General features: G+C 43.8%; 2 protein-coding genes across 3 annotated transcripts in view; one reads left to right on the forward strand and one right to left on the reverse strand.

The window, feature by feature from the left end:
• The first annotated feature begins 5,779 nt into the window (after window positions 1–5,779).
• SLC10A6 (solute carrier family 10 member 6) lies at window positions 5,780–40,741 on the forward strand. Its single transcript, XM_030188636.1, has 6 exons — window positions 5,780–6,153; window positions 7,457–7,575; window positions 14,623–14,711; window positions 19,699–19,874; window positions 33,408–33,565; window positions 40,554–40,741. Exons 1-6 carry the CDS (start codon window positions 5,780–5,782, stop codon window positions 40,739–40,741), a joined length of 1,104 nt encoding a protein of 367 aa, XP_030044496.1.
• Window positions 40,742–47,867: 7,126 nt separating this feature from the next.
• The window catches only part of LOC115458821 (tyrosine-protein phosphatase non-receptor type 13-like), a 90,191-nt gene continuing 65,969 nt past the window's right edge, over window positions 47,868–72,089 (reverse strand). For both annotated transcript variants that reach the window (XM_030188633.1, XM_030188635.1), the window contains exons 8-11: window positions 70,065–70,402; window positions 64,957–65,172; window positions 59,062–59,124; window positions 47,868–48,806 (exon numbers count right to left, since the gene is read on the reverse strand). In XM_030188633.1, the coding sequence (XP_030044493.1) occupies window positions 48,726–48,806; window positions 59,062–59,124; window positions 64,957–65,172; window positions 70,065–70,402 (698 nt within the window). In that variant the 3' untranslated portion in view covers window positions 47,868–48,725. The remainder of the gene's footprint in view (window positions 48,807–59,061; window positions 59,125–64,956; window positions 65,173–70,064; window positions 70,403–72,089) is intronic.

A 72,089-nucleotide genomic window follows, 5' to 3' on the forward strand; every position in this document is an offset into this window, starting at 1 on the left:
ATGCTCCTTAGAGGTCTCAAAGGCGTGTACAGGGCTAACTTATTCATTAAACATTCTGGCCCATATTGTTAAGTTCAGGTCTATCAAATATGTTTTTTCCCCTATCCTGCTCAACTATCTAGCTTCCTGGCTGCTAATAGGAAGGTTGGATCAGCATAGTGCAAATCACCTTTAGATTTAATATATAGCTTGGCTTACAATATTTTACCCAGAGAATTAGCTGCACTTATCTACCTTGTCTTTTCTTTATTTACTGACCTCACCCCCACATATACTGGACTTTAGTGGTCAAACCCTTAGTTCCAGAGTTTTTCTGGTTGATTTCTTTTGTACGTATTTAGACCCCCTTTTAAAACTAAGGCGCGCTCATGTTTTTAGCGTGCAGTATAATTGGGTGCGCTAAATGTTAGAGACACCCATGCATTCCTATGGGTGTCTCTAACATTTAGCGCATGCTAAAAATGTGAGCGTGCCTTAGTAAAAGACCCCCTTAGTCACTTTTCTGTATAAATGGGTTTTGCTTGGTTATTATTTTTTTTTTTTGTTACATTTGTACCCTGCACTTTCCCACTCAGGGCAGGCTCAATGTGGCTTACATGGGGCAATGGAGGGTTAAGTGACTTGCCCAGAGTCACAAGGAGCTGCCTGTGCCTGAAGTGGGAATTGAACTCAGTTCCTCAGGACCAAAGTCCACCACCTTAACCACTAGGCCACTCCTCCGCTCATGATTGTAGCCATAGTTATATAGCAAATGAAAATTTAAAAATAAATTCTGGCCCATTTTGTCCGAGGACCTTGAAAATCAAGAAGAGTTTTAAATTTAGCCCTGTAAGGAACTGGTTGACAGTGCAGCTTTTGCAGAAGGATGTGATGTGGTCACACTGCTTGCAGCCCTCTATCATTTCTGTTGCAGCATTCTGAATTATTTGGAGCTGGTGCAAGCTCTTTTCGGTTTGACCATTATACAGGGCATTACAGTAGTCCAGTTGTGATATTATCATGTCATGGACCATTCCTATTTTCAGGCAACTCTAAGTTTTCAGCTGAAAAGTCTTCTTTCTTTAGGAGGTGACAAGTTATGCTTCTAAATTTAAGCCTGCCATTAATTTGCCGGAGTTTATGAGCCTAGTGCTGAAAAACAGTTCTAAGCTCCCAAGTTTTTTTCTGTGCTCTAAATCCACCCCACTGTCACCCACTTTTTATCCTCCTAAATTAAGAAGTTTACAAACATTTTGAGTATTAATCCTCAACCCTAGTACATTTTTAAAGAGGCCAGTTTAGGAGCATAATTTCCATAGGGGTCCTTTTACTAAGCAGCAGTAAAAAGTGGTCTGCAGAAGTGTTGGCACGTGTTTGGGCATGTGCGGGCCAGTTTTTATTGCGTCTGCAAAAAGGGCTTTTTTAAAAATAGGATGGGAAAAGGGCATGCCTGAAACCAGTGCGTGCCTAAAACCGACCTGAGCCCTTAACACCACCCATTGATCTAGCGGTAAGGGCTCACACGCTACACATGTGGTGACCTGTCAGTGCATGCCAACTGTCGATTACTACCGGAAATGCCGCACATGGGGAGGAAATAAATAAATCATCCAGGCATTATGGGTGCATGGCAAATGTGAAATTACTGCCAGGGGGTGCAGTAGCCTGGTGGTAGTCTCATTTTGGCTCATGCTGCACATGTGTGGAGCCTAATATGCCTTTGTAAAAGGGCCCCATAATTACAAGCAGAAATCCTTTGCTTATTGGGCCCAAAGTAAGTGCGAGTGCACGAAGGAAGGAAAGGTATAAAACACAATCAAGAACAAAGATTCTAGTACATTCTCAGAACACTGCTGAGTAGCTAGGGCAGTGGTTCCCAAACCTGGTCCTAGAGGCACCCCAGTCAGTCAGGTTTTCAGGATATCCACAATGCATGCAAATCTCTCTCATGAATATTCATTGTGAATATCCTGAAAACCTGACTGACTCGGGTGCCTTCAGGACTAGGTTTGGGAACTAGTGAGGCACCAACATATGGGTCCCTAATAAAGCTTTCCTGGAGCATCTCACCCCTTGTCTCGGATTGATCTCTTGAAGTTGTGTTTTTCCACTTTTTTCTTTTTTGTTGAACTTTTGTGGAAACTTCGAACCCCTTTTTGTTTCTACCAACATATGGGTGCCAAGAACATGCATACATAACTAGAAAACTGGCATATGTGTGCACATACATGCATAAATGCAGCATTTCAGCTATGCGCTATTCTATAATAAGGTGACCAGGGGCGTATATCTGCTATGGGACCACGGGGGCCAGGGCCCCCTTAGATTTGGCCCTGGACCCCCCTACCGACAACCCTCGCAACCCCCCCTCCCGCCGCCAACCTGCCGTTGCTGTCCTTTGCTGGCGGGGGACCCCAACCCCCACCAGTCGAAGTCGTCTTCCTTCGTTTGTTTGGCTTCTTCTGTTTGAGTCTGACTCTGACGTCCTGCACGTTGTGTACGTGCAGGACGTCAGAGTCAGACTCAGACTCAGAAAGAAGAAACCCAAACGTCTCGCTGCACCCTATGCCTGGAATAAACTTCCTGAGCCCATACGTCTTGCCCCATCCTTGGCCACCTTTAAATCTAGACTGAAAGCCCACCTCTTTAACATTGCTTTTGACTCGTAACCACTTGTAACCACTCGCCTCCACCTACCCTCCTCTCTTCCTTCCTGTACACATTAATTGATTTGATTTGCTTACTTTATTTTTTGTCTATTAGATTGTAAGCTCTTTGAGCAGGGACTGTCTTTCTTCTATGTTTGTGCAGCACTGCGTATGCCTTGTAGCGCTATAGAAATGCTAAATAGTAGTAGTAGTAGTAGTAGCAAAGGTAGGCGACAGCGGGTGGGGGGGGGTCGAGAGGGTCGTCGGCGGTCGAGAGGGTCGTCGGGCGGGTGGGCCACAGTTGTTGGAGGTGGTTCTGGCGGCGGCGGGGGGTGGCGGCAGGGGGGTCGCCGGGGGGGGGGGCTAAAATGTGCCCCCCTCACCTCGGCTCTGGACCCCCCTACTGGCAAAGTCTAGAGGAGTGGAGGAGTGGCCTAGTGGTTAGGGTGGTGGACTTTGGTCCTGAGGAACTGAGTTCAATTCCCAGCACAGGCAGCTCCTTGTGACTCTGGGCAAGTCACTTAACCCTCCATTGCCTGCCACATTGAGCCTGCCATGAGTGGGAAAAAGCACAGGGTACAAATGTAACAAAAAAAAAAAAAAAATACACCCCTGAAGGTGACTAATCTGCTTATTTTTGAAGGAGAAGGCCAACCAAATCGGTATAATTGAAAGCCAATTTTGGCCGGCTTCAACTGCTTTCTGTCGCAGGGCTGGCCAAAGTTCAAGGGGGCGTGTTGGCAGTATACCGAAGGCGGGACAGGGCATGGTTAACAGATGGCAGGCCTTGGCCGATAATGGAAAAAAGAAGGCCGGCCCTGACGAGCATTTGGCCGACTTTACTTGGTCCCTTTTTGTTCACGACTAAGCCTCGAAAAGGTGCCCGAACTGACCAGATGACCACTGGAGGGAATCAGGATCACCTCCCCTTACTCCCCCAGTGGTCACCAACCCCCTCCCACCCCCCAAAGGAATTTAAATATATTTTTTTGCCAGTCTCTATGCCAGCCTCAAATGTCATACCCAGCTCCATGACAGCAGTATGCAGGTCCCTGGAGCAGTTTTTAGTGGGTGCAGTGCACTTCAGGCAGGCGGACCCAGGCCCATCCCCCCCTACCTGTTACACTTGTGGTGGTAAATGTGAGCCCTCCAAAACCACCCCAAAACCCACTGTACCCACATATAGGTGCTCCCCTTCACCCCTTAGGGCTATGGTAGTGGTGCACAGTTGTGAGGACTGGATTTTGGGGGGGATTTGGGGGGCTCAGCACCCAAGGTAAGGGAGCTATGCAGCTGGGAGCAATTTGTGATGTCCATTGCAGTGCTCCTAGGGTGCCCGGTTGGTGTCCTGGCATGTGAGGGGGACCAGTGCACTACAAATGCTGGCTCCTCCCACAACCAAATGGCTTGGGTTTGACCAGGTTTGAGATGGCCGCCATTAGTTTCCATTATCGGCGAAAACTAATGGCGGCCAACTCTAACACCGGCGATCTCTAAGGGCAGCCCAAATGTTGAGATTTGGCTGGCCCCAACCGTATTATCGAAATGAAAGATGGCCGGCCATCTTGTTTCGATAATACAGTTGGGTATGCCACTTAACGGGGCCGTCATTACAGATAGCTGCCCTTATAGATGGCCGACCCCGTTCGATTATGCCCCTCCACGGGTGGTAATCCACCGCAGGCTTACTGTGCGCCAATCTGGAGCTACCGCCAGCCCAACATAGGCGCTGGCAGTAGTTCCATCCCCAGCGCGCAGCATTTTCGGCGCTAGTGGAAATAGTAAAAAAAGTATTTCCATAGGGGTTACCCAATGATAATCAAGCAGCACCATGTGCTATCTGGTTAGTGTGGGAGCCCTTACTGCCACCTCAGTGGGTGGTGGTCAGTGCTCCCCCTACATGGTCGCACAGTAAGTGCAATCTTACCACATGGCCATGTCTTTATTCGGCTTTTTTACCCACTGTGGTAAAAAAGGGCCTCAGTGTGCAGCAAAAACGACACTCGCTGCTAAATGCAATGGTGCACAGGTGAATAGATGCATGGGAAGAGTCTGGGCACAGAGTGGAATGTGTAAATTATAGAATCCTATGATTTATGTGCATTTTTACCAGTCTAGGAGTGAGCATTTACTCCAGCTTGATGACCGGTGTTAGTAGTTGCACCAAAATTACTCATGCATATTTGCCCTGTTATGCTAGAATTAGCTCCAAATAGGAACCTTCTTGGTGGCTAAATGTAGTCACCCCTTTATAGAATTGGCTTCCTAATGTCTACTCATATAGAAAAGATCTCTTCAGATATTTCCACTAATCAAACTAATATCTAATCTAATCTAATATTGATATTTTTATTCCACTTTACCTAAAAAAGATTCCAGGCAGATTCCATAAAAAAGAAGAAGAGAATCCATGTGGAAATTAAGGTGCCATACATGGAATCCCAGGGAATGTGTGAAAAATTCCTCACAAAGTTTCTCCCATAGAACAGAACAAAACAGAAGAGACTCCTCAGGTCTGCACCAGAAAGTGGAAAAAAAACAGAAAGTGGGTCCAGTAAAAACAACAATCTTTATTAAGATATCACCCGATGTGGTCTACGTTTTGCCCTACACAAGGGCCGCCGAAGGGGTATGCAGCCACAGAAAAAAACTATATTGTATAAAGTACGCCTATATTTTATAGAATAGACTTAAATTTCCGTGCAGTATATAGAATATGCCAAGCGCCTTTCCACATGACCAAATTTAATTGTGCACAAGAAAACATTCCCCCAGTCTTTGGTAAAAAATCGAATATGCTTCTCTAGAACCATGACTACCACTACCTAGACAAAATAGCTAGCACCCACTAAAACATATATCTAATTCCATGAAAGTTATAAAACAGAGGGGACAGTTGATATTTAGCTATATGAGTAACAAAGGTTTGTGTCTAGGTTGATGGCCCAGCGTAATTCACTTTGAATAATTGGAACCCTCACTACTTTATGATCTGAATGATACCAGGAATGCTAGGAATTTAATCAGAATAAGATTAATCCTAGCAGTAACTCACAGAAACAAGGATTCTATTTTCTGTGTTTCTATGACTGCTTTTGATTCAGCAGTTTTGCAGGACGATTCATTTGCAACTAGAGGGAAGAAAAAGAAAGATGAGGACCAACCAGACGAACATTTCATCTTTCTCCTTCAATGAGACCGGCCATTTGGAAGGACAAATGGTGGGAAATGGCACTTTGTCATTAGTTTTCAGTGTGACATTGTCTGTTATGTTAGCATTAGTGGTGTTTTCACTCGGCTGTACTGTAGAAGTGAGAAAGTTGTGGTCCCACATCCGGAGACCCTGGGGCATTGGAGTGGGGCTGGTGTGCCAGTTCGGGCTTATGCCCCTGACTGCCTATATCTTAGCCATCAGTTTTTCTGTGACGCCAGTTCAAGCCATTGCTATTCTCATCATGGGCTGCTGCCCTGGGGGTGCAATCTCTAATATTATCACCTACTGGGTTGATGGAGACATGGACCTTAGGTAAGATTATGTATCTCCTTTGATTTTTTTTCAGTTCTCCTGTTTTAATATTGTAAAATGGCTCAGCTGTGACATTCTTACTCCACATAGCACCATAATGTCTTAGATGTTTGAGGCTTGGATTGGTAACCAGGTTGTGAGCATGTAGACATCAATGAGATAAGAAGTAAACTGGTAGAGTTTCATAGTGAAAGACCTCAGTGCATTTGCTCTAGCATTATTATTTAATATAACTCCTGAGGATTTTTTTCATGTGTTACTTTTTTGGAGGGGGGGGGGCGAGGGTAAAGAAGAAATTAATGTGGCACTCATTCTGTCAGATATCTTTTTTTTTTTTTTGGAGAAGGTGGGTGAAATTGGAAAAAATATGGCAAGTGGATGAGGAGCTGAGGTGATCACATTGCCAAATGCAGGGCTAAGGGTGAGATGTTATAGTCATGAAATGATGGTTGAGTGCTTGACTGCAGAAAGGTATATGAGGTATATACCACACTAATTATATTTTTACCCAGAATAGCATTCAAACATGCACAGGTCACGGGTGCGTAACGTATTCACATGAAATGCCTCCAGGTGCCCATAAAATTTGTGCACAAAATGTATGTAGACTCTGCTGCTATCGTTTGACCATCTGTGCATGTTTCCATGGTGACCAGCATACTGTTCCATATTTGTGCACTATTTTTGCACACAAATGATTTTCATACAGTTGTTTTACAGCATTGACACAAAATGTTTTTATATGTTTGTGTTAAGAGAACCATGTGCTGAATTTCAGTGCCTGACACTAACATACACATCAGCCTCCTTGTACTGTCGCCAGGTCTACACATAAGTGAAGTGGCATTCATTTGTCATGGGAAAGACTAATTCCCTTTGTTTTATTACACGTAACATTTTGAAGCCTGTTAATAGTGACATCTATAATGGTTTCGTATATTGTTGACTTCATTTTAATATTCTTTCCATACCAAAATAGATCAGCTAGGATAACAGATAGGAGTTGAATTTCTGTAGTCTTCATAACTGACCTGAACTTTTTATAATCTTAATCATGTAAGAGCTCTGCTTCCCCTCACTATGCTAAAATGAAGATGCAAATGACTGTTATGTTTACCGTAGGAATTGGAGTTTGCTTGAATGAGACTGACTTCCTGCATTATTTCTACATTGCCCTTGGCATTTATTGAATGATTTCTTGAGCTTTATATAATGTGATTTCATCCTTATTATTTTTTTGCTTTTTTTGAGCTTTATATAATGTATCTCATCACTTTTTTGTTTTGTTTTTTTGACTTTTCAGCCTTTCCATGACGACCTGTTCAACTGTCTTTGCTATGGGAATGATGCCTTTCTGCCTGTTCATCTACTCTCGATCCTGGGAACTGGCAAACAATATTAACATACCATATTACACCATAGGTACATCCTTCACTTTGTCTTTCTAAATGAGGGGCTTTATTTTTTCATTTCAAATACAGTCTATCTAAATCTGATAAACTAGCAGGCTGTTTCACTTCAATGTGTATTTCTTCCACTTCATATAATTAGTGTTCTTCAATCAAAGTGACAATCAAGTAATTTTGCTGATTGGCATTCATTATCATTGTGTAGCTATTCTAATTCATTCCAACCGTTCAATGTGATTTTCATTCAATGCGGTAACTGTGGTGCCTTAGTCCTAAGGCAGACCGTCTGTCTCCAACTCTCTGCTATGAAACAGGAGCTCACTAAACTCAAAGAAAATTTATCTTAGGAGCTTCCAGGACTATACAGCATCCAGGCAATTTACTTCAACTGCCACAGAGAATAAAACACCCAAGAATAGATGAGCTACAGTAGGCACAGGTACATTATGATCTGTGACACAGAGGCATCCACCCTCCCAATTGCTGCTGCTGCTACAAAATTCCTTTGCTGACTGGAGCAGTGGCGTACCAAGGGGGGGGCAGTGGGGGCGGTCCGCCCCGGGTGCACACCACTGGGGGGTGCTGCAGCGCGCGCCTGCTCTGAGTTCGCTGACTTTGCGCGTTCGCTGCAGCTCCCTCTGCCCTGGAACAGGTTACTTCCTGTTCCGGGTCAGAGGGAGCTCCAGCGAACATGCGAAGTCAGGGAACTCTGAGCAGGTGCGTGCTGCGGCACCTCCCCCAGCGGCGTGCACCCAGGGGGGGGTTCCACGCTGCATCGGGGGGGCGTGCTGCACCCGGGGGGGGGGGTCCGTGCTGCATCGGGGGGGGGGGGGGGGTGCTGCACCCGGGGGGGGGGGGGGGGGCGCCGCCCCGGGTGTCCGCCCCCCTAGGAACACCACTGGACTGGAGCACTGTGATATTCAAGAAACAAGGAAAGAGTAACTCATTTTAAAACACATCTGCAAAGTACTAACAAAACAACTCAAAGCAGAAAGTTCTTGCTACTAAAGGACTCTATTATCAGAGGCACTAAATTGGGAACACAATTTATTGGTCCTAACAAAAGTGAAATGCCTTCCAAGAGATCCTTGGCTATCAGGAATACAAACCAATACTGATGTTGTAATGCATCTGGGGACAAAAGACCTGGCCAAAAATAGCATACTTGTAGTGCAGAGAGCTTTCCAGAAACAAGGGGGGGGGGAGGGTTACAATTTTTGTTATGGACTGTAGCTTTTTCTGAAGTACTACCTGCCTATGGATAGGGAGAGGAAAGACTACATAATACAGGGAACTTGAACAGGTGGTTCAAAACCTGGTATCTACAAGAAAGTTTTAGCTACATAGAAGGAAGGGGCAATATTTGGAAAAAATGAAAGGCTATACTGAAATGATGGGCTACATCTTTCAGTGGTAGGTAAGAAGATACCTTAGTGAGAAATTCAGACAATATCCCCCTTGTTCTATAGTCTTGCGCTTGCAGGTTATAAAATACCTACAGTTACACAAGCAATTTAATTGGCAAATTAGTTGCTAATTGGCACTAACAATTATTGGTCTTGATTGGTGCTAATTGGCACTCATTTGCAGTTAGTTGCGCTTGGTCAGTATTCTATTACCTTAGTGGTCCTTTTCCAAAGCTGCGGTAAAATGTTGCCTGCTGTAGTGTGGGCCTGTGTTTTGGGCATGCGCTGGGCCATTTTTTACCGTGGGGAAAAAGGGCTTATTTAATGGGTCTGGGAAATGGGTGTGCATTGAAATTAAAACTAGCGCACACCTATTTACGGCCTGAGCTCTTACCGCCACCCATTGACTTAGTGGTAAGGGCTCACGCAAGTAACCATGCAGTGAGCACCAACTATTGATTACAGCCGGGAACACCCCCCACGGTTAGAAAATTATTTTCTACTGTGGGATTCGACGCATGCCAAACTGAGAATTACCACCAGGTGCATGTGCTACGCTACCCACGCTATAGCCCTCCTGTGTCTTAGTAAAAGGCCCCTTAGTGGGGTAATTCTATAGAGCATAACTGCTAGGGATGTGTGGACGTGGGAGAGGCATGTGCGGGTCAGAGGCATGCCCAGCACTTAACGCACTAAGGGACCCTTTTGCAAGGGCATAGAGGGCTACTGCGCAGGTAGCAGGATGCCAAAACAGCAGTAAAAAAAACAACCAAAGAGGAGGGAAAAAAAACCTCGCGAAGCCGTGAGAGTTGAAAGAAGACAGTGAGGTAAAGCCAAGGAGGATAACAAGGAAAACTTTATTGAAGATGCTTAAAAATCGACCTGACACGGCCGTGTCGGGTCGGTTTTTAAGCATCTTCAATAAAGTTTTCCTTGTTATCCTCCTTGGATTTACCTCACTGTCTTCGTTCAACTCAGCCGAAACAGCAGTACCACCGGTCCCTCCCAGGTGCCCAGCAGTAGTTCTGATTTTGACGCGCACCATTTCCTGCAGTAGAAAATAGTTTTCTATTTTTTTTATCTCCCACATTGCCGCTCACTGCTCAATTACCTCTGGGTTAAGGCGTAACCCCTTACCGCCTACTAAATAGGAGGTGGTAAGGGTTCATGTGAACATCCAGGCGTTAATTTTTGAACTTAGCGCCTGGCCATTATTGCCATAAATAGAAATTTGTCTTTTCGGCAGTCGTGCTAAGAAATGGCTGGAGCACGTGGGAAAACCACACGCTATGGCTACCACCAGCTACCTTTTAGCATGCCTTTGTAAAAGGGCTCCTAAGATTATAGAATATGTCTGTGTTTTTTAAAACATTTTATACACCACTTACCTTTGTGAGACCAAAGCACTTTACCATATAAAATTAAATATTTAAAAGAAAACTCCATAGAATAAAAGAACTGACCTAGGGTCACTGTGCACATCTGCACTATGTGAAATATGCACATATTTACAGAATAGCCCTTAGGCAGAATAATGGCATGTATGCACATATGTGTGCACATGTGCACATATATGCTAGTATTCTAAACATTTGCACAGTAATATGTTTGAAGGGTTTGATATTCAAGTGATTTAATTGGCCAGAAACAGCTCCTGGCTGGTTAAATTGCTAGCTCAGGGCTATCCTTTGAGATTTAATTGCACTTAACCAGTTAGCACTGCTGAATATCACTACAGACGGCTAAAGTGAAAGCCAGCTACTTTGTGGGTGGTCTGGGGGCAGAGTCGGCACTTATGTGGTTAAGTACTGATAATCAGCACTTAACCACTTAAGGTACGCAGCCAAATCGGACCACACAAAACACAGACCTGTCTTTACATGGTGCTGCTTAAGTGGTTATATGCTGAATATAAAGATGTAAAGAACAACTCACAAAGAAACTCCAGACAGCCCAAAACACAGCAGCCAGGTTGATATTTGGTAAAACACGATTCCAAAGCGCCACACCACTCCGTGAAAAACTGCACTGGCCTCCAATCAGAGAATGCATCACTTTCAAAACCTGCACCCTGGTCCATAAGATTATCTACAGTGAAGTCCCAGGTTACATGATTGACCTGATTAATCTCCCAACCAGAAATAGTACCAGTTCATCATGGACTTACCTGAATCTCCACTACCCAAATTGCAAAGGACTTAAATACAAGACAACCCATGCGTCCAACTTCTCTTACATAAGCACACGACTGTGGAACGCACTGCCACAAGCTGTGAAAACAATCTACGATCAACTAAAATTCAGAAAATCATTAAAGACTCATTTATTCGGAAAGGCATACCCAACTGACCCAACTTAAATGCTTCAATTGTGCAACACTTCACTACCAAAGATCGTATTGGACATTATCAAACCCTCCTTACCTTTAACCCCGTGTGCCTGAATCTTATCTTCCCTATTCCACCATAACATCTTTTGTACTTGTCCCCTACCGGACTTGGCGAATGCCTTCATGGTACTATGTAAGCCACATTGAGCCTGCAAATGGGTGGGAAAATGTGGGATACAAATGTAACAAATAAATAATAAAATAATATTGCACTTTAATGCATAAGAGATAGTTGGCTGTATAAACCCGGATATTCAATGCAGGTACCCAGTCATGACCTGGCATCGAATATCTGGAAATAACACTGCTGCTGGCTAAAAAAAATACTCACTGCCATATCTACCCCTAGAAAGTGAGAGTACATCATATAGAATTGCCTCCAATGTGAGCTATCTGCTTACCCTTAAACCTTTTCTTGGAATGACTCTGATCATTGCCACAGTTCAGTGGCTAAATTTTAACCACTCAGAAGGCCCATATCTTTGGAGGCTCCCTCTTATGTTCCTAACTGATTTGTACCATGGCCATCCTAATATTTCTTAGACAAATTTGTTATCCCTCTATGGCCACTTACAGAAATATGATTTTTATCCACTTCTTTTCTTGAGATTCCTGTTTGACTTGGTTTTTCTCGATTCCCACTTCCTCCTAGTATGCAGACTATTATTCAGCTCATCTTTCTTTACTGAAACCCCTTGGGGGCCTGGACCCCCTCTCCCCCACTTCAGGCTCAAGACCCCTCCAAACGTGCAACTTCTGTTAAATGGCTGGCAGGGATGCCGAAGTCCCGCCAGCCAAAGAAATTTGTTGCTAAGCTGATCCATTCCTTCTCGCACTGCTGCAGTACAGAAGTCGGCAGTGTGTCTCCAACATGGAACTCCTCGCACATGCTCAGTTTGAGAAAGAACTGAGCATGCTCGGGGAGTCCCAGTATCAGCGACTGGAAGAATGCTGCTGACTTCTTCCATACTGCAGCAGCACAAGGACAAGGTTTGGCTGGCGGGGCTTCAGCATCCCCGTCAAGAAAGGTATTATTTTTGGTGCAATGGAAGGAGGGGGGGAATGCTTTGCCCCCCCAGTCCACCTCTGGGCCCCCTCCAAATCGGATGGCTGCTATGCCCCTGCTGAAAACTGCTAAGAAACAGCTGCATAGATCAAGCTGAGTATGCTAAAAATGACAGGAGGCTAGAATAATTAACAAGCTCATTTCAATGATATATCTCTGCATTCATAAGATGTAAATGATCTCTTCCATGTTTGTGATTCAACAATCACATTTCTGATCATTATATCATTCTGGATCATTTTTAGATCATAAAAATGCAATTCTCTCGAATCGAGAGGGCTCAGATGTATTTTAAAATCATGATTACTTCTAACATATATACCCCATCATATATGTCAGACCTAGTAGATCTACCAGCAAGAAATACAAAAAGTCCATCATGCACTTTCTTAAACCTCCACTATCCCAACTGTAGAGGACTTAAATATAAAGCAATACATGCATCTAACTTCTCCTACATCGGCACGCAAATATGGAACGCATTACCGAATGCTATAAGAACAACGCATGATCTGACAACCTTCCGGAAGCTACTGAAAACTAATCTGTTTAAAGAAACTTATGAAATGAATCCTTCATAAATGACTTAACTTCAAAACTACACCAGAACAAACCAACATTGAACTCTTATTACTACTACTACTACTTATCATTAGGACTAGATTACTTTAATCACATTAATATTACTGTATGTTATACCTTGTCCTTGATATCATATACCTGATATGAATTATTTATTCATTTACTCCCAATGTATCTGATATTTTTATTTACCTTAATTGTATAAATAATCTGAACTTTTCATTCCGTTAATGGCAAACGCCATTGCGGTATAGTCTAAGCCACATTGAGCCTGCAAATAGGTGGGAAAATGTGGGATACAAATGCAGCAAATAAATAAATAAATAAATAAATAAATAAATAAATAAATAAATACCAGCCCGCCAATTAGATACCTATTTGGTACTGAAGCAGAAGTTAAGCGCCAAACCAGGGGCTGAAATGGCAATTAGGCATCTAAGCGCACTTAGGGTTCCTTTTAACTAAGCTGCAGTAGTGATTTCTGGGTGGCAAATGTGATGAAGCCCATAGGAATTGAATGGGCTTTGTTGCATTTGTGGCGGGAATCACTACCGCGGCTTTGTAAAAGGTGACCTTAGATGCTATTCTGTAACCTGGTACCTTAGGGACCCTTCTACAAAGTGGCAGTAAGCCCCAGGCGGGCTTATCGCATGCCAATCTGAAGCTACCACTGGCCGAATGCGGGCACTGGTGGTAGTTCTGACATCAGTACACGCCATTTCGACAATACAGAAAATTGTTCTGTATTTTCTAGTGCAGGGGTTACCCAGCAGTATTCAGATTACCTCAGGATTAGTGCGACAGTCCTTACTGCCACCTCAATGGGTGGCAGTAAGTGCTCCCCCCAGTATGGCCACACGGTAGGTGAAATCTAACCACATGACCATGTCTTTTTTTGGCCTTTTTACCCGCTGCGGTAAAAATGCCTTCCCCCCCCCACTGCTAGCGTAGGGCCCTATTTACTGTATCTTAGTAAAATGGCCCCTAAGTATTCAGTGAGTAACTGCAAAGGGACCATTCACATGGGAGGGGCATGGGCAGGTCATGGGTGGTCTATTTAAGTGTGCACTTTATTGAATACTATTAGTCAGAGGCGTAGCCAGACTTTGGCGGGAGGGGGGTCCAGAGCCCGAGGTGAGGGGATACATTTTAGCCCCTCCGGCGCCACCAACCCCCCTGCCATTTTTGACCCCCCCGCCACTGCTACCACCACCACCACCAACTTTGACCCCCCCCCGCCGCTGACCCTCTCGACCCTCCCTCCCACCGCCAACCCTCCCCCGCCGCCGCCGTTGGCTACCTTTGCTGGTGGTGGACCCCAACCCCTGCCAGCCAAGGTCCTCTTCTTCCGGGGTAAGGCTTCGTTAGTCTGACGTCCTGCCCATTTACACCTGCAATAGAGCAAGCATAAATGATGGCACCCATACTTAGGTGCCTAAATGCTGATTTCTACAATGGATTAGGTGCATAAATTTGCCGGTATAGAATACTAGTTTACACCTAGAATCCCCCCCCCCCCCCAAAGGTTATTGTAGTAAATGTTAATGGAACTATTTAGCAAATTCTCAAAGATTTGCTTCCCGGCATTACCTCTGTCTGTATTTTTATTTCATGCAGGTATTACACTTCTAAGCCTTGTTGCACCAGTCGGATTTGGAGTATTTATAAACTACAAGTGGCCAAAGAAAGCAAAACTCATTGCAAAAGTAAGTTACGATTACTTATGTTCAAGAGAGCTGTACCAGAAAGCCTTAGTGGAAGAGAAGCTAATACAACACTTGTTTTCCACATTAATCTTCACATTCTATATAGTGCGACCTTAGTTGCATGTGCAAAACTGGTTGCATTCTGTTCTGTGTGTGCAACTTAATTGGCTTAATAAGCCAATCAGCGCCGATAATTGCCACTTAAACAATTATTGCTACTAATTGGCTTTAATTAGAATTTATGTGCACCAGAGGCGTATCTGGACTTTGGCGGGAGGGGGGGCCAGAGCCAGAGTGAGGGGGCACATTTTAGCCCCCCAAGGCGCCGCCGACCCCCTGCCATTGCCGGACCCCCCCGCTGCCAACTTTGACCCCCCCTGCCGACGACCCTCTCCACCTCCCCTCCCACCGCCAACCCTCACCTGCCGCTGACGCCTACCTTTGCTGGCGGGGGACCCCAACCCCTGCCAGCCGAGGTCCTCTCTTCTGTTGCAGCAAAGCTTCCTTCAGTTTCAAATTCTGAGTCTGACATCCTGCACGTTGTACATGCAGGACGTCAGACTCGGAACAGGAAGCTTTGCTGCAACGGAAGAGAGGACCTCGGCTGGCGGGGGTTGGGGTTTCCCACCAGCAAAGATAGGCGACAGAGGGTTGGCGGCAGGAGGGGGGTGGAGAGGGTCGTCGGCAGGGGGGTCCAGGGCCAAATCTACGGTGGCCCAGGCCACCCTGGCCCCATGCAGATACGCCCCTGATGTGCACAACTTTCTAAGCGTATTCTATAAAGTGATATGCATACATTCTAAGATGCAGATCAGAAACAGGGTGTGGCCATAGTAGAGGCTTGGGCAGGTCATGGGCATTCCTAGAATTTACACGCAGTGTTACAGAATATTTACACCATAGAAACATGACTGCAGATAAGGACCAAATGGCCCATCCAGTCTGCCCATCCTCAGTAACCACTAACTCTCCCTTTTCCTAAGGGATTCCACGTGCCTGTCCCATACTTTCTTAAATTCTGACACAATCCTTGTCTCCATGACCTTCACCAGAAAGCTATTCCACTCGTCCACCACCCTTACCGTGAAAGAGTATTTTCTTAGATTTCAAGCCTGTTTCCTCTTAACTTCATCCTATGCCCTCTCATTCCAGAGATTTCCTTCATTGAAAAAGGCTCACCTCCTGTATGTTAACGCCATTGAGGTATTTAAATGTCTCTATCATATCCCCTTTCTCCCACCTTTCTTCAGAGTATACATATTGGGGTCTATAAGTCTGTCCCCAACTCCCCCAGAGTCTATATAGCGTGACTTAAGTTGCAAGTGCAAAACCGGTCATATTCTGGATTTGCGCACACAACTTAATTAGCTAATAAGCTAATCAGTGCTGATAATTGCAAATTAACAAGCAATTCTTGACACTAATTGGCATTAATTAGAATTTACATGCACAACTGTCTATGCATATTCTGTAATGTGATGTGTGTAAATTCTAAGTCGCATAGTTAAAAATGGGATGTGGCTAGGGCCATGAAATGGGCAGGTCATAGGCATTTCTAAAATCTATGTGTGTTGTTATAGAATACACCCAGTCCGTGCCTAATTTAGGCGTTGGCATTTACACCGAGCTTTACTTGGCATAACAGCAAGTGACTAAATTTAGTCACATGGATGGGTACTCAGCGTAGTCTATAAACTGTGGAATTTTAGGCATAAAATATACCTAGGCATATTTTTTTCAGCACCGATTTTTTTAGGCGTGATATATAGAATCTAGCCTTTTATGACAAAGACCACTAACCAATTTTGTAGCTGCCCTCTGGACCAACTCCATCCCGTTTATATGTTTTCGTAGGTGTGGTCTCCAGAATTGCACACAGTATTCTAAATGGGGCTTCACCAGAGACTTATACCAGGGCACTATTCCTGATAGCCATTCCTCTCCTTATGCACCCTAGCATCCTTCTGGCTTTTCCTGATATATTGTCTCTATACATGGCCTCCTTAAGATCATCAGATACCAATAACTCAGATTCCACACTTGGGGGATCTTTTACTAAGCTGCGTAGGTGCCTACGCGCGCTAAATTGGAGTTACCGCCCAGCTACCGCGTGGCCCTTGCAGTAATTTCAATTTTGGCGTGCGTCCATTATGCACATCTGAAAAATATTTTTTATTTTCTGGCGCGCATAACGGACGTGCACCAAGTGGCATTTGACGCACGTAGGTCATTACCGCCCAGATTCTTTTCTGCTAGGTCAATGGCTGGCGGTAAGGTCTCAGACCCAAAATGGACGTGTGGCAATTTTGATTTCGCCGCATGTCCATTTTCGGCAAAAAAAAGAGAGGCCTTTTTTACAGACGTGCTAAAAAATGGATCGGGACGCACCCAAAACCTACGCCTTCACTACCACAAGTCATTTTTCAGCGCACCTTGGTAAAAGGACCCCTTATTTTGTAAATGGAATAACTTCACCTGTTATACTAGGGGTAGGAAACCACAGACTTTGAGGGCCACTACGCAGTTTGCTTTTCAAGATTTCCACAATGAATATGCATGAGATTGATTTGTGTGAACTGCTTCCAATGTATGCGAATAGATCTCATAGATATTCATTGTGGAAATCTTGAAAACCAAATTGGGTAGTGGCCCTTGAAGACCATGATTGCCCACTCTGCCCTGTACTGTACTGCTCCCTTGAGTGTTTGCAACCAAAACACTTGACCCTGCATTTTTAATATTAAATCTTAGCTACCAAACGCTAGACCATTTATCAAGCTTTGCTAGATCCCATAGGCAGTCAGTGACTCAGTTGTTTGGGGAAGCTAAAGTGAGGTGGGGCTAAGATGAGGTTATGAGATGGGTTAGGGTCAGGGTATAGGACAGAGTGGAACGAAATGGAGCAAATTAAATTCCTTGGAGTGGGAGACAACACCTATGTCAGCAGTAAAAGGACAGTGGGGCACTTTTGAACACAGCACGGAAGGAGTCCTTCACTGTGTGGCTCCCCAGTTCCTCTATTACTGATGATAATATGCACACTGAATATACTCCAAGAAGTATGTGCCAAAATAAAACTAAAAAATGCACCAAAAATACAAAATATTACATGGAACAGAGAACAATATTTTCAGTATTCTGGAAATAAATGCAAGTACTTTAACACTTGGCTCCCAAACAGCCTTAACTCCTTAGTCCAGTATCTTCCATGTGAACAGTGGTGTTCAGCAACACTAACAGAAACCTTGTGGTTAATGACAACCATAAAATGATTTGTCTATCAGTTGTTTTTTTTTTTAATGGTGGGTTGCCAGATGGCCACCAGGCTTCAAATCTGCTGCCTTTAGTTTATTGTTAAGTTACCAAACATGTTTGGAAAATGTTTTATCTGTATTAGCTCTACCTAATCCTTAGAGTAGCAACCAGGGAAGCCAGGGTTCAAATCCCACTGCCACACCTTGAGATCTTAGACAAGCCACTCAAACTTCTATTGCTTCGGGTACAAACAGACTGTGAGTCCTCCACAGACAGGAGAACATCTATTGTATCTGAATGCAACTTGCACTGAGTTAAAACTGAAAAAGGTGTGAGCTAAATCCAGTACTGGGCATATTTTGGATCAGTACACTCCATACAAAAGCCAATTCTACCATAGCATAACAGTACTAATTTCCAGAGGGTCACACAACAAGGGCCTTCCTAGAAAAAGACAGCATTGGAAAACATTGCAGTGGGCAGTAGAATATCAGTACACCTATTAGGAAACTAAATAAGATGGATTAGTATAGATTAATCCTACACAGACATTCAGTGCTAATAGACTATTCAGCCTTTTTAACACACAAACACAGGCAGACCCTGATCAAGTATAGAAAAAATAACCTAAAACTAAAAACAGAAATATGTAGACAAAACTTAAACTGAATCTCCAGGAAGCCAGACTTCACATATAGTGTAACGCCAGAGAATTAGAAACAGGGATTCATGTCTTTCTAATATGTGCAAAATATAAAGAGAGCAGATGTAAATGTCGGAAACTGCTATATTCCAAATCTCTACATTAAAAATTAACAAAATGGAAAACAAGATGATACTTTTTAACTGGACTAATTTATTACATTTTTTGACTAGTTTTCAGAGGCCTAAACCTCTTTTCTTAAGTCAGGACAAGCGTACTATAACATCAGTATACTGTCCCAACCTGATGGAGGTGGTTTTGGTCTTATGCAGAACTACGTCAAAGGCCTTGCTCAGATCCAAGTGTACTAATCTAGTGTTCTCCATGATACAACTTCCTGGCCACTCAGTTTAAAAAATTGTTTATTTTCTGACCAGACCTACCTCTAGTAAAATCCATGCTGCCTTGGATCCTGTCATCTATCACATTCCAGAAACTGCACTATCCTCTGTTTTAGCAACAATTCAATTAATTTACTCACCACTGAGGTCAGACTAACCAGCCTCTAAGTTCCCAGTTTCTTCCTTACATCCAATTTTCTGAAGAACAACCAAATGTGCCATCTGGAACCATCCTTGTTTCCAAAGAAGCAGTGAAATGGTCAGATAGTGGAGCTGCCAGAACTTCCCTAAGGTCTTTCAATATTCTAGGTTGTATCTATTGCTTTGTCTATTTTTAGTTCAGGTAGCTGCTTAATGAACCTTCTGAAATAAGTCTACTTCACTTCTATTGCCAGTTTTCTGCGCCCCATCCTTCCTCACTGAATACTAAACAAAATTATGTTAAAGAATTCCATATTTTTACTCATCAGCTTATTGCAAATTTCTCCACTTCACTTCTGTGTCTCACTTTTGCCTTCTCTAATATATCAGAAAAAAAGTCTTCTCCCAGTATTTTACCATGCTGTTTTCTCTTGAACAGCCTCAAGAAGAGAGCTTTGGACTTCCAACACTGCAGTATCTTGGAGTGATTTACTGTATATTGTTTATTATGCACTGACTTCCTCTTTACTACTTTTCATTTTGTTAGATTGGATCTATTATTGGTATCCTGTTAATAATTGTAATTGGAACAGCAAGCTCTGTACTTTATAAAGGATCTTGGAATACAGATCTTTCCATATTGGCTATTGGCATCATCTATCCATTGATTGGCTACATTTCTGGTTTTGGAATAGCTGTCCTTGTGCGCCAGCCTTGGAAAAGGTAAAGTAAACTGAAAGCTTGTGTAAGATTTGTGTACAATTGTGGTAAGATATGGGTGCATGTTCTGGATGTTTTTAAGCATCTGAAAGGCAAGCAAATTGTGCCTGGACAGGTGACTCAGTGGCAGTGCTAAGTACTGGCACATGGAAAGACCTGGGTTCAGTTCCCAGCTTAAGTCTTCTGCTCCCCAGTGGAGGAGTGGCCTAGTAGTTAGGGTGGTGGACTTTGGTCCTGGGGAACTGAGGAACTCTGGGCAAGTCACTTAACCCTCCATTGCTCCATGTAAGCCGCATTGAGCCTGCCATGAGTGGGAAAGCACGGGGTACAAAATGTAACAAAAAAATTACCATAGAAACATAGAAAACGACAGCAAATACTGACCATAAGGTTTGTCCATGTGTACCAATCACTAAGCTCTACAGTTCCTTCCTGTCTCTTAGAGATGCTATATACATGCCTCATGCTTTCTTGAATTCATCCCCAGCTCCACTGGGAAGCTGTTCCACCCATCATCACTCTTTCCATAAAGAAATATTAGATTATTTTTGAGTCTACTCCCTTCACCCTCATACTATGTCCCCTTGTTCCAGAGCCTTCTGTCAACTGAAAAAGGCCCACCTCTTGTGCCTTTTTTCTTTGGAGGTGTTTAAATGTCTTTATCACATCTCCCCACTATGACTTTCTTCCAAAATATACATGTTTAGATTTTTAATTCTGTCCCCATATACTTTATGGCGAAGGCCATTGACCATTTTAGTAGGAATCCCCTGGACTAACTCCATCCTGTTTATACCCTTTTAAAGGTGTGGTTTCCAGAATTGCACACAGTACTCCAAATGGACTTATACAGAGGAACTATCCCTATACTGTTATACTATAGTATTCCGGCACTTGTATCCTGCCTATATCAACTGTGGAATCAAAGCAGGTAACAAAAACTCTCTCCCTGAAAACAGTTGGCTTATCATTAAGACCAAATTAGAATACAAAAATAATAAATTCACTAACTAATATTATAAAATTTACTAAAAAGAAAAGTTTTCAAAACTTTTCGAAATTGAAAATAATTGGATAAAACCTGAATCTGCAAAAGTAACACATTCCAGATCTTACTAGACAGATAACAAAAGGAGTTATTGTGAAAACGTATTATCTGGATATTCTTAGCCGAAGGAAAACCCAATTTAACTGTGGCACAACTTGGTCTTGAAGGGAAGGTTAGTAAATCAACAAGAGATAATAAACAGCAACCTGAAATAATTTTATAGACCCAACAGACCACCTTAAATGCCACCCGAGCCTCTATGGGCAACCAATGTAGGTCTCTCAACAGAGCAAGTGCCCGATCAAACTTTTTGCATCTGTAGATCAATTTTCCTTCTAGCTGTTTCTTTATTCTTAGGCTCTCAAACATCCTTCTATCTTTTGGCCAGTGGCTTAGCTAAGTGGGGCGCCAGGGGAGCGGCCGCTCCCCCAAACGGAGTTCTGCTGGTGCCAGCACCTATTTTTTTTTCGTCCTGTTGCAGTGAAAATGTGCATCGGCACCGGCAGAAGTCCGCTCTTGCTCCCCCTGCACTGTCAACTTGCCTCATCCTGGCTCCGCTTCTGCTTTTGGCATTGCCTTTTCTTCTTCTTTAGCTACCTTAAGATCATCAAATATGATAACCCCCAGGTCCTGATCTTCTTTCATGTACAGAAGTACTTCATTCCCTATACTGTACTACTTTCTTGGATTTTGCAGCCCAGCTGGATGACCATCCATTTTTTTAGCATTAACTCTTAGCTGCCATACTAATCTAGATCATTCCTCAAGCTTTACTCGAGCCTTTCTATATTATCCACCAGTGGCGTAGCCAGACTGCCAATTTTGGGTGGGCCTGAACCCAAAGTGGGTGGGCACAAAATTTTCTCTCTACCCCCCTCCCCCAGCAAAATTTAGTCACACTTTTCAGTGAGCTTTCAGAGGCCAAAACCTCCTGCCTCAGGTCAGTATAATGCTGTTACGATATCCTCTCCTGACCTAAGGAAGGAAGTATTGGTCTCTGAAACTTTATTAACACAGGTACCATATTACTTTATCCTAAATTAAAAATAAAATTATTTTCTTTACCTTTGTTGTATGGCCATTTACTTTTTCTCATTGTGTTGCTCCCAGTCTCTAGATTCTGCTTTCCTTCATCTTTCTCTTGCCAGGGTTTTCCTGTCCGTTCATCACCTAAGGCTTTTCATCTTTTCCTCACCCTTGTTCTCCACATGCCCCTTCCTCTTATTCTCCAGTCTTTCCCTACTCTGTCCTCTCCCTCTTTCCATCCAGCAGCTCCCCTCTTTCTCTCCCCATCCTTCCAGTGTCTCCCCTCTTTCTTTTGCATCCAGCGTCTCCTTTTTCTCCCTACCCTTCCATCCAGTGTCTTCCCTCTTTCTCTCCTTATCCTTCCACTCATCTACCCTCTCTCCTGATCCTTCCATCTAGTGTCTCTATCTCCCCTCTCCTTCTATCCAGTGTCTATCGCTCTACCCTTTTCTGTTCAGTCTCCTCCCTCTCTCCACATTCTTCTAGTTTCTCCCCTTTCTCTCTGCATCCTATCATCCATCTCCCCTCTTTCTCTCCCTATCCTCCCATGTCCAGCAGCTCTCTTCCCTCTAGTCTCTTCTTCCTCTTCCTTCCTTGTCCAGCAGCTCTCCAGCCCCTTCCTCCTCTCCCTCCCATGTCCAGTAGCTCTCTCCCTTCCCGCCAGTCCCTCCCATGTTCCAGCAGCTCTCCCTTCCCGTCAGTCCCTTCTTCCTCTCCCTCCCATGTCCCAGACACTCTCTCCCTTCCCTCCAGTCCCTTCTTCCTCTCCCTCCCATGTCCCAGCAGCTCTCTCCCTTCCCTCCAGTCCCTTCTTCCTCTCCCTCCCATGTCCCAGCAGCTCTCTCCCTTCCCTCCAGTCCCTTCTTCCTCTCCCTCCCATGTCCAGTAGCTCTCTCCCATCCAATCCCATCCTCCTCTCCATCCCATGTCCAGCAGCTCTCTCCCTTCCCTCCAGTCCCTTCTTCCTCTCCCTCCCATGTCCAGTAGCTCTCTCCCATCCAATCCCCTCCTCCTCTCCATCCCATGTCCAGCAGCTCTCTCCCTTCCCTCCAGTCCCTTCTTCCTCTCCCTCCCATGTCCAGTAGCTCTCTCCCATCCAATCCCCTCCTCCTCTCCATCCCATGTCCAGCAGCTCTCTCCCTTCCCTCAAGTCCCTTCTTCCTCTCCCTCCCATGTCCCAGACGCTCTCTCCCTTCCCTCCAGTCCCTTCTTCCTCTCCCTCCCATGTCCAGTAGCTCTCTCCCATCCAATCCCCTCCTCCTCTCCATCCCATGTCCAGCAGCTCTCTCCCTTCCCTCAAGTCCCTTCTTCCTCTCCCTCCCATGTCTCAGCAGCTCAGCCATTTTCCCTCCAGCCCGCCCATCCACAACCTTCCCGCTGCCCTTTTGTCCCGCAGAGGCAGCGTTTCCTTCCTGCCCTGTCTTTTCCCCAAGCTCCGCTGCATCGCCCCAAGTGGAATCTTTCTTCTTTTCGGCCGTCACGCTACGCTGCCGTTCACACAGGCAGCTTCGCTCCTCCCCCACCGCGTTCATCCGGCCCTAACAGGAAGTGCATCAGAGAGGGCCAGAATGGACGCGGGGGAGGAGCAAAGCTGCCTGTGTGAACGGCAGCGCAGCGTGACGGCCGAAAAGAAGAAGGATTCCACTTGCAGGGACGATGCAGCGGAGCTTGGGGAAAAGACAGGGTAGGTCGGAAGGAAACGCTGAACGCTGCCTCCGCGGGACAGAAGGGCAGCGACAGCGTGCGAAGGATGGGCGGGCCTGGAGGGAAAATGGGTGGGCTTTGGCCCGTCCAGGCCCACCCGTGGCTACGCCCCTGTTATCCACACCTTCAAGGTTGTGTATCCTGTTGCAGATTTTTGTGTTATCCAAGAGAGGCAAAACTTTCTCAACAGTCCAGCACAAAAATGCTGCAAAGAACTGAACCAAGGACTGAAACCCACGGCACATCACTAATAATTCCCCTGTCCTCAACGTGAACTCCATTTACCATTACAATTGTAATAGGAGTGGAGGAGTGGTTAGGGTGGTGGACTTTGGTCCTGAGGAACTGAGTTCGATTCCCACTTCAGGCACAGGCAGCTCCTTGTGACTCTGGGCAAGTCACTTAACCCTCCAAAGCCGCATTGAGCTTGCCATGAGTGGGAAAGCACAGGGTACAAATGTAACAAAAAAAATTTTGAATGTCACCTGCTATACCAGATTCTGAGCTAATCTGTCACCCAATGACCCACATGTCCAGTTTGTTTCTGACTTGCCTTCGCAGAACTGTGTTAAAGGCCTTGTCAAAATCAAAGTACACCACATCCAGCACTGTCCTGCAATCCAACTCTCCAGTCACCCAGTCAAAGAAATTGATCAGATTTGTCTAGTAAAACCATGCTGCCTTAGATTTTGTCATCAAGTAGCTGTTTTAGCAGCATTTTCATTAATTCACTGACCACCGAGGTCAGACCAACTGGCCTGTAGTTCCCAGCTTCCATTTATGCAAGGAGGAATCACATCCACCCTCTTCCAGGACCAATCCCAGCTCTACAGAAAAATTGAAAAGGACCGCAGAACCACCAGAACCTTTCTAAATTCCTTCAGTACCCTCAGAGGTATCCCATCCAGCCCCATCATTGTCTACTCTTACTTTACAATATTTTAAGGCGTTTGCTCTTGTTCTATATTACTATACAACATCTACTACATTGCAAACTGATATTGTGCTTATTCGATGACTGTATTATTAAAGAGGAAAGACTTCAGAATCTCGGTCTCAGCTGATCATGCTACTAGCCATACAGCTGACGAGAATCAGCCATACAGCTGGCGAGAATCCTCAATAGCCAAATGGCTAATGAGGATTCTCGCCAGCGTGAACTAAGAGTAAAAGTCATGCCGAGCATTGTAGATCTACTCTTACTTTAGAAATTTCTTCACAAACATAATTTTTTAAAAATTGTTTGAGGGCTACCTCACTTCCATTCCTATTGGTTTGTTTTCTGTGGTCCTGCTCCTTGCTCTTCATTTGTGATCACAGAACAGAAATAGTTGTTCAATAATTCTGCTCTATTCTCATCAGCCTCTACGTATTCCTACCCTTCACCCTTGAATCTCACAATGGCACTTTTGCACTACTTCCTGTCAATATTAGGCCCAATATCCAAAGGATTCATGCTTCTAAGTTTGAGAGTTAGGCTCCTAAATTGGCCTCTTTGAAAATTTACTACAGCTGAGTGCTTAAATTTGTATTCAAAATTTCATTAAACTCTTATATTTAGGGAGCATAAAAAGGAAGTGGCCACAGGGGTGGATATAGTGCAGGGAAAAATTTAAGGAGCTTAACACAGATTTTGTTTATATTTATGAGATTCTTGATATACCACTTATTTGTGGTAAAACCAAAGCGGTTTACGTATTACATACAGGTATAGTAGGTATTTTCAGTACTGGGCTCATACATCTAGGCAAATGAATAGCAGGACTAAATTTATAAGCATAACTTTTAAGCATAAGCTGGCAAATTATGCTCCTACATTTGGTTGAATATAGAGCACAAATTTCAAGCCTAACTTAGGAGGCTAAATTAAGCAGTTCAGCTTTTTTTGAATATCGAGCCCAACATATCTAAAAAAAAAGGTCTTGTTCTCCCATTTTATTGTACTGATTATTTTTCTTCCATTTGCATCATTACTTTCCTGGCAACTTTCTCTTGCTTATAGTTTGTGAAGGCTAACCTCTTTTCCTTACCTTTTGGCTGATTCTTTTGAGAACCATAGTGGCATAAGTAATGCCACACTGGGAAAAGACCAAGGGTCCATTGAGCCCAGCATCCTGTCCACGACAGCGGCCAATCCAAGCCAAGGGCACCTGGCAAGCGTCCCAAACATACAAATATTCTATACATGTTATTCCTGGAATTGTGGATTTTTCCCAAGTCCATTTAGTAGTGGTTTATGGACTTGTCCTTTAGGAAATCGTCTAACCCCTTTTTAAACTCTGCTAAGCTAATCGCCTTCACCACGTTCTCCGGCAATGAATTCCGGAGTTTAATTATGCGTTGGGTGAAGAAACATTTTCTCCGATTTGTTTTAAATTTACTACACTGTAGTTTCATCGCATGCCCCCTAGTCCTAGTATTTTTGGAAAGCGTGAACAGACGCTTCACATCCACCTGTTCCATTCCATTCATTATTTTATATACCTCTATCATGTCTCCCCTCAGCCATCTCTTCTCCTCTTCTTTTCCTCTTACTTTTATATACTTTCCTAACAAAAAGGTTTGTAGCCCTTAAAATATCTCTTTTCACACTAATTTTCTACTTCCTCCAGAAGTTCTCATTCTGCTAACAGCTCCTTGAGGTATTTCATAGGTGTCAGGAGGGGAGTGGGCACATAGGTCATGGCCCCACCAAACCTTTCCTGTTTCCTCACAAAACAGGAAATAGTTGTTCTCCAGTGTTAACCACCATACAGTGCCTAAGACCAGAGCCAAAGACAGGCAGAGTCTCAGCAGCAGAAAGACAAGCTCCCATCATTCCACAGATAGGTAAGAGAAGGGGGCTGAAGCTGTCAACAGGCCTAAGAGCTGACAAGGGAGCAGGTGGGAGAAGGTTCCTGGGGCTTGCAATGGGTCTGCTTATTGTCTGAGGCTGGGAGAAGGGGGCTGGGGGCTGATGCAAGACTGGCAATGGAAAAAGGGGGCTGGTGCTGGCAGATGGTGGAAATGGCAGAAGGGGTCTGATGCTGGGGGCAGGTGGCAGAAAGAGGCTGATTCTAGGGCTTGGAGAAGGGGCTGATGTTGGGGTAGGGACAAGGGGACTCAGAGATAATACAGGGACTAGAGACAGGGGTTGGAGAAGGGAAGCAACACTGGGCCTGCAAAAAGGGAGAGCCAAGGCTGAGAAAGGGACAAATGAAAGACATGGGGTGTGGATGGGAGGACAGGGTTGTAGATAGGAGAAGGAAGAGAAGTGCAGAAGGAGAAACAAGGGTAATACAGGAGAAGACAAATATGAAGGGGCAGAAGGATGGATGCTAGTGCTAAAGTTGAGGAAAGGTAGGGTAAATGAATATTGGAAAAAGAGGTAGATGGGCAGATGAAGGGGAGAAGAAAAAATGAATATTGGAAAAAGAGGTAGATGGGCAGATGAAGGGGAGAAGAAAATATGGGAGAAGAGGTGGGAAAATGGATGCTGGAGAAATGGGAAAAAGACAAAGAGCTATGAAGAGGATGAGGGGCAAAGGAAGGAGACAGATCTTTAAAGGAGATGAGAAAGGGTGGAAATATGGGAGGTAAAACAGGAATGGAAGCCTAAATAAAAGGGTTGAGTGGCAGGGAAGGAGCTGGGGCTGGTAAGTAGAAGAGAAACAGGGCTAGATGAGACTGGGGAGGTGATGAATACTGAGGGTGGAAATGGGAGATTAGAAAATGTGTAAAAAAAAGTAGGGAATAGGAGGATAAAGGAGAGAATGGAGAGTAGATAGTGGTGTTCCCCAGGGGTCTGTGCTGGGACCGCTGCTTTTTAACATATTTATAAATGATCTAGAGATGGGACTAACTAGTGAGGTAATTAAATTTGCTGATGACACAAAGTTATTCACAATTGTTAAATTGCAAGAGTATTGTGAAAAATTGCAAGAGGACCTTACGAGACTGAGCATTCAAATGGCAGATGATGTTTGTGAACAAGTGCAAAGTGATGCATGTGGGAAAGTGGAACCCGAACTATAGCTACTTGATGCAGGTTTCACATTAGGAGTCACCACCCAGGAAAAGGATCTAGGTGTCATCGTTGATATGTTGAAACCCTCTGCTCAGTGTGCAGTGGCAGCTAAGAAAGCAAATAGAATTCTAGGATCTATTAGGAAAGGAATGGAAAACAAAAATGAGAATGATATAATGCCATTATATCACTCCATGTTAAGACCGCATCTCAGATACTGTGTGCAGTTCTGGTCACTGCATCTCAAAAAGATATAGCGGAATTAGAAAAAGTACAGAGAAGAGTGACAAAAATGAAGAAAGGCTAAATCACATAGGGCTCTTCAGCTTGGAAAAGAGACAGCTGATAGAGGTCTATAAAATACTGAGTGGAGTGTAACAGGTAGACGTGAATCATTTGTTTACTCTTTCCAAAATACTAGGACTAGGGGGCACGTAATGAAGCTACTATGTAGCCAGATAATTTGGTAAAAACACTTAGCTTAGCAGGGTTTTAAAAAGGTTTGGATACTTTCCTAAATGAAAAGTCCTTAAGCCATCATTAAGATGCACTTGGGAAAATCCACTGCTTATTGTAGGATAAGTAGCATAAAGTCTGTTTTACTGTTCTGGGAACTTGCCAGGTATTTGTGACCTGGATTGACCACTGTTGGAAACAGGATACTGGGCTTGATGGACCTTCAGTCTGTCCCAGTATGGCAACACATATTCTAATGTTCTTAATAAGACACAGATAGGAATGGGGGGCCAGTGAGGTAAGGCAGGAAAGAGCTGGTAAGTAGGTGAAAAAAGGAGACTAAAGATTGTGGGGGTGAGAAGGAGGAATTAAATCTAGCTGCAGATAGATAAAAAGGCAGACGAGAGAAAAGGAAGGAAAGATGGGACTGTGAAGAAACAGAAAATGGAAATGAGATCTTGGGAAAGGACTTGGAAAAAAACAACCGAGAGACCAGGTCCAACGTAATTGGAAAAACAAAATTGTCACACAACAAAGGAATAAAAAGGGAATGAGATGTATCAGCTTTGAAAATGTGGATTAAAAATTTTTTTTGGTATTTTGTTCTGTAAAATAGAAAATGCATTAAGGTACACTGAAAAATGGCCTACAGTAGTGTAGATGCGTTTTTTGGGCACGCGTAGAATTATTTTTCAGTTCACCTGTAAAAAGTGCCTTTTTAAAATTTTTGATGAAAATGGACATGCGGCAAAATGAAAATTGCTGCATCTATTTTGGGTCTCAGACCTTACTGCCAGCCATTGACCTAGCGGTAAGGTCTCATGCAGTATGCGGTAATGGTCTACATGCGTAAAATGCCGATTACCGATTACCGCCCGTGCGCCAGATGTGCGTATTGGATGTGCATGAAAAATGAAATTACTGCAAGGGCCATGCAGTAGCCGAGCGGTAACTCAAAATTGATGCGTGGCTTAGTAAAAGGACCCCACAGTCTGGTTTCTTGGGTTTTCCATTTCATACTTTTCCATATATTTGATTATAAGCTCTAGTAGTATTTTTTTTTAATAGGTGATACTTCTTATATAACTACAGTGAAGGATTCTTTAATGTGTCAGTTCCATATAGGAATCTGTGTGACTTGTTCTTTTGTTACAGCTGGAAGTGTTCTAGAATATTTGCAGTGCTGACTTTTCATAGGTACGGTCAGGAGTCAGAAAACAACAAGGCAGTCAGTCTGCCAAATCCAATCCAGTATGGACAATAAAACAATGAGGCAGACCTTGCTAAAAAACAATGTCTTTATTAGGAGATTAAAAGCTCCCAGGTATTCAGCATAAAATGCCCGACATGGCGGTTTTTTGGTTTAAGAGCACTCTCTAGCTGTTTTTAGTGAATTTTGTATCACAGGCACATGGTTTTGACCAGTTTTTAAGCTAAGATTACTTATTTTGAACTGATTTTTTTAGTTTTTCTTTTACACTAATTTTGTATGCATGACCTCAGCATGCATATAAGCTTGGTTGATACAGCAAGTTTGCTTTCACTGTAATCACAGGGTTCTTTTTTGAGAGACTGCTCCCAGTATCTATAAGTACATTGAGAACTTTTTTATGGACTTATTTTATTCCTTAGCCTTGTTAGGCAACTTTTATCATCTGTGGTGTTTGTGTTTCTGTTTTAGAGCTTTCTATGTTTTTACAACCACACCAGCCTGGTTTATTTTGAAGTTATATATCAGCTGGATAAGCCTCTCTGTTTGTCTTACTGTTTTATCATTGCACATTATTTTTAGCACGTAGACATCCAGTGTTTTAACATGGCTGTTATTTAAGCCTACTCCTCCTACTCCCCCTTTCCTCAGATTCTACTTTTCGTAGGAATTTGTGTACCTCCACCCTTGTGGTGGTTTGGCTTGCGTGTTATTTAAGTGTTTCTCTGGTTTTCTTAAAGCTTATTTATTTATTTAAATAATGCTTTTAAGATATGTATTATTCACAGTTGTACATTATTTTATTGACTAAGTACCCAGAGCCTTCTCAGCTTGGGGTTCCTCCGAATGTTCCTTTGGTGTTTTTTGTCTATTTATTTATTTGTTTAATTATTTATTATCATGTCTTTTATATGTTGTTTTTAGATACTGAATGATTTTATTTTCATTTACAGTGACGTATTGCCCCTGACGCAGACATTTTTATACTGGTAAAGCATGGCCATGTTGGGCATTTTATGCTGAATACCTGGGAGCTTTTAATCTACTAATAAAGACATTGTTTTTTTTTTACAAGGTCTGCCTCATTGTTTTATTGTCCATTATAGATATGGTCAGTGCAGTTTCAGTAGTTGGTCTTGATGTTAGTATGGTATAGCAAGCTTCTGAGTGTCTATATGTAAGGTTTTGTGTTACTTCTCTTGGTGTCTGATAGTCTCATGGTGTGTTGATGTCACTAATGTGATCAAAACACCAGACCAATGGGGCTATTAATGTAGATACCAAGGTACTTCTTAAAAACAAATCACATACATAGATAATTGTATAAAGAAATAAATAAAGGGAAAAGGCCTCAGAAATCCATGGTAATATAGCACCCTATGGACCGGTCTGTAGAGTGCTCAATTAGAGATATACTCACTAGACCCCAATCTATCATCGGCCATAAAAACCCTTTAGAAAAACATAATCAACTTTGCCTGTGATTATTTAAGCTCATTTATAGAAAACAGCATCTGGAATTCTGTGTAGCATGCAGTGCACTTAACTTTTCCCAATGGACCCATATCACCCTCAGGCTTCATCAGGGATGCAGTGCTACAAATTCAATTAAAAAACTTATAATGTCTTTTAAAACCTTTAAAAAAGACTTTATCAGAACTTAGTATCTGAATTTGGCTACTCTCCTCACAAACCTTTAACTGACTTCCGCCATCTTGTTTCCCTGCTAAAACAGCACGTCACTGGTGGTTCAACATATCCGCCCACCAATCACATGACGTAATATCCAAAACTCCTACTCTTATACTAGATATTAAATTACCATCCTTGTTAAATGCACCAAACTGCACAAACATGTTGGGAAAAATCAAACCAGGAAAAAAACAAACAAATCAGAGAAAAATTGCCCACTAAAGTTCTAAGTCTGTGGATCCAGCGTTGTTCACTCTGCAACAGAGTTTTCCCTCTGTCGCCTCCTCATTTATGTGGTAAGACTTGCTCGATCACCCAACATTTGAATTAATCAAAAGTATGTTTAAAATACACACAATGTGCTACCATAGGTGTAGTCATACGTTGATGCGACATGCAGTGGCGTAGCCAAGGGTGGGCTTGGGTGGGCCCAGGCCACCCACATGGGCCCAGGCCTACCCAGTAGCAGCACATCTATGATGTGGCTTACAGGGATTCCCAAGTCCCACCAGTTGAAAACTCCCAACAACTGTCCCTCCTGCATTCCTTGTAAATAGCAGATCTTCGCCTGCAGCGAGCAGCAGCTGATACATACAACTCACACCAGCCCCACAGCCTTCCCTCTGATGTATTCCTGCCTATGCGGAAACAGGAAGTTGTGTCACTGAGAAGGCTGTGGGGGCCAACATGAGTGCATTAGTTGCTGCTCACTGCTGGTGAAAATCTGCTATTTAAAAGATATGCAGGAGAGGGGGGATGTTTTGAGAGACCATATAGCATGCAGGTAAGAGAAGGGAAGGAGAGACCAGATCACCTGTGAGATGGGGCGGGATTCTTCTGCCCACCCAACGTGGGCCCAGGCCCACCCAAAATTGGGTGTCTGGCTACGCCCTTGGTGACATGCAAGAGCGATGTTCACTTAACCCTATATTTGAACTTCTAATAGTTTTATCTATGTATAATTTCCTACATAGGCATTGTAAAGCATATATCACAAAATCAGATTGACAATCTGTTTTCTGTTTAAGTTGGAAACGTTCTCCATAGGGTGCTATATTACCATGGATTTCTGAGGCCTTTTCCCTTTATTTATTTCTTTATACAATTATCTATATGTGATTTGTTTTTAAGAAGTACCTTGGTATCTACATTAACATCCACTTTGGTTTGGGGTTTTGATCACATTATATGTGGATTAAGAGTCTTTTGTTAAAGATTTTGCTAATGTGACACCAGAGTTTGAATAGAATGTTTTTGTAAGTTGAGTTGTAAAAGTGAAACATTCTACTTCTGCTCTTTATCCATTGAGAGTTTTATTTGTCAATTTGGGAAGATACCGTATGAATGAATAATTATGTTCTATATGATTTAAATGACATTGACAAAATAGGAAGTGGGGTGGAATTTGGGGCAGAGCTTGTCCCCCCCCCCTCCCTCCGCAAACGTAAAAGGTGTTCTGCTGCCTCCGAGGTATTCTCCCGTCTTGGCAAAGTTAGTTTTCCTGAAGTCTAGGTCCTTTACTTTTGAATGAACCCTCTCCATTGGGTCCTAATACTGAACCAGGTCCAGTATCAACTCCTTCCTCATGTGTTCTATTACCAGTTGACAGAACAGTTTTCCCTGCAGAAACTCCGGGGTGTCCTTACCTCTAAAGCAGGGCTTTTCAACCCAGTTCTTGGGTTCCAGTCAGTCAGGCTACCCTTTCTCCTGGGCACTTTAAACGTTGCTTCCACAGATCTGGAGTTTATTCGTCTGATGAACAGAGGCTGGATCTGGAAGCTGAACCCAGGTCTTCCAAATGATCATGAAACGTAGTAACAGTGGGGCCTCATACTGGCCTTGATAATCCAGTTTTTATTTGTTAAATTAAAATATGAACTTCCAATTGTATGGTGATAAGTATGGATAATTTTTCTAATAATTTCTCCTAAATTATTTATTTTAATCAGTGCATTTTTTTCTGGCAGTAAAGGTACCGCTACTCAAATGCCAGACTATTCCTAAGGGATCACTCAAGGACCCACCTACAACAGCCAGGACACCCTGCAAACAGCCACAGAATTAATAAAAAGGCAGCATTGGCGTGCAGAGCCTGTGCTCTTTCATGTAATATTTAGGGAAATGGGTTAATTTTAGCATGCAGTGGAAAAGTACCCCGAATACCCCCTGAAAAGAAGCCCTGATTTTGAGAGCTCTTGGTGGAGTAGAATTGGAAATAAATGCTATGGAATTTTGAACAAGAAAGCTAGGAACTCTGAATTATGATCTTTCAAACCAGATATATAACATCAGGCCACAAAGTAACCTTGGACACCTCAGAGTATTATATTCTTTTGGAGTCTCAGATTGCTTCTAGATTTCAGAACATAATTGCCAAGGATATTGTATTTACAGATGTCGGACCATTGCTCTGGAAACAGGAGCTCAGAATGTGCATATGTGCTCCACTGTCCTTCAGCTGTCTTTCACACCACAACAGTTGATCCAAATGTTTACGTTTCCTTTGATCTATGGCTCCTTCCAGCTTTTAAATGGATTACTCTTGGTTGCAGGTAGGTAGATCTTACTGTAAATTGCAAATCTCAATATATAGGTCCATGACAAGATTCACAGTAATGGATTTAGTACATGGAAATAAGAGGGGAGGATTGGGATGGGGAAGGAAAGGGGTGAGAAGAGGGAAAGAGTGGGACTGTACCCCAGGAGTGAATTTGAGAGTGCCACTGCAACTTATCCTGAGTTCAGAATGTGGTATTTTTCCCCTTTGACAATTACTGTATAATTACCATATATACTTGAATATAAACTCATCTGAATATAAGCCAAGATAACATTTTTCCCCTAAAAAAAGGGGGAAAAATGTTAACTCGAATATAAACTGTGGATTTATATTCAAGTAGTCTTCCTTTTCTCCCTCCCCCATGGTGACCGAAATTTCTCTTCCTCTTTCCTGCCCCTCCTCTTCCCATGGTGACTGGTATTTCTCTCCCTCTTCACTCCCCCCCCCCCCATACACATGGTGACTAGCTTTTCTCTTATTCTCCTACCCCCTTCCTTCTGTGGTGAATGACACTTCTCTCTTCCCTGCTCTTGTCCTGTGATTACAGCCATTCTCATCCTCTCCTATTATCCCCCCCTCCCAAGGTGGCAACATTTATATCCCTCTTCCCTCCCCCTCGGCAGCAACCAGCATGCCCCTCTTTTCCCATCCACCACCCCCCCCAAGGTAACCAGCATTTCTCCTTAATGGTATCACCTGGATGCTGCTGCTGACACAGAACTAACCGGAAGCAGTTCCTTCAGTATCAACAGCAGCATCAGCAGCGACAGTGTCCAGGTAGTACTGGTATGAAGGGAAATGCTAGTCACAGGAGGGGGGGGGGGGGAATGGGGAGGAGAGAGATTTGATGGTCACCACAAGGGGAGGGAGGAAGGACAGAATAATGTGCCAATTCAACTATAAAGCCGAGATCCTTTGGGCTTTTGTTGGGTCCAAAAACACGGCTTATAGTTGAGTATATACGATACCTGCCAACTTCTTAAAATAAAATCATTGGTGTCTACCATTAGAGCTTGGATGGGCATGTTTACATTCAGGTTGTGTTATGCTGACAGCATGTAACCTAAGAGTAAGCGATAGCTTCCTGCTAGGTTCCTATAACCTCTGTTCGTATAAAGTTAAAAGCCAGAGTTAAAAATTATTTTCCAGTGCGCATAAACTATATAGATAAGCTTTTTAATGTGCTTTAAGAATATATTATCATTTTTGTCCTGTGGGGCATTCATTGCTTTAACTAAGACTCATATTCCTATTTATTGAGTATACTTTTTATATTGAATTTTGGTATTATTATAATAATTTTTGTTTATGAAATCTGCCTGTACGCCGTACATAAGTTTTAATCTTCTGATTTCCTTTGCCTGTGTAACCCTTGGTTTGTTTGAGAGAGTGAGCCCTGGGCAGTAAGTCACTAGGGGAGGGACTTGAGGACCTGGGGGGGAGTTCAGAGATTATAAAAGGGAAGTTCAGGGGGGAAATGATTGTCCTTAGTTGCCTGAGGTCTGAGCTACCTATAGCCCCCTGCCAGGTGACTACTACTACTACTACTACTATTTAGCATTTCTATAGCGCTACAAGGCATACCCATTGCAAGAACGTGGGGTCCTGAAGTGCTAAACCCAGTGGATTGGATTCACAAACAGTAAGCTGTCATATTGCATCAGCCATTTGAGGAGCCAGAAACTTGGCAGATTGGGGAGTCCGGCCATAACCAGGGCTCGGGTAGGACACAGTCTGACAGTTTGAACTTCGTGGGTGTGGCTTGGATCTCTTTCAGGGAGAGAAAACTAACAACTTATAGCAGCAGCTTCAGAGAGCATTTTCCATCTCACAGATAGGCTGCAGAGAATACCTTCTCCTGCTTTAGACTTAGCCTGGCCTCAGAATGACATCCTATAGTATATCTCCTATCAAACTGAGCTCTCTTTTTCATCAAGCACTGCCATTTCCTCCCCTCACCCTCCCCACTGACAGTTTGAACTTCGTGGGTGTGGCTTGGATCTCTTTCAGGGAGAGAAAACTAACAACTTATAGCAGCAGCTTCAGAGAGCATTTTCCATCTCACAGATAGGCTGCAGAGAATACCTTCTCCTGCTTTAGACTTAGCCTGGCCTCAGAATGACATCCTATAGTATATCTCCTATCAAACTGAGCTCTCTTTTTCATCAAGCACTGCCATTTCCTCCCCTCACCCTCCCCACTGACAGTTTGAACTTCGTGGGTGTGGCTTGGATCTCTTTCAGGGAGAGAAAACTAACAACTTATAGCAGCAGCTTCAGAGAGCATTTTCCATCTCACAGATAGGCTGCAGAGAATACCTTCTCCTGCTTTAGACTTAGCCTGGCCTCAGAATGACATCCTATAGTATATCTCCTATCAAACTGAGCTCTCTTTTTCATCAAGCACTGCCATTTCCTCCCCTCACCCTCCCCACTGACAGTTTGAACTTCGTGGGTGTGGCTTGGATCTCTTTCAGGGAGAGAAAACTAACAACTTATAGCAGCAGCTTCAGAGAGCATTTTCCATCTCACAGATAGGCTGCAGAGAATACCTTCTCCTGCTTTAGACTTAGCCTGGCCTCAGAATGACATCCTATAGTATATCTCCTATCAAACTGAGCTCTCTTTTTCATCAAGCACTGCCATTTCCTCCCCTCACCCTCCCCACTGACAGTTTGAACTTCGTGGGTGTGGCTTGGATCTCTTTCAGGGAGAGAAAACTAACAACTTATAGCAGCAGCTTCAGAGAGCATTTTCCATCTCACAGATAGGCTGCAGAGAATACCTTCTCCTGCTTTAGACTTAGCCTGGCCTCAGAATGACATCCTATAGTATATCTCCTATCAAACTGAGCTCTCTTTTTCATCAAGCACTGCCATTTCCTCCCCTCACCCTCCCCACTGACAGTTTGAACTTCGTGGGTGTGGCTTGGATCTCTTTCAGGGAGAGAAAACTAACAACTTATAGCAGCAGCTTCAGAGAGCATTTTCCATCTCACAGATAGGCTGCAGAGAATACCTTCTCCTGCTTTAGACTTAATCCTACCCACCCTACCCCTCTACCCACCCACCCCTAGAGTGAAATGTCTTATATAACCTCCCTATCAACCCACTCATTACTTTACCTCACCCATTTCTATTCTTCTATCACCTTCTCCCACTACTCCAACCAGAGTTACACCTAATCACACTGACCACCCTTCAACATCTTCTGTCCTTCTGTGACTGTTCTCTTGTGCTTGACTGCTTAAATATTTTAAATTTAAATGCTTTACTTTTTGTCTATTAGATTGTAAGCTCTTTGAGCAGGGACTGTCTTCTTCTGTGTTTGTACAGCGCTGCGTACACTTTGTAGCGCTCTAGAAATGTTAAATAGTAGTAGTAGTAGTAGTAGTCTACCCATGGCTGAGCTGAGACTTTCAGGAAAAAGACAGTTATAAGGAGTCTTGCCTAGATGGTATTGAAGTACATCGGGAGAGAATGAAATCCACTCTGGGGTTCAGTCAGGCCACAGGATAGGCACATATGTTAATCCTAGAAGACTATTGCTTGGGATCATCTTGAAAAGCAATTACGAGTTAAAACCTGGACTGTATTAAGATCAATGTGGTGAAAATCATCAATTATCCAGTTCAATAAATGTTCCAGTTATTATTAATCATAGTAAATGAAATGACGGCAGAAAAAGACCTGCTTGGTCCATCCAGTCTGCCCAACAAGACAAACTCATATGTGCTACTTTTTGTGTATACCCTACTTTGATTTGTACCTGTCCTCTTCAGGGCACAGACTGTATAAGTCTGTCCAGCACTATCCTCGCCTCCCACCACCGGCTGGCTCTGCCACCCAATCTCAGCTAAGCTCCTTAGGATCCATTCCTTCTGAACAGGATTCCTTTATGTTTATCCCACGCGTGTTTGAATTCTGTTACCGTTTTCATTTCCACCACCTCCCGCGGGAGGGCATTCCAAGCATCCACTACTCTGATTGTTGTGTGGTTCCTGAATAGATGAGCTGACAGGACCTGGACCTAAGTGAAGACCAGTCTCTTGAGGCCCCCCTAACCAAAGTGACTGGCTCGGGTTACACCTGCACATAGCAGTAGAATTCCGTGATGTCACTGGCCATGACACGCCCCTATCGCTTCTCTTTATTAGTTCCTCTGTGCACGTGGCCTTGTTTTCAGTGGCGGTATTGCCAGATACGTTGTTCTAAGACACGGTTTAGTTTGTTCTTGCTACCCACTATACCGGTAAGTTTCTGACTCCATTGCAACTTGTTCTATTGCTTCTATATTTTATTTACAAGTGCGTTTGTAACCTTTAGTTTCCTTTTAATTTCAAACTTTTATTTTCAATGGCGATGTTCTGGTACTGTTTTCAAGTAGAGGCTCGAGGCAACTATATAATTTTATATTTTCCACTGGAAAGGCATATTGTTTTTCTAATAAGTAGATACATTTTGCCATTATATTTTAATTTAAACAATGCGTGTTTTAACCTTTTTTTTTTTTTTAGTTGGGTTGGTTTTATATGCTTGAGCTGATTGTGCTCTGTGGCACTTTCAGACCACTTAACTGAATGTTTGGTAATCTTTGCACACCCTGCCTGCAAACTCATTCTTATTTTGAGATCTGCGCATTACTTGTTTTTTGTTTTTACACTTATTAAACTGCACTTATTGGTATTTGTGGTGTCTTCAGATGCTTTTTTCATAATTCTATTTGGTAAGTTTCACATTATCTGCCAGTAATTCACTTTGGGCCAGATTCTATATATGGCACCTAAAAAATCCGCACGGTAAAGACTTCCGCCGATGTGTATTCTATAAGCAGTGCCTAGGTTTAGGCGCAGTATACAGAATACGCTCAACGGGGTACTATCAGACACCTTGTTTTTGACTGTGTATGCCTTCAATCATTTTGGACTGATGTCTGGTTCACTTTAACAGATATATTTCATTTCCATGGTCCCATGCTGTATAAATATGTGTTGCTCAGAGACCAATGTTTTCGCTCTTCCTTAAGCCATAATGAATGCTTACTTGTTAATACTTTGCTCACTTTAGCCTTGAAAGTAGTTTTTGGAGGGACTAGTAGCACAACAATTAATGGAATACTTAATCCACTACTCAGTCCTTCACAGCTCTCAATCAGGCTTCAGACCATGCTATAGCACTGAAACAGTCATAACCACCCTGATCACAAAATTCAGAAGAATAATAAGCCAAGGCCAGTCAATACTACTACTACTACAATTCGATATGTCAAGTTGCCTTCAACTTAGTAGATCACTAATACTAATGATATATATCACCAATATTATTCAATGTCCTGATGGCTCCACTTGGTGAAAAACTGGAAAAATAGGTTTAAACCCATTCATATACGCAGATGATGTCACCATCTACATGCCTTTCAACAACAGCATCATAGAGACACTGGATAAGGCCAAAAAAGGACTCAACCTCATAGAAAACTGGACTACAACTGTCAAACAAACTGAATTGAGACAAAATCAAACTAGCCAGCACAATCCCACCACTTACCAAAACCTCATAATAGATCAACAATCTTATAAAATCAAAACACAAATAAAAATACTAGGAATCATTCTCGACAAACATCTAACCCTTGAAGACCAAGTTGCTACAATCATGTCAAAAAGCTTCAAAAAACTAGGAAAATGAGAAGAATCAGAGACTATTTCTCCAGTCATTCCGTCTTATAGTACAGACACTGGTATAGTCCCAACTAGACTACTGTAATGCAGCATATGTAGGCTGCAAAGAAAATGTACTGCGATCGTTGCAGACCATCCAAAACACAGCAGTGAGATTGACATTCAAAAAGTCAAAATATGATAGAGCAAACTCACTACTCATAATGCTACATTGGCTTCCAATTAAGGCAAGACTATTTTTCAAAACCAGTACAACCATCTTCAAAATACAGTTTGGCGTGTCACCGGACTACACGCTAGATATGATCAAACTATCACCAAGAAATGCAAACCCAGGAATCAGACGATACCTACTACTTCACCTGCCCAACTGCAAAAACATACTATACAAGTCCACCTACACAGCAGGATTTAGCTACCTGGGCTCAAAATGGTGGAACTCAAGTCCCATAGTCATAAGGAGCATCATGAACTACCTTCAGTTCATAAAAGACCTACCTCTTCAGGAAATTCTATGAGTAAAATATGCACTAATCATTCTGCAACAACAATACACAACACAACCTCCATATGCATTAATAGTTATCTTGCCAACCACTGTAAAACAAAGCATTATATAACCTTGTAAATGTAATTGAATCAACGTAATCTGTAACAACTGTGAAATGTAAGCCACATTGAACATATAGGAATGGGCATAGATGTATCAATGTTGATGTTGGAGTACTTAACAGTCTGTAAATGTCTGTGCGCCCTATCTTTTTTTGGTGTTGTAGCCATTGCGATTGTTATTTATGCTTATCTTTTTGGTTTTGGTTAGGGTGTAGATCTTTGTTTTTTATAGTTTGGTCTTTCCAGTTGGTGAGGAGGGAGTCATCTTGCTGTAATAAATACGAGGATTTTGTTCCATTCGTTGATGGAGACTGCTTGTAAACTCGTTATGCATAGTATTATCATGCAGTAGAAAAACCGTGATCTAATAATGGCCATAATGGGATATGTTGTGGGACTTATAGTAGGGTAGTGGTAATTAGGGGTTAATTGCCGGAGCCACCAGTGATCTACCCAAGTTGCTTAGTAAACTTGACTGTTATCTACTGGAGACTATGAAATATTGCCTGGCTCAGGGGCTACATATGGTTCTTTACTGATAACATCATAGCTCAGTACCTCTCAGTTTCTACCTGCTAACAGGACAGCATAACTCAACAGTCTGGTCTGGGGGAACATAAGAAATAAAATATTAGTTCAAGTTAAGACAGTAACTGCTATTATCTTGTTCTGTTCTTCTTTGAATGCAGGGTACCAGCTATATAAGAGAAGATTTATGTTGATTTGTGAAGAGAAGATTCTAGACCGTTCTAAAATGTGTCACAACACAGTCCACGGAGAGATCAATGCAAACTTTGAACATGAGGAGGCTTCAGCACATTCTGGGATGGACAGTACTCCTAAGGCAAGTCAGCTTGCCCAGCATCATGGACCATAGGCACATCTGAAGAAAATGGGCTTGTGGCAGGCTCCTGAATATCCAGAAGATTGTTGTAGATCATGGAGCATATTATGTTGTTTTTAATTATGTATATTTTATTGTTACCTAGTACCCACCTAGATAATAGGTGGGCTAGAGATAAGAGAAATAAATAAATAGGGACTACTAAGTTTCACAGGAAGTTATGGGGGTGAGGGGGAATTTGACCAATGTAGTCTTGTGATTAAAACAGAATTGTTCATTCTCACTTCTACCATTCAGAGAAAAGTGGCTGGGCTAATTGCTCATCTGCAAAATTAAATATACACATTGTACTTCAAAAATTGTGTCAAACCAAATAACAATGTAACAGTCCGTCGATGTTGAACAAGCATGCTATCTGTATGGACCTTTATAAGTTTGAGAAGATAACATTTACCTTCATAGGGCACAAATTTTTATTTCAGACTAAATGGGCACCCTTCCCAGATGGTGTTCTTTACTCTGCTTTAATTTTTTGATACTCATTCTGGCATGCAGCTGGTACACTTTTTTACTTGCTGTATAGTGTGTTTACTTTTATCTCAGGGACATGTCTTTGACCATTTGAGCTGTTTTCTTAACTGAGGGGTCCTTTTACCAAGCTGTGGGAAAAAGGGCCTTGTGCTAATGGCAGGGGCCATTTTTCCCGCGCACTAGGTCCCTTTTTACTGGTGTGGGTAAAAAGACCCCAGACACACATGGCCACGCGGTAAGAGAACACTTACCATGTGGCCATGTGACGGGGAGCCCTTATCGCCACCCATTGAGGTGGCGATAAGGGCTCCCGTGCTAACCGGGCAGCATGTGGCGATGCCTGATTACTGCCGGAGACCAAAAAAAGTTTGTGTATAGGAGAGATGCCACTCAGGCAGAAAAACCTTGTCAAGTTCAATTGTGCATTACACTCACATCAATAACGGTGATCATTATCATAATATTTCACTACAAATACTTATCCACCAGGACAATCATTCAAAGGATAACATCCTTTATGATAGCCAAATTGAAAGGTGTCTCAAGTGAATCCAAACAGAATCTCTGTTTCGTTTGAATACTGCATCAGCGGGGTACTGCTTCTCTCTCTCTGGTGAATGATGGTATATGCTATGTGATATATCCTCATGGATTAGCATCTAAAAGGCACTTGCAATAAGGCAAGTTACAGACGAGATTGAGGGCAAGCATCAGAACCTGCAAAAGGCTGCTGGCTTGTTTAGTGTGGAGGTATAGGGAACATCTGAGCTCGTTATGGTCCAAAGAAAGGAGGAATTATCCGTTATCCCAACCAGGTCTTATTATGCTATCATAGAGCCTGGTATCTTGCCAGTGTCACATTCTGAGGAGTGAAATGGGGACAGCAACCACTGGAGGATTAAGGAGCTTTTGTGCCTTAATCCCTCCAGTGGACATCTGCTCAATTAGAGCACCCCTCTGTAACTGGTCTTGCCAAGTACCAGGTCTAAACAACAATGCCCATATTTTTAGACATGGACGTCCCTTCCCCTTCAGTGATCATAGTTAATGACAATAGTTTCCCCCCCCCCCTAGTCCTACCCATAAGACACCCAGACCACTCCCCCTTGCCATATGTACTGCAGTATTAGATGTCCATATCCTGGCTTTATATAATCAGGATCTGGTTATCCATACACTATGGACATATAAATGCCAGTTTTTTAGACATCCAAAACAAGAATAGAGCTTCTAAAATAACCACCGTAGTCAACAAGATCAGTTTGGTTGAAGAGAGGTATATTTGCATTAGTTTCAGAAGTCTGGAACCATGGAATTCAAACACGCGTGGGATAAACATAAAGGAATCCTGTTCAGAAGGAATGGATCCTAAGGAGCTTAGCCGAGATTGGGTGGCAGAGCCAGCCAGTGGCGGGAGGCGAGGATAGTGCTGGGCAGACTTATACAGTCTGTGCCAGAGCCAGTGGTGGGAGGCGGGGCTGGTGGTTGGGAGGTGGGGATAGTGCTGGGCAGACTTATACGGTCTGTGCCCTGAAGAGGACAGGTACAAATCAAAGTAGGGTATACACAAAAAGTAGCACATATGAGTTTGTCTTGTTGGGCAGACTGGATGGACCATGCAGGTCTTTTTCTGCCATCATTTCATGTCATTTACTATGTCATTGAGAATTGTATTGCTTGCTACAAGCCAGGAGAAAACATAATGGTTGACAAGAAGGTTTTTCCTACTATAACAGGGTGTTCATTTATCCAATCGATGGCGAGTAAACCTGTAAATTTGAATCAAATTCTGGCTTACAGCAGATGCAGAAACCAAGTACCTTTTGAACAGCTTCCGATGCCTAGGTAAAGATGATCACTGAACTACACACATTGTTCTTAAGCTGCTATATCCTTTTTTGAACAAGGGAAAAATGTTACTTCTGACAATTTTTTTTTACTTCAGTGAAACTAGCTGAGAAGTTGAAGATCAAGAGTACAAGCATCTTGGAAACAGTGAAATGGGTCACAAAGACCGGTACCACCACAGGCATAAAATGCGAGTGCATCTCTGTGACACCATGGTGATGAAGAATGAAAACTGTTTACCTTGTTTACCAAGAAAAGGTAAACAAACATGTTTTGTTACTGAGTGCCTTCCATCCAAATGTCCATACTCGAACTGACAGAAAACATTTGAGACAGTAGTTTTTACAAGATAAAATTGAGGGTTGACACTTTGGATCGAATGGCTTGAAAGTATTCCATGAAACCAGGATGATGCAAATGGCCACTCCCAGTTGTCCACAATGTCCTTGATCTGGTTGCAATCAAAGCAAGTGTTGTACAATATTGCTACTGGCAAGAAGATAAGTTAACGTGATTTTATCCTTCAGTTATGCTTTGGAGCTTTGACTGCATCACATTTGGACAAAGTGCATAGGCTGGAGGCACCTGTTGACCAAGAAAAGCCTTGGGGGGGGGGGGGGGGGGCGGGGGTTGGCTGAAAACTATGCAAGTGCCAGATTGCGTTTACAGTGGAAAATGTGGAAGTCTGTGGAGCCTACAAAACCACCTAGGGCCTTGTTTACTAAGGCTGGTTAGCGTTTTTAGCATGTGCTTAAAATCAGCATGCACTGATGCTAGAGACACCCATATGGTGTCTCTAGCATTAGTGTGTGCTAAAAAAGTTAGTGCACCTATAGCGCTGCTTAGTAAATAGGGCCCCATATGGGAGAAGTGCACCAAAAAAGTTGAGAAATGCTGTCTGTGTGGATTGCAAATCATTATTTATTGAAAATAACTAAATCACAAAACAGCAATATCATCATAAAATCCACAACACCCAAATAAACCCCTTTACATAATACCCTTAGTCTCTTGGTCACAACTGAATCCTTCTCCTTCTTCAAGACTTGTCTCAAATACAGTCTATTAAATTTTTTTCAGAACTCCAAAGAGGATAATACTTATCTGTTGATGTAGAATTACAGTTTCCTGATGGATTCTGGAAATGAAAAAGAAATTCCTCTAATCCAAAGAAATGTGCTGCTTCTAAAGGACTCTCATAGTTGTCTAAGGGAACTATCTCAATGTTTCAACTTGTGCTTAACCACAAAACAGTCATCCCTTTGAATAAAATATAGTTGTAGGTTCGAACTCCATTTAATATCAATCCCTTGTCGACTAGCTGAAAGCTAGTAAATTTCTAGCATTCCATAGCGAAAACCTGTTCACAATGCAATGATATAGCGTTTTTTGTGATTTAGTTATTTTCAATAAATAGTAGTTTATTTCAAGGGCCCTTTACTAAGGTGCACTGAAAAATGGCCTGCGCTGGTGTAGACGCATGTATTGGATGCGTGCAGGTCCATTTTTCAGCACACCTGCAAAAAAGGCTTTTTTTTGCCGAAAATGTATGTGCGGCAAAATAAAAATCAGCATGCATCCATTTTGGGATTGAGACGTTAACGCCACCCATTGACTAGTAGTAAGGTCTCACGTGTTAACCGGGCGGTAATCAGCACGTGTACACTGCCGATTACTGCTCAGTTAGCGCCATGCGGTACAAAATAGAAATTTGAATTACTGCCTGGGGCACATGGTAGCAGGGCGGTAGTTCTAATTTGGCATGCGTTGTATGCGCGTAGGTTCCTACGTGTCTTAGTAAAATGGCCCCTCAGTTTTTTACTTTCATTTGTTCAATTATTCATATTATTATTTTCCCCAATTTCCATAACTGTTTAAAAGTAAATTAATGAGTTACGAGTGAACATTACATTTTTTAAATTTTAAAATACAGTATTTGCTTATAATTCTGCTCAGTGGCTGCAAAGTTACATGTCCTATTTTTACAAAAGAAACAATTTTAAATTAGGATCAAAATGACCCCGTCAGTCATTTTAGGCATGGAAAATAATTGATAGCTGTAGTGATAAAAACCAATTGCTCTGGATAAAACAGTGCTTTACTTACACAAATTGGCTTTATAATATCTATCTGCTCATTAAGTAGGTAAATGTACGCCATGAGTGGAGTTATTCTTGAAGAAGGGGATGGGGAGGATTTGCATTTACATGAAAATGTGAGATATGTGTATATTAACTCTGAAATGCTGTATGTGCTAAAGAGCGGATATAAATGTGTGCACATAGTTTCCCTGGAGTAATGTTCAAGGTGGAAGCACATGCACAGTTTTGTTTTGAAACTTTGGCCAATACAGAGAAAAAAGCAGATATGGGGTCAATCTGCACAGAGTGGCAGTTTCAACCGTGACCATCTTACTGGACAGACTAGACAGCTCATTTCAACCTTTATCTGCTGTTATCTGCCATGCGTCTTGCATTGGATTTATTTGTGAAGTATTCTTCCTCTGGGTTGCATTCGTTTATCTGCCATGTTACATGCATACTTTTAAAGTATGGAGACAGTTATGAAATGAGCTCTTCAGAGCAAAAGTGGGCCATGTCCACTTTTTGCAGTTCTAAGCAGAACTTTAGAAAAATGTAGATTGCTGACAGATTAAAGCCAATTCAGGCATTGCTTGTTCTTTTTCTGAAATTTTGTAATAAGGAAAGCACCTAAAATATCTTGTGATTTTTCTAAATGCAAAGATAAAGTTCTGCTTAGAAACACAAAAAGTGGATGGTCTGCTTTTGCTCGGAAGGGCTCAAATTACTCCATATGTTTCTGTATAGAACGGAATACATCTGGTATGCACCAAACAAATGAGTAATAAACAACTAATAAACATCCATATGCCATTTGAGATCTCATGTCAGTCAAAATAAGAACAGATTGAAGACAGAGTGCTGAGCAGCGGATTGTGCTCAGGGAACCTTGCTGGGGACACCTGACTTTGGAGGGATGCAGGAGGAAGATCTGCATGGGAAGGTCTCACCCTCTCTGGTAATGTCATCTGCCTACTGCCAACTATTTAATCAAGCCTGAGAAGGGCAAGAGCACCTGAAGTTGGAGCACTGGAGTTCTAAAGTGATTTAAGGAACACCAAACCTTTCTTTGGAGGTCAAAACCATACAAAAGTCTTGTAGGATTTTCAATGAAGTCCTTATCTTGCACGTTGATTCTTGTATGAAATTATCCATCCACATTCTACTGGATAATAGCGAAATTAATCTAGGATGATCTTGGAATAACTGATCTTAATCAAAGTGGCAATTTCACAACTGAATTACTGTAGTTATTTTGATTGCGATTAGTACCAGCTTAAATATACATGCAGTTAATTTTGGACTGAACTGTAGCAGCTTGTATTTGTCCCCAGTGTGATGATACTTAATATTTAGATTAGATTAACTGAAGGTGAGTTATACTCAGGTACTATTCCTAGTGAGCACAAAAACATGGTAAAACTACTCCAGAAATACAGCAGTCTGTGATAATAATATTACTATTCTTTTTCATCCTTGTCCTACCACCACATCGTTCAGGTAACTATTACCTACTCTTTTATCTTCCATATGTTTTCTTCTTGCCACTTACTTTATATATTTTTAAGACAAGGAAATCTGTATACATACCGTATAACTAATATGAGTCATGCACTTTATTTTTGTTTCATTTTATTGGTTTTCAGTCAGGGCTGGATTTGATTTGTGGATGCCCTTGCTCAGATCCTCCTCTCTCCCAATGTTCCCGGCTGCTTTGCTGCTGTCTTGTAGCGTAAGATCAGCCAGCACTAGAGAAGCATTTCCACAAAGAAAATTCAGCACAGGGTCTTCCAGCTCTTGTGTGCTGAGCAGCTCTGTGGCACTCAGTCTCATCCCTTACATGGGCTTGCTGTCTCCCTGGAAATCTATGCCGGGTATGGGATACCACAGGGCCTTGACAGCATGAGGGTTGGCAGGTCCTGTGCTGAAATTCCTATGTGGTGATACTGCAGTGATGCTAGCCAACCCTACTGTGCAGAATTGTATTATCAAGGCTGGTCTTAGGCTGGGGCGACAAGGGCGGTTGCATAGGGCCCCCGCATCTCTGCCACATCTGTCCTCCTGTCTCGGAACACCTCCCTGCTCCGTACCTTAATGTGCATTCACATTTCAGTAGAGAGCATTCATATCCCGTCAGCTGCCGAGCCCAGAGCCTCCTCGCTGCTGCGTCCTGCCCCCTTTTGATGTCACTTCCTGCTTCCGCAAGGGTGGGATGAAAATTGCTGCTGCTGTCTGCCGCTCTCTACTGAAACGTGGTGAATTCACATCAAGGTACAGGCTGAGGTGGGGTTCTGAGAGCTCTAAACCTCCTCTGATAAATTATGGCTTATGGTGGGGGGAAGGGCACAGGGGGCCCCACTGAACTGGTCTGTACAGGGCCCCACAATTGCTAAGACTGGCCCTGAGTGTTACATCCAGATACAGGCATAGTGGCGGCAGTGCTTCAATGCCTATTTAAAATATGGCACTGGAGGCAGTTGCCTATGTTGTCTATGCCTAAATGCTGGCCTACTATTTTGTACAGCACTATGTACTATATACACTGTTAATATTACACACAAAAACTATAGGAAATGAGTTCAAAAATGACAATGATAATTTCCTCAGATCTGCGTACCTGTACTTCAGAAGTTGGTTATAATAGCAGCATCCAAAATAGGAGGAAAACACGACCATTCAGTCAAAAGTATACTTTTATTTACAAAGTAGAGCGGAAATGCCCAATTAATTTTATAGCATCCAGCAATTCATTTCTTTTGTAAAAGTATATAAATATGTACATGGATTTCTATAAAGTTAATATTATAAACTGCGATAATTACAATAAACGTTCACCATTTTCATGTCCTATGCAAACAGCCATCTGTAGAACTTTAAATACTGGTTTCAAGTATCCCCTATAAAACTGCTATACGTTACAAAAATACTGAGGAGAAAAAGATCTCTGCTGTAGACAAAGCTAACATTTTAAAATACACTAATGTGTCCCTGTAGCAAAGTCCACCACAATAAAATACTGTCATCATCATTTCCCCCTTCTCCCACCCTGTGACTTCAAAGCAAATAGAAAATTCTTGACATTATTACATGAATTCCCTCTGTTTGAATTATAGTGCTTCTATGTATTTATACCTATTATGTATATAGAGGAATATAGAATCTGCCAAAAAATGTGGATTTAATATTTAGTGGCAAAATAACAAACCCTCCCCCCCCCCCACACACACTATTTTGGGCAAATTATATTTGAGGGGGACTCAAGGTGAAGTATACTATCAGAAGAGTAAAACTTCACCTCATTTACTGACTTCCCTTCATATATTTGTCTTTAAACTGATGAGCATGATAGAGACAGTCTGATATAACAGAGAGGTTATACATACAAAAACTGACAGGGGGAGCTATGCTCAGAAGAGTTTTACCATACAGACAAAATGGGAAAAAATTCTTTTGAAAACAGAGCCCAGAAATAATCATTAGAAAAGGAACAAATGCCACCTCCACCCCATCTTCTTCCCCATTTTACTTTCCTGTTAAATAAAAAAGCACAGTGAATGCTAGTTGTTTTTCTGCTTTTCTTCAGCTTGGAGACGTTTTAGCACGTACAGGATTACTTGATAGCAGAAAATATATTGTTCCTATAAGGATAAAAACAACAAAACAAACTTAAAGGCAAAGGTAAAGTGGTATGGATTTGACATACTGTCTTTCTGTGGTACAATCAAAGCACATTTTACACACCCACACACACACACACACACATATATATATATATATATATATATATATATACACCACTTAACCCTCTGTTGACTCAGGTACAAACTTAAATTGTGAGCCCTCCTGGGACAGAAAAATATCCAGAGTACCTGAATGTAACTCACCTTGAGCTACTACTGAAAAAGGTGTGAGCAAAATCTAAATAAGTAAATAAATAAATAAATGACATTCCTTACAGGACAAACATATTTATTTATTTATTTGTTGCATTTGTATCCTACATTTTCCCATCTATTTGCAGGCTCAATGTGGCTTACATAGTACCGTGATGGCGAAAGCCATTTCCGGTGTCAGAAATACAGAGTGGTTTTAGAATAAACTGGAACTTGTTCTAAAATATATAGTCCCTGTAGGGAGAGAAAACCAGAACACAAATGGTCACTTTAATATGGGTGTGAATCAGCCTGGGATCAAACAATCTTCTTTCTAATCTTTCTCAGCTTCTGTATATCAGGGGATGATTGGGCAACCTCAGTCTACAAGGATCATAAACCAAATTTCAAGGTATTCCCCATGAATATAATGAAGATACTTACTTGTATCAGGTATTCTCCAAGGACAGCAGGCTCCATATTCTTACGTGTGGGTCGTCATCCACGACGGCCCAGGAGACCGGAACTTTTCTTTAGAAAAAACTAGAAGTTTGTAGAGTGCTCGCCACGCGGGCCCGAGCGCACCGCGCATGCTGCTTCCTGCCCGCGACGTCAGTGTGACTGAACTAGTTATATAGAAAGCAAAGGAGATAAAAGCAGACAACTCCAACGGGGAGGAGGGAGGGTTGTAAGAATATGGAGCCTGCTGTCCTCGGAGAATACCTGCTACAGGTAAGTATCTTCATTTTCTCCCAGGCTCCCTCAAAACAATGAACATTGGTCAATTGGGCCTCACAACGGCGAGGACATAACTGAGATTGACTGAAAACAAACACAACTAAGTGAGAGTGCAGCCTGGAACAGAACATAAATGGGCCTAGGAGGGTGGAGTTGGATTCTAAACCCCAAACAGATTCTGCAGCACCGACTGCCCAAAACAACTATCGCGTCGGGTATCCTGATGAAGGAAGTAGTGAGATGTGAATGTGTGGACTGATGACCACGTTGCAGCCTTGCAAATCTCTTCAATGGAGGCTGACTTCAAGTGAGCCACTGACGCAGCCATGGCTCTAACATTGTGAGCCGTGACATGGCCCTCCAAAGTCAGCCTAGCTTGGGTATAAGTGAAGGAAATGCAATCTGCTAGCCAATTGGAAACGGTGCGTTTTCTGATGGCAACTCCCATCCTGTTGGGATCAAAAGAAACAAACAGCTGGGCGGATTGTCTGATGGGCTTTGTCTGCTCCACGTAAAAGGCCAATGTTCTCTTACAGTCTAAGGTGTGCAACCTGTCCTCACCAGGGCGGGTATGTGGGCGGGGAAAAAATGTTGGCAAGATGATTGACTGGTTTAGATGGAACTCTGACACCACCTTCGGCAAGAACTTAGGATGAGTGCGGAGAACTACTCTGTTATGATGGAATTTAATATATGGAGCAAGGACTATCAGGGCCTGGAGCTCACTGACTCTATGAGCTGAAGTAACAGCCACCAAGAAAATGACCTTCCAGGTCAAGTACTTCAGATGGCAGGAATTCAGTGGCTCAAAAGGAGGTTTCATCAGCTGGTTGAGAACGACATTGAGATCCCATGACACTGGTGGAGGTTTGACAGGGGGCTTTGACAAAAGCAAACCTCTCATCAAGCGAACTACTAAAGGCTGTCCAGAGATAGGCTGACCTTCCACACGTTGATGATAAGCACTGACTGCACTAAGATGAACTCTTACCGAATTAAGACCAGACTCTGATAAGTGCAGAAGGTATTCAAGCAGGGACCGTTTAGGAGAAGAAAAATGATCTAGGGCCTTGCTGTCACACCAAACGGCAAACCTCCTCCATTTAAAAGAATAACTCCTTTTCGTGGAATCTTTCCTGGAAGCAAGCAAGACTCGGGAGACACCCTCTGAAAGGCCTAAAGAGGCAACATCTAAAGTTCTCAACATCCAGGCCGTGACAGCCAGACACTGGAGGTTGGGATGTAGAAGCGACCCCTCGTTCTGAGGGTCGGAAAACACTCCAATCTCCACCGTTCTTCGGAGGACAAGTCCAGAAGAAGAGGAAACCAGATCTGAAGGGGCCAGAAAGCTGCTATCAGAATCATGGTTCCTCGATCTTGCCTGAGTTTCAGCAGAGTCTTCCCTACTAGAGGTATGGGCCCTACTAGAGGTATGGGAAAATACGCATATAGAAGGCCTGCCCCCCAATGTAGGAGAAAAGCATCTGATGCGAGTCTGTCTTGGGCCTGAAGCCTGGAACAGAATTGAGGGACCTTGTGATTGGTCTGAGTGGCAAAAAGATCCACCGAGGGGGTGCCCCACGCTCGGAAGATCTTGCGGACAACGTCCATGTTCAGTGACCACTTGTGAGGTTGCATTATCTTGCTCAACCTGTCGGCCAGACTGTTTACGCCTGCCAGATACGTGGCTTGAAGAAACATGCTGTGCTGGCGCACCCAAAGCCACATCCTGACGGCTTCCTGACACAGAGGGCGAGATCCGGTGCCCCCTGCTTGTTGGTGTAATACATCGCAACCTGGTTGTCTGTCTGAATTAGGATAATTTGATTGGACATCTAGTCTCTGAAAGCCTTTAGAGCATTCCAGATTGCTCATAATTCCAGGAGGTTGATCTGAAGACGTGTTTCCTGAAAAGAACAAACTCCTTGAGTGCGAAGCCCATCTACATGAGCTCCCCACCCCAGGAGGGATGCATCCGTCGTCAGCACTTTTTGTGGCTGAGGAATTTGGAATGGATGTCCCAAGGTCAGATTGGAGCGAATGGTCCACCACTGTAGGGAATTGCAAAAATCGGTGGAAAGATGGATGACATCCTCTAGATCCCCTGTAGCCTGACACCACTGGGAAGCTAGGGTCCATTGAGCTGATCTCATATGTAACCTTTATACCTGTCAGGAAATCTAGGCTGCCCCAATTTGACTGACTGTACATTTGTCCTTTAGATTGTAAGCTCCTTGAGCAGGGACTGTCCTTCTATGTTAAATTGTACAGCGCTGCGTAACCCTAGTAGCGCTTTAGAAATGTCAAGTAGTAGTAGTAGTAGAAGACGTGCCATGGGAGGCACATGAACTGTGGAGGCCATGTGGCCCAGAAGCCTCAACATCTGCCGAGCTGTGATCTATTGAGATGTTCGAGCTAAGGCCAGAAGATTGTCTGCCCTTGCCTGGGGAAGATAAGCTCAAGACATCCTTGTGTCCAACAGAGCTCCTATGAATTCCAACTTCTGTACTGGAATCAGGTGGGACTTGGGATAATTTATGACAAACCCCAGCAGCTCGAGCAGTTGAGTAGTAATCTGCATGGATCATAGAACTCCTGCCTCTGAGGTGTTTTTTACCAGCCAATCGTTGAGATAAGGGAACACATGCACTCCCAGTCTGCCAACCGATGCTGCAACAACTGCCAAACACTTTGTAAAGACCCTGGGCGCAGATGCTAGACCAAAGGGTAGTACACAGTACTGAAATGCTGAGTTCCCAGTCGATTTGGGAGCACCGAGATGTGTGTGTAGGCGTCTTTTAAGTCTAGAGAGCATAGCCAATCGTTTTCCTGAATCATGGGAAGAAGAGTGCCCAGGGAAAGCATCCTGAACTTTTCTCGGACTAGGAATTTGTTCAGGGCCCTTAGGTCTAGGATGGGACGCATCCCCCCTGTTTTCTTTTGCATAAGGAAGTACCTGGAATAGAATCCCAGCCCTTCTTCCCCTGGTGGAACGGGTTCGACCGCATTGGCCTTTAGAAGGGTGGAGAGTTCCTCTGCAAGTACCTGCTTGTGCTGGGAGCTGAAGGATTGAGCTCCCGGCGGGCAATTTGGAGGTTTTGATTCCAGATTGAGAGTGTATCCTAACCAGACTATTTGAAGAACCCACCTGTCGGAGGTTATAAGAGGCCACCTTTGGTGAAAAAATATCAACCTCCCCCCAACAGGTAGATCGTCCGGCATGGATACTTTTATAAGTACATAAGTAATGCCACACTGGGAAAAACCAAGGGTCCATCGATCCCCGCATCCTGTCCACGACAGCGGCTAATCCAGGCCAAGGGCACCTGGCAAGCTTCCCAAACGTACAAACATTCTATACACGTTATTCCTGGAATTGTGGATATTTCCACGGCTATGCTGCTCTGGAGCCAGTCAAAAGCCCATCTATGCTGCTCTGGAGCCAGTCAAAAACCCATCCCTTGCTTTTGCTGGGGAGCCGGAGGGGCCTTAGGTGCATGCCGCTGACGAGAGCGAGCCTGCTGGAAGCGAGCTTGAACAGGCTGTCGAAAGGTAGGAGTGTACCTACGACTATTATAGGAATAGGGAGCACTCCTTCTCCCTCCAAAAATCCTCCTAGTGGATGAGGTAGTAGCAGAAGGCGGGAGAGAGAATCCATTGCATCATGATACTTCTTGAGGGTATCAACCATATCCTCAACCTTCTCTCCAAAAAGATTATCCCCCAAGCAAGGAACATCCGCCATTCGCTGCTGGGTCTTCTGATCCAGGTCCAAGAACGCAGCCAGGAGAGTCTGCACATCACGATACCCTGAGCAGCTACTTGGGCTGCGGCATCAAAAGTGTTGTAAGCCCCCCTGGCCAGGAATTTGCAACACGCCTTCTGCTGCCTGACAACCTGGTGAAAAGGTTCAGCAAGCTCCGGAGGAAGAGCTTCCACTAAACTGGACAGTTGCTTAACCGAGTTCCGTAAGTGAATGCTGGTGAACAGCTGGTATGTTTGAATCCTGGCGGCGAGCATTCCAGCCTGATACATACGCCTCCCAAAAGAATCCAAGGTCCTAGACTCTCTGCCCAGGGGCTCCAAGGCATAGTCTCTAGTACTCTTGGCTCTTCTGAGAGCAGAGTCCACCATCATAGAATTGTGAGGAAGTTGGGCCTTCACCATCACAGGCTCACCATGGACTCTGTACTGAGACTCGGACTTCTTGTTGACAACTGAATTAGAGAGAGGGCAAGACCAATTCCGCAACATCACATCCCTGATTGTATTGTGCAGGGGGGCTGTTGCAACCTCTGCAGGCGGAGAAGGATAATCCAGGACCTCAAACATCTCAGCCCTGGGCTCCTCCACAGCCTCCATTTCCCGCACAAAAGATGAAAAAGTAAGACTCTCAGGTGGAGATTGTCTAACTTCAATAGGCGGAGTAGGATCAGAAGGAAGCCCCTGGGAGTCTTCTTCAGAAAAATACCTGGGGTTTTCTTCCTCTCCCCATGAGTGCTCCTCTTCGGTATCGGACAGAAGCTCTCGAAGAGCAGCCCAAACCCGAGCCTGTCTCAACTTCGAGGATCGACGTCCTCGTGGGGGATGTCGAGAAGTCGACCCCTGCCTGGACTGCGGCGAAGCTTCCTCCACCGACGTCGAGGGAGAGTCAACCCCGGTGGCAACCAGCTCCGATACCGCAAGTGGTACTGAGGGCGGGGACCTCCTCACAGGAGATGGGCCAGACGCCGTCTCAGCAGTAGGTACAGGAGGCACAAGCACGCCCGGTACCGAAGCAGATGGACGGAGCAGTCCTTCCAGAATTTCTGGAAGAATGGCCCGGAGATGCTCATCGAGACCTGCCATCGAAAAAGGCTGTGGGGCCGGTGCAGGAGTCGGAGACAGAATCTGAGGGGGTCGAGAGCCGGTACCAGGCTGCCGGACAACCGATGCATCTGCACCTCTTGAATGGAGGGTGAGCAGTCCTCCCGGCGTTGACGCTTCTCGGGTGCCAACTCCCTCGGCTCCCCGGAGCTCTCAGTACCTTGTCTGGAAGGAGATCGATGGCGATGCTTCTTATCCTTCGCTCGACACCCGTCATCGACACTCCTCTGTACCGATGAGAACGTGGAATCCTCATGCCTCCTCGGGTCCGGGTCCGACAACAGTCGGTCCCGGGGGGCCTGCATAGCAGTAGGCCTCGAGACGGGTGGAGACCCACTCGATGCCTCGCTGCTCCCAGCTCTAAGTGGTCTCTCGGCAGCCATTAACTGAACTCTCGATGCTGCTTCCCTCGACGTCAACGCCGCCGACCTCTGTACCGATCTCGATGCAGACGTTGAAGGACCGGACCAATCCGGAAAAAGCCGCTCGTGCTGAGCCTCTCAAGCTACCTGGGTCCTCTTTTTCATCAACTTGCACAGCTTACAAGCAGCCGGAAGATGATCGGGCCCAAGACACTGAAGGCACCACGCGTGGAGGTCGGTACTCGAGATGGTCCGGTTGCAGCAAGTACAGCGTTTGAAGCCACTGGGAGTCCTCGATGACATGGGCAGAAAAATAGCGTCCTCGAAATTAAACGGCTCGATTGAGCCAAAGGAAAGGACACAATAAAAAAAAGGGGGAAAAAACGCGGCCGCAAACGGAAAAAGAAAGGAAACTTTCAAGCTGGAAGAAAAAACTAGAAAATAGAGGAAAAGTAACTTTTTTTTAAAAATTCTGAACGAGAAAAGAATAAAAAAAGAAGAAAAGGGGCGCGTAAAACGCAAAAAGCACGGTCTCCTGAGCTAAACGAAGGAGAGCAGCTGAAAACCAACTCTCCTCAAGCGTGGAAGAAAAGAAACTAGTTCAGTCACGCTCACGTCGTGGCCGGGAAGCGGCTTGCGCATGCGTGGTGCGCTCAGGCCCGCGCGGGCGAGCACTCTACAAACTTCTAGTTTTTTTCTAAAGAAAAGTTCAGGTCTCCTGGGCCATCATGGATGACGACCCACACGTAAGAATATGGAGCCTGCTTGTCCTCGGAGAAGTATTGGATAGATATGCAAATCCACTGTTACAGTATGTTACACTTCAAAATGCATATCACTGGGGCAAAGTTAATGAAAACAACAACAACAACCCCCCCCCCCACAGAAAATGGCAGCAGATAAAGTCCATGTGGCCTATCCAGTCTACCCATCCATATCATATACTAGCCTCTAATACCCCTTTCTTTTCCTTTAGAGATCCTCTCTGTGCTTGTCCTATGCTTTTTTGAATTCAGATACAGTTTATCTCTACCACTTCTACTACCAAGCCATTCACCACATTCACCACTCTTTTCATAAAGAAGTATTTACTTAGATTACTCCAAAGTCTATCCCTTTCAAGTCCATCCTATGCCCATCGTTCCAGAATTTCCTTTCAATTGAAAGAGGTCAGCTCCTGTGCATTTATGGTTCGGTGTGGAGTATCCTTGAAGGATACTATTGAAACAGGATCTTTAGGGAATCCCAAAAGAGAGGTTTCAATAATGGTGAAAAAAAGCCGGGAGTGTTTAATGGGAGAACAGAGTAAAGGATGCAAATTATCACCGTCGGCTTCAAAGCAGCCTGTAGGTGCAAGGGAAAAAACATAACTTGACGTGTCTGTATACAAATGCTAGAAGCCTAAAAAATAAGATGAGAGAGTTGGAGTATATAGTACTAAATGAAGAGGTGGATATAATATGCATCTCAGAGACTTGGTGGTAGGAGGACAATCAATGGGACAGTGTTATCAGGGTACAAATTATATTGCAATGTTAGAGTAAATCAAATTGGAGGGGGGAGGGGGGTTGAGCTATATGTTAAAGAGGGAATTGAGTCAAACAAAATAAATATTCTACATAAAACAGATAGCAGATTCCTTGTGGACTGAAATTCCATGTGTGAAGAGAAAGAGTATACTAGTAGGGCTGTACTATCATCCACCAGGACAGAAAGAACAGACAGATGAAGAAATGTTTACAGAAATTAGGAAAGCTGGCAAATTGGGCAACATTATAATAGGTAATTTCAATTACTCCAATATTGACTGGATAAATGTTACATCAGGGAGCACTAGGGAGGTAAAATGTTTAGATGTATTGAATGACTGCTTCTTGGAGCAACAGGTCTAAGAACTGACAAGAGGTGGAGCTATTTTAGATGTAGTCCTTAGTGGAATGCAGGGCATGGTATGAGAGGTAACGGTGTTGAATCCTCTGGGAACAGTGATTACAACATGATCAAATCTAAGCTATCTGGAGTGAAGTCACTAAGGAAATCTACTATAGCAGCATTTATTTTTTGAAAGGGTGACTACGACAAAATGAGTTAACTGGTTAAAAAGAAGCTAAAAGGGTCAGCTGCAAAGGTCAGGACTTTAAATCAGGTGTGGATGTTGTTTAAAAATACCATCGTGGAAGTCCAGACTACATATATTCTATGTATTAACAAAAGTAGAAAGAAGAGCAAATGACAGCCAGCATGGTAAGGTGAAGTGAAAGAGGCTATTAGCGCCTAAAGTGCATGGAAAAAGAATCTGAAAGAAGAAAAAAGAAGCAACATAAGCACAGTCAAGTTAGATGCAAAGCATTGATAAAGAAGTCTACAAAAGAATATGAACAGAAGTTGCCACAGAGACAAAAAAAAATCATAGTAACACCTTTTTCAGGTACATCAGAAGCAGAAAGCCTTTGATGGAATCCATGGGTCCATTAGATCATGAAGGAGCAAAAGGAGCACTCAGGGAGGACAAGGCCATAGCGGAGAGATTGAATGAATTCTTTGCTTCTGTCTTTACAGAAATTTACAGAAGAAGATGTAAGAGATCTATCTGTACCAGAAATAGTTTTCATGGGTGACGATGCGGAGGAACTGAAAGAAATCTCTGTAAACCTGGAAGACGTACTGAGCTAAATCGACAAGTTAAAGAGTGATAAATCATCTGGGCCGGATGGTATACACCCCAGGGTACTGAAAGAACTCAAACATGAAATTGATGATCTGTTGTTAGCTATCTGTAACCTGTCATTAAAATCGTCAACAGTACCTGAAGATTGGAGGGTGGTCTATTTTTAAAAAAGGTTCCAGGGGTGATCCAGGAAATTACAGACCGATATGCCTGACTTCAGTACTGGGCAAAGTAGTGGAAACTACTATAAAGAATAAAGTTATAGAATACATAGGCAAACATGGTTTAATGGGACAGAATCAGCATAGGTTCAGCCAAGGGAAGTCTTGCCTCACCAATTTGCTTCATTTCTTTGAAGGCATAAATAAACATGTGGATAAAAGTGAGCCAGTTGATGTAGTGTATCTAGATTTTCAGAAAGCTAGTCATAAAGATCCTCATGAGAGCCTCCTGAGAAAATTAAAAAGTCATGGGATAGTCCTTCTGTGGATTAGTTATTGGACAGACAGAGAGTAGGGGTACATGGCCATTTTTCTCAATAGAGGAGGGTGAATAGTGGAGGCCTGCGGGGACTTGTTTGGGATAATGCGGGACATAAATGTCACAAATAAATAAATAAACTGGATGCTAGCAGTTATTAGAAAAGGGATGCAAAATAAGACCAAGAATATTATACCTCTGTATCGCTCCATGGTGCATCCTCACCTTGAATATTGCATTCAATTCTGATCGCCATACCTCAAAGGAGATATAGCGGAATTAGAAAAGGCTTAAAGAAGAGCGAGTTTAAAGGGGGTCTGGACAGATTCCTGAAGGAAAAGTCCATTGATCGTTATTAAATTTTGGGTTTTTGCCAGGTTCTTGGGGCCTGGATTGGCCGCTGTCAGAGACAGAGTGCTGGGCTTGATGGACCTTTGGTCTTTTCCCAGCGTGGCAGTGCTTATGCTTATGTACTTATGACCAAAATGATTGGGTCTCACTTCTAGAGTTCACAGTAAAATGCACAGTGAGTTCACAGTTAAGTGCACAGTGAGTACGGAATGTGAACAATAGCAGTGCCTAGTTTATTTTACTTAGTTGCTTTATTTGTACTGTCTACTATGTAACCTAGGCCTTCCAAGCATGTTTACCTTGTTCTGGTTGTTTTCCCTTGCTGTGTGAATAATTTTTTTGGTTTTTATCATCTTTTTTTAAATTTGTAAACTATTGGGACATTCAAATACTGATAGGCAGTGTATCAAATAAATAAATGTTAAAGTGAAAGTAGTGTTAATCTTTGTGTAGTCAAAAAGGAAGATATACAATCAGTGAAAACTTTTAAACACCGATATATATGATGCCACAGATTTCTCATTAGCATGAGATCTCAGTAACCACAAATACATACCTCTGTCTGAACCATCCCATGCCGTTGAAGCCTCATTGTGCGCACCAAGTCTGAGATGTCAAACTGCAAAATTAAACAAAAAACACAAATCTTAACTACAGGTATGCTGAATTTGAGAAAAACGTTTTTGTAGATATCTGGCTTAGACTTTGGAATACATAACTACACGATTTCCACACAAGCCCATAACTCTTCCAGAAATCTGACTGTGGCATTTTGTATTTTCATGCCCTGCTGCTATTGGAACCAATTATTTCTTTATGGCTAGTTCTCTCACATAGTGAATTTCATCCACATGGTGCTTGAACTCTCACTCTGGTCTTATAGTCTCAAGTCTAGTGAGACTGTAAGACCAGCACAGTAGCTTGGGCACAGAGTGGCACAAGCTCAAAGAGAATCACACAATGGCAAACTAGCAGTGGCATCCACTACCACAGCCAACAAGATGAGAGACACAGGTAACTGGATGAAGTCTGAGGGAGGGGGAAGAGGGGCATTGCTGGCTAGGGAATATGGATGGCTGATTAGGTGGGGTGTAGGGGGGTGGCTAACTTGGGGGGTAAGCGAAAACTGGTTGAGCAGTTGAAAGGGAAAGGGGGGGATAAGAGGGGAAAACAGACATAGCTATTGGTTGGGGGATGGGGAGGCGGGGTATGAAGATACTGCCACTTAGATGACAGAAGTGACTTGACTTAGTAAGATCCTAAAGGAACATAAGAACAAAGTGATGCCCTCCTCTGTACCTTTTCTAATTCGGCTATACCTTTTTTGAGATGCGATCACTATTTTTATACTGACGTTCCAGACTACATAATTTAACTGTAGCAATTTTTCTGAGTATAACCAGTGTTCGGAGAGTTTTTATTTTTCTAATATAGAGCCTAGGAATATAAGTTGTGCTCTTTTTTCCCTTCGGCAACTGCCTGAACAGAGCTTCGAGTCAGGTAACCTCCCTGTCTTGTTCTCTGTTAAGAGTTCTGAGGGAGTCATCCCTTTTTGGTACCTTCAAAGAGAAGCCATCTCATCCTTCGCCTCAAGCAGCACACTATCTTGAGCTGCCCTGGTGACCAGCTACTGTACCACTGAAAATCTGGCGTGGCATGCTCACTGTGATTTAATTGGGCAGGAGCTTCTCTTAGCCAGTTAAATTGTTCTGAATATCTACCCATTAGTTTATGCAGAATGGACTAGGTTTACCCAGAAACCAGGAAAGCGAAGATACTTACCTGTAGCAGGTATTCTCCAAGGCCAGCAGGCTTCATATTCTCACAAGTGGGTGATGCCGATCCACGTCACCCCATCTGGCATTTGCCATAGTAAAAAAGAGAACTTTGTAGAGTATGAGCCGTGCATGCATGAGTGCCTTCCCACCTGTCACGTGAATGTAGTGTCCTCAGTTTAATACTAAAGTAAAAATAACCAAGGAGACAACTACAAGGGAAGGTGGGAGGGATTCTGAGAATATGAAGCCTGCTGCTTTCTCCGAGGACAAGAAGGCTTCTACAGTGGTGGAAATAAGTATTTGATCCCTTGCTGATTTTGTAAGTTTGCCCACTGACAAAGACATGAGCAGCCCATAATTGAAGGGTAGGTTATTGGTAACAGTGAGAGATAGCACATCACAAATTAAATCCGGAAAATCACATTGTGGAAAGTATATGAATTTATTTGCATTCTGCAGAGGGAAATAAGTATTTGATCCCTCTGGCAAACAAGACCTAATACTTGGTGGCAAAACCCTTGTTGGCAAGCACAGCGGTCAGACGTCTTCTGTAGTTGATGATGAGGTTTGCACACATGTCAGGAGAAATTTTGGTCCACTCCTCTTTGCAGATCATCTCTAAATCATTAAGAGTTCTGGGCTGTCGCTTGGCAACTCGCAGCTTCAGCTCCCTCCATAAGTTTTCAGTGGGATTAAGGTCTGGTGACTGGCTAGGCCACTCCATGACCCTAATGTGCTTCTTCCTGAGCCACTCCTTTGTTGCCTTGGCTGTATGTTTTGGGTCATTGTTGTGCTGGAAGACCCAGCCACGACCCATTTTTAAGGCCCTGGCGGAGGGAAGGAGGTTGTCACTCAGAATTGTACGGTACATGGCCCCATCCATTCTCCCATTGATGCGGTGAAGTAGTCCTGTGCCCTTAGCAGAGAAACACCCCCAAAACATAACATTTCCACCTCCATGCTTGACAGTGGGGACGGTGTTCTTTGGGTCATAGGCAGCATTTCTCTTCCTCCAAACACGGCGAGTTGAGTTCATGCCAAAGAGCTCAATTTTTGTCTCATCTGACCACAGCACCTTCTCCCAATCACTCTCGGCATCATCCAGGTGTTCACTGGCAAACTTCAGACGGGCCGTCACATGTGCCTTCCGGAGCAGGGGGACCTTGCGGGCACTGCAGGATTGCAATCCGTTATGTCGTAATGTGTTACCAATGGTTTTCGTGGTGACAGTGGTCCCAGCTGCCTTGAGATCATTGACAAGTTCCCCCCTTGTAGTTGTAGGCTGATTTCTAACCTTCCTCATGATCAAGGATACCCCACGAGGTGAGATTTTGCGTGGAGCCCCAGATCTTTGTCGATTGACAGTCATTTTGTACTTCTTCCATTTTCTTACTATGGCACCAACAGTTGTCTCCTTCTCGCCCAGCGTCTTACTGATGGTTTTGTAGCCCATTCCAGCCTTGTGCAGGTGTATGATCTTGTCCCTGACATCCTTAGACAGCTCCTTGCTCTTGGCCATTTTGTAGAGGTTAGAGTCTGACTGATTCACTGAGTCTGTGGACAGGTGTCTTTCATACAGGTGACCATTGCCGACAGCTGTCTGTCATGCTGGTCTGTAGGGGCCAGATCTCTTACTGGTTGGTGGGGGATCAAATACTTATTTCCCTCTGCAGAATGCAAATAAATTCATATACTTTCCACAATGTGATTTTCCGGATTTAATTTGTGATGTGCTATCTCTCACTGTTACCAATAACCTACCCTTCAATTATGGGCTGCTCATGTCTTTGTCAGTAGGCAAACTTACAAAATCAGCAAGGGATCAAATATTTATTTCCACCACTGTATCTTCTCACAAGTGGGGAATCCCTAGCATCCAGGCTCACCGAAAACAACAAACATTGGTCAATTAGGACTCACAATGGCGAGGACATGACACAGATTAACCTGAAACCATATACAATCTGAATGAGAGTGCAGCCTGGAACAGAATAAAATGGGCCTAGGAGGGTGGAGTTGAATTCTAGACCCCAAACAGATTCTGCAACACTGTCTGCCCAAACCGATTGTCATATCAGGTATCCTGCTCAAGGCAGTAGTGTGATGTGAATGTGTGGACTGAAGACAGTCTTGAAAATTTCTTCAGTGGAGGCTGACCCCAAATAGGCTACCGATGCGGCCATGGCTTTGACATTATGAGCCGTGACGTGACCCTCGAAAGCCAGCCCAGCCTGGGCATGTGAAGGAACTGCAATCTGCTAGAAATGGTGCGCTTCCCAATGGTGACCACCATCTTGTTGGGATCAAAAGAAACAAAATGCTGGGTGGACTGTCTGTAGGGCTTCGTCAGCTCCATGTAAAAGGCCAACGCGCTCTTGCAGTCAAAGGTGTGCAAGCTGCTTTCGCCAGGATGGGCACGAGGTCAGAGAAAGAATGCTGGCAGATAATCAACTGATTCAGATGGAACTCTTGACACCAGCTTTGGCAGGAATCTAGGGTGCATGTGGAGGACTACTCTATTTTGATGAAAATTAGTATAAGGTGCATCCACCACTAAGGCCTGAAGCTCACTGACCCTACGAGCTGAAGTAACAGCCACCAAGAAAACAACCTTCCAGGTCAAGTACTTCAGATGGCAGGAATTCAGTGGCTCAAAAGGAGTTTTCATCAGCTGGGTGAGAACGATGTTGAGATCCCATGACACTGGTGGAGGTTTGACAGGGGGCTTTGACAAAAGCAAACCTCTCATGAAGCGAAAAGCTAAAGGCTGTCCACAGATAGGCTTACCTCCTACACGCTGATGATAAGCACTAATTGCACTAAGGTGAACCCTTACGGAGTTGGTCTTGAGACCAAACTCTAAGTGTAGAAGGTATTCAAGCAGGGTCTGTGTAAGAAAGAGGGAATCTATTGCCTTGCTGTCACACCAGACAGCAAACCTCCTCCATTTAAAAGAACAACACCTCTTAGTGGAATCTTTCCTGGAAGCCAGCAAGACTTGGAAGACACCCTCCGAAAGACCCAAGGAAGCAAATTCTAAGCTCTCAACATCCAAGCTGCAAGAGCCAGAGAATGGAGGTTGGAATGTAGAAGCGACCACTCGTTCTGAGTGATGAGGGTCGGAAAACACTCTAATCTTCACGGTTCTTTGGAGGACAATTCCAGAAGAAGAGGGTACTATATCTGCTGCGGCCAGTATGGCGCGATCAGAATCATGGTTCCACAATCTTGCTTGAGTTTCAACAAAGTCTTTCCCACTAGAGGTATTGGAAGATACGCATAGAGAAGGCCTGTCCCCCAATCTAGAAAGAAGGCATCTGACGCTAGCCTGCCATGGGCCTAAAGCCTGGAACAGAACTGAGGGACCTTGTGGTTGATCTGAATGGTAAAAAGATCAATCAAGGAGGTGCCCCACACTCAGATGATCTTGTGTGCTACACCCATATTAGAGACCACTCATGTGGTTGCATTATCCTGCTCAGCCTGTCAGCCAGTTGTTTACACTCGCCAGATAAGTGGCTTGGAGAAACATGCCATGTCGGCGAGCCCAATGCCATAACTGGACGACTTCCTGACACAAAGGGCGAGATCCAGTGCCCCCCCGCTTGTTGGTGAAATACCTTGCAACCTGATTGTCTGTTTGAACTAGAATAATTTGACAAGACAGCCGATCTCTGAAAGCCTTTAGAGCATTCTAGATTGCCAGAAGCTCCAGGAGATTGATCTGAAGATTTGTTTCCTGGAGGGACCAAGTTCCTTGCGTGTGAAGCCCATCTACAAGAGCTCCCCATCCCAGGAGAGATGCATCCGTCGTCAGCAATTTTTGTGGATAAGGAATTTAATTGTCCACCACTGAAGAGAGCGTTCAAGCTCCAGGGACACTTGGATGGCATCTTCTAGGCCTCCCGTGGCATGATATCACTGAGAAGTTAGGGTCCACTGAGATGATCTCATGTGCAGGCGTGCCATGGGTATAACATATACTGTGGAAGCCATGTGGCCCAACAATCTCAACATCTGCTGAGCTGTGGCCTGCTGCGAAGTTCTGAACCAAGATTGTCTGTTCACATCTCCAGGAGATAGGCTCGAACCGTCTGCATGCTGAGAAGGGCTCCTATGAACTCTAATTATTGAACAGGGCAGAGATGGCACTTGGGGCAGTTGAAAACGAACCCTGAATATTAGAGGGCTTTTTTTTTTAACAAAGAAAAACAAAGTGGGGTAGAAAACTGCCAAAAAGGCACTTAAACGGCGTGCGAGAACCACAAAAAGCAGCTGCTCCTCACATGGAAAAAGTGAAACTGAGGCAGTTGTGTTTGCACAGCAGGCGGGAAGGCACTCACGCATGCGTGGTGAGGCACAGCTTGTGTTCCTTAAAGCTCTAGTTTTTTCTATGGCATGTTTGCCGGACTGGGCAACGTGGATCGGTGTCTACTCACTTGTGAGAATAAGAAAGTCTACTTGTCCTTGGAGAATCAAACTCGTACAATCCACCATACACACCACCCACACCAAATTCACTACACCATTAGGACACCCAACACACTCCATCACCATAGAACCCTCAGAATCTGGACACAATCCTAACACACAAAATGTAAAGTCCCTCATGCTATAATAATAAAGTCATTCAAAGAAACCTTTTGATTCATATTTACTAATTTGCAACTTACATGAAGATCCCGGTTGATAAGCCCCAGCATTGCATCTATACATATGAGTGTCCCTGAGCGTCCAATGCCTGCACTGCAGTGAGTAATGATGGGACCTGATTTGTAGATATGCCTCATGTAAGAAATAAAGGTCAGTAGTTGCTCTGGATGAGAAGGTGTGTCATGATCAGGCCAGGCAGTGAAATTCAGGTGTATAATATGTCGCAGTTCACCCGTCTTAAGAATATAAAATAGAGAACAAATAAATGGAATAAGGCAAACATATTAACTGAATGTTGATAACGTTAACATGCACTACATTACCATACATGGAGGGGCATTTTTGATATGATATCTAAATCCAACTTTGGACGTTTTGCAGAAAACATCCAAAATCAAGTGGTGAACATAGCCATTTTCAAAACTGAAAAACATCTTTTTGTTTCAAAAATGTCCATTTCCTAGAACTTTTTTGACATTTTGTGTTCAATGCATTTTTCTTTTGTGACTATTTAAAAATATATTATATACATCAAATGGAAAAATGCAAAAAAAAAAAAAAAAAAAAGCCATTGGGACATCTGGGGGGCACCCTAGGGGGGAACTGCTGTGGACTTCACATAAAAGGTCTCAGGTACGCATCTCACCATTACTCCTTTATATTGTATGATGAGCCCTCAGAAACCTACTGTACCCAACTGTACACCATTACATTTGCCCTTATGTCTGCAGGTGTCACCTATATATGGGTACAGTAGGTTTTTGTTGTGTTTTGGAGAGCTCACACTTTCCACCACAAATGTAACAGTTAGAGTGGGAAATGGTTTCCCTTCTCTACAGTGTACTGCATTGACCAGTAGGCTACTCCAGGGACTGGTATGTACTGTTTCTTTCACATCTTTAGGTGGTGGGAAGGGGTAAGTGACCACTGGGGGAGTAAAGGGAGGGGGGGGGGGACATGCCTTAATCCCTTCAGTGGTCATCTGGCCATTTAGGGCACCTTTTTATGACATACTGTCATTATTAAAATAGGTCCAGACCAAAATATTTAACTTTTAGCCCTGGATGTTTTTGCTTTGTTCCATTATGGCAGAAAAACCTCCAAGTTGTGGGAATGTCCAAATCCCGCCCCCAGCATACCCCCTTTTGATTTGGACGCATTGCAGATGCATAGAAAAACATCTTTAAAATATGTTTTGAAAATAGCGATTTGGACATTTCCATCTGCAGCTTTGTGCCATTTTTTTTGGACTTTTTCTGTTTTGAAAATGAGCCTCTTAATACAATAGCCAATAGAAATTAAAGTGTACAAAATGTTAAACAGGCAATCATTGTACTCCACGACAAATAAAAAGCCCTATTCTTAAATTAGAGCATGAGCAGAAAATAATTAAATGTTTTTACATGGTTAGAAGACCTGCTCCCCTGCATACATATGGGCAGCATCAATAATTTAAATATACCCTCAAAACAGTGAAAATTTACTTCTCTGTGTGTGTATATATATTTCTATCTATTGAGAGAGAAAAATTTATTTATATATATACTAGTAAAAAAGGCCCGTTTCTGACACAAATGAAACTGGCGCTAGCAAGGTTTTCCTTGGAGTGTGTATGTTTGGGAGAGTGTATGTGAGAGTGAGTGTGTGTGAGAGAGAGAGAGAGAGAGAGAGTGTGAGTCTGGGTGTGAGTGTGTCTGTCAGAGTGTGTGTGTGAGAATGAGAGTGTGTGCAAGTGCGTATGTGAGGCACAGTGTGAGAGAGAGTGTGTGTGTGTGCGAGAGAGTGTGTGTGAGACACAGATTCTTTGTGTGAGTGACTGTGTGACACATAGAGAGTGAATGTGATACAGTGTGAGACAGAGTGTGTGAGAGTGAGAGTCAGAAAGACATTGTATGTGTGAGAGAGAGTGTGTGTGTGACAGAGATACTTCCCTTCCTCTCTCTCTCTCTCTGGTGTCAGGCCCCCCCCTCTCTGTTGTCTGAGATTCCCGCCACTGCACCCAAGCAATTGGTGTGCTGGAGGAGGGAGAGAGAGAGAGAGTGTGTGTGTTGGGGGTGGGGTGGGGGGATGTGTTGGGGGGGGGTTCAGTTTGGAAGAAGAGGGGTGCGGAGGGTTCAGGAAGCGCTACCAGATGTGAGTGAGAGAGTGAGTGTGTGTGTGTGTGTGGGGGGGGGGGGGGGGGGGGGGGGTTCAGGAAGCGATGCCAGATGACAGTGTGTGAGTGTTGGGGGGGGGGGGGGGGGAGGAGGGCAGGGGGTTCAGGAAGCGCTGCCAGATGAGAGTGAGTGTGTGTGTGTATGGGGTTTCAGGAAGCGCTGCCAGATGAGAGAGTGAGTGTGTGTGTGTGTATGGGGTTTCAGGAAGCGCTGCCAGATGAGAGAGAGTGAGTGTGTGTGTGTGTGTGTGTGGGGGGGGGGGGGTCAGGAAGTGCTGCCAGTTGAGAGAGAGAGAGTGAGTGAGTGAGTGTGTGTGTGTATGGGGTTTCATGAAGTGCTGCCAGATGAGAGAGAGGGTGTGTGTGTTGTGTGGGTATGTTGGGGGGGGGGGGGGGGGGGTTCAGCTTGGAAGAAGAGGGGTGTGGGGGTTCTGGAAGTGCTGCCAGATGAGTGAGTGAGTGTGTGTGTGGGGGGGGCGGTTTATTAAGCATTGCCAGATGAGAGTGAGTGTGTGTGTGTGTGTGTGGGGGGGGGGGGGGGGGGGGTTCAGGAAGCACTGCCAGATGAGAGAGAGTGTGTGTGTGTGTGTGTGGGGGGGGGGGGGGTCAGGAAGCGCTGCCATATGAGAGTGAGTAAATGTGTGTGTGTGTGGGGGGGGGGTTCAGGAACGGCTGCCAGATTAGTGAGTGAGTGTGTGTGTGTGTGTGGGGGGGGGGGGCAGGGATTTCAGGAAGCGCTGCCAGATGAGAAAGAGAGAGTGTGTGTGGTGGGGGGGGGGGGGGGGGGCGTTGAGGAACTGTGGCCAAACGAGAGTGAGTGTGTGTGTGTGTGTGGGGTTCAGTAACCACTGCCAGATGAGTGAGTGTGGGGGGGGGGGGGGGGCAGGAGTTTCCAGAAGCACTGGCAGATGTGAGAGTGTGTTTGTGTGTGTGTGTGTGTGTGTGGGGGGGGGGGGGGGTTCAGTAACCACTGCCAGATGAGAGAGAGAGTGAGTGAGTGAGTGTGTGTGTGTGTGTGTGGTATAGTTCAGTTTTGTGTGTGGGGGGGTCCTGCTTTGAAGAAGAAGAAGGAAGGAATGAAGCGCCTCCTCAGCACGATGCACCCACCCGCCTCCATCCCACCCACCGTCGCCATCGCAACCCACCGTCGCATAGTTTTGCTGGTGGGTGACCCAAAATCCCGCCAGCAGAAGTCCTGTGTTGTCTGCTGAGTCTCACTCCAGCGATCTTTGGCGTTGCTAGCCTGTGCAGGGCGGGGTTCTGTGCGCCTGACGTCCTGCACGTGCAGGACGTCAGACGCACAGAAGCCCTGCCTGCACAGGCTAGCAGCAACGCCGAAGATCGTTGGAGTGAGACTCAGCAGACAACACAGGACTTCTGCTGGCGGGGTTTCGGGTCCCCCGCCGGCAAAGCAACGCGACGGTGGGTGGCTTGGGGGGGGGGGGTGTTTTGGGGGGGGTGCGGGGAGGTGTTGCACCTCCTGCATTCTGTGGGCAGGGCTTCTTTTGAACTGTAGCTTTGGGGGGGTGCGGTGCGGGGGGGGGGGGGGGGTTGGACTTGCAGCATTCTGTGGGCGGGGCTTCTACTCCAGAGCTTTGGTGGGTGGCTTTGGGGGGGGGGGGGGGGTTGGACGTTGAACACTGGTGTCCGGAGTCATTTGGACTCCGGAGCTTTGGAGGTGGTTTCCCTCCAGATTTTTTTCCGTGGGTGGGTCAGGAGGTTGGTAGGCTGCGTTTCCTAGGCAGGGGGAGGTGTAGGGAAACACGCTGCGATCCCTTCCTTTAGTTTACTGTTCTGAAGACAACGTTCTGACGTTTGACGCGTGGGTGGGGCACGGGTCAGTGGAGTGGCTTCACCACCATGAATCCACAAACCCTTCGGAGTGATTGAGTGACTGCAGAACGTTGTCTTCAGAACGTTGAGGGTGAGTTTTATTATAGTAGACATATGTATAGATAGATAGATAGATATAGATATGTATATATGTACACAATATCAAACAAGAAAAGAGCGGGTTTATATGAATGGGAACCCTGTTCAAAAACGTACTTTGTGGTTTTCTATAAAGCATGTGCGACACACCCATGATCTGCATATGTGTATGCCCCCCTTGCAGTTAGGTGCTCTGGCATTTAGGTGTTACCTTATTAGCATCTATTGCACACAGTGCGCCTGACAATTAATAGCACCTTTGAGGTGTCTAAGTGGCACACATCTCTAGACCAAAAACACAAACAGGAAAAAGCCTCTATGAAAATCCAACAGGATACCTCTGTGTGCTAGTTTATAGAAGAGTCACATAAACATTTTATAAGCACAACACTTTGCCAATGCTGCAGCTGTAAAGACATAACACACTTCACAGGAGATTAAGGGGTCCTTTTACTAAGGTGCGGTGAAAAACGGCCTGCGATAGTGTAGATGTGTATTTTGGGTGCGTGCAGAATTATTTTTCAGTGCACCTACAAAAAAAAGCCTTTTATTTTTTTGCTGAAAATGGACGTGTGGCAAAATGAAAATTGCCGTGCGTCCATTTTGGGTCTGAGACCTTACCGCCAGCCATTGACTTAGCAGTAAGGTCTCACACGGTAACCGGGCGGTAATGACCTACGCACGTCAAATGCAACTCGACGTGCGTAGCTGACGCGCGCCAGAAATTAAAAAATATTTTTCAGACGTGCATAGCAGACACGTGCCAAAATTGAAACTACCATGAGGGCCACACGGTAACTGGGCAGTAACTCCAATTTGGCGCATGTTGGGGGTGCGTAGGCACCTACACGGCTTAGTAAAAGGGCCCTTAAAACTTCTGACCTCTTACTTCACAATGCATCCAAAGTGTGTATATTGTTCTATATATTTCTTCACAACTGCCCATGTCGTGTTCTTCCTTATCTATGTAAAAGAATGGTTATTAGGGGCAATTTTATTGAAATTTCTAACTAACAAACAGTATGATTTGACTTTACTTACCTGGATATTGCTTAGCATTAGCATTCTCACAATAAAGCTCTCCAGCTGATGTGTCTTCATGAGAGTAAGCTGAAGCTGGCTATCTATCATTTTAGGTCTGTCAGATTCATCAGGCCAATAGCGTTGACATTTGATCTTTCCTCCTTCGACTTCCTGGGTCATCATGGCTATCACAGTACAGTTCTGTTCCCATACCATATGCCAAAAGTCAGCCACTGTAGTAGGCAGAGGCCCTTGGCAAGCAATGTAAACAAATTCCTCATTGCCCACTGGAATTTTGATGAAACTGGCATTGATGTATCCAACTTCCTCTCCCAAAGGAACTCTAGTAGTATCATCTTAATTCATTCCAACAAAACAAAAGAGAAAAAGAAAAAAGGACTACTATATATAGATAGTATATAAACACACGCATAAATTGATGCACATGAACACATGCTACAAACTGCATATAACACATACATGCCTATTTCAAAGAATATGACCACTACATAATTGAGATTACAGGTTACACTGAATTTCAATAAAATTTACTGTTTCCTATCCTGTTAGACATATTGGAGGTAATTTTATAAAGGATTTTTTTGCAGCATGTAAAAGGCATCTTACAATATTCACCTCAAGTGCTTAAAAGTACACATACAGACATATTTTCAAAGCATTTAGACTTACAAAGTTACAAAGTGCAATTAGGGGTGTACATGTATGTAATTGCAGAATAGGTGTGTTTAGGGAAGGATGTTGGGCAGCGTGCAGATGGATTCATGATTCATAGGTGCAGAGTCATAGGGGCAGACTGAAGAAAAATGTCAGGAAGTATTTTTTCACGGAGAGAGTAGTGGATGCTTGGAATGCCCTCCCACGAGAGGTGGTGGAAATGAAAACGGTAACAGAATTCAAACACGTGTGGGATAAACATAAAGGAATCCTGTTCAGAATAGGTGTGTTTAGGGAAGGATGTTGGGCAGCGTGCAGATGGATTCATGATTCATAGGTGCAGAGTCATAGGGGCAGACTGAAGAAAAATGTCAGGAAGTATTTTTTCACGGAGAGAGTAGTGGATGCTTGGAATGCCCTCCCACGAGAGGTGGTGGAAATGAAAACGGTAACAGAATTCAAACACGTGTGGGATAAACATAAAGGAATCCTGTTCAGAAGGAATGGATCCTAAGGAGCTTAGCGGAGATTGGGTGGCAGAGCCGGTGGTGGGAGGAGGGGCTGGTGGTTGGGAGGCAGGGATAGTGCTGGGCAGACTTATACGGTCTGTGCCCTGAAAATAACAGATACAAATCAAGGTAAGGTATACACAAAAAGTAGCACATATGAGTTTATCTTGTTGGGTAGACTGGATGGACCATGCAGGTCTTTTTCTGCCGTCATCTACTATGTTACTATGTTCCTGGGCAGACTTACATGTCAATGACTCAACCTAGTTGCTTATTTCTGCAGTATTTGTGTTAATATTGTATAAAAACAAGTAAGTGTCTATGGAACTCATTTTCAAAGCACTTAGACTTACAAAGTTCCATAGGTTACTATTAGGAGCTCATTTTCAAAAGAGAAAAATGTCCAAAAAGTGGCATAAATCTGCATTTGGACATTTTTCTCACAAAAACATCCAAATCGGTATTTTCAAAACCAATTTTTAGTCACAAAAGAGAGGGTAAAACAGCATACAAGCATAAACAGAAACAAAAAAGCAACACTGGGCCTTCAGGATAGAGATACATGTTGTCCTTCAATATGAAAATGACCCGACACTGGCCATGTTTCGGTGCACAAACGCCTGCCTCAGGAGTCTGACATAAAAACACACAAATATAATCTACTATAATAAAACGCAGCCTCAACGTTCTGAGGACACTGACGTCACTGAAGTCACTCACACACCGGTTCGTGGTTTCATGGTGGTGAAGCCACCACATCTTCATGCCCCGCCCTCGCATCACACGTGATCACATCGAGGGCGGAACACGAAAACAAATTTACGCACGGGGAGCAGTAGCGAAACACGCGGAGCGTGTT

This window comes from Microcaecilia unicolor, unplaced genomic scaffold (assembly GCF_901765095.1).
Source record: "Microcaecilia unicolor unplaced genomic scaffold, aMicUni1.1, whole genome shotgun sequence".
Lineage (NCBI taxonomy): Eukaryota > Metazoa > Chordata > Amphibia > Gymnophiona > Siphonopidae > Microcaecilia > Microcaecilia unicolor.

What these genes read in the sequence shown, in the direction of transcription:
- SLC10A6 (XM_030188636.1), top strand. Translation starts at nt 5,780, where the DNA reads ATGAGGACCAACCAGACGAACATTTCATCTTTCTCCTTCAATGAGACC. An exon ending in GATGGAGACATGGACCTTAG is followed by an intron (nt 6,154 to 7,456) that starts GTAAGATTATGT and finishes TTGACTTTTCAG; the next exon opens with CCTTTCCATGACGACCTGTT. An exon ending in TGGATTACTCTTGGTTGCAG is followed by an intron (nt 33,566 to 40,553) that starts GTAGGTAGATCT and finishes CTTTGAATGCAG; the next exon opens with GGTACCAGCTATATAAGAGA.